At 38.3% G+C, this 72,089-nt stretch overlaps 1 long non-coding RNA gene and 1 pseudogene across 1 annotated transcript; both read right to left on the bottom strand.

Moving 5' to 3' along the window:
- Positions 1-19,231: 19,231 nt before the first annotated feature.
- LOC123385957 lies at positions 19,232-37,583 on the bottom strand. Its single transcript, XR_006599270.1, has 3 exons — positions 37,466-37,583; positions 20,271-20,346; positions 19,232-19,399 (listed from the first exon to the last, which is right to left on the bottom strand). It is a non-coding gene; the product is annotated as an uncharacterized LOC123385957 (long non-coding RNA).
- A 776-nt stretch (positions 37,584-38,359) lies between these two features.
- Positions 38,360-45,133, bottom strand: LOC101089110 (annotated as a pseudogene).
- Positions 45,134-72,089: the final 26,956 nt, after the last annotated feature.

The raw sequence follows: 72,089 nt of genomic DNA, 5'->3' as shown, positions 1-72,089 counted from the left end.
GTGTGGTAATTCAACCGAAGGCACCATCTTGTGTTGTATATATCTCTTTCTGTATGACCATTAACATAGCTAGTGGTTGTTTCTGTGTGGTAGAATATTAAGTGGTTTTTCTGTTTCACTTTTAATCTTTTTTTTTCTTGTAACAAGAGTAAAATCAAAAGTTATTCTTTTTATTTTTTTTTTAATTTTTTTTTCAACGTTTATTTTTTTTATTTTGGGGACAGAGAGAGACAGAGCATGAACGGGGGAGGGGCAGAGAGAGAGGGAGACACAGAATCGGAAACAGGCTCCAGGCTCTGAGCCATCAGCCCAGAGCCTGACGCGGGGCTCGAACTCCCGGACCGCGAGATCGTGACCTGGCTGAAGTCGGACGCTTAACCGACTGTGCCACCCAGGCGCCCCCAAAAGTTATTCTTTTTAAAGAAATATTTCTATATAGTATGGATCTCATTGAGGCAGCCAGTAAATTAGTTGAGGTGAGAGATAACAAAAATAAAAACTGAACACCATGAAAGTAGGAATAGAGGTGAAGGTTTAGATTTGAGAATTCTAGAGACGGAAATGGGGAAGAAGTCCCAAAAGGGTCAAAACCCCACATACTTTGAGGAACAAATAATTTAGCAAATACTGATGACAAAAAAGAAGAAACGTGTTAATGGAAGAGATAATTTTAGTTTGGACAAACTAACTTAGTCATTTTAAAATGATTCAGGTAGGGGGCAGCTGGGTGGCTCAGTTGCTTGAGTGTCTGACTTTGGCTCAGGTCCTGATCTCACAGTTCGTAAGTTCAAGCCCTGTATCAGGCTCTCTGTTGTCCACGCGGAGCCTGCTTCAGATCCTCTATCCCCCTCTCTCTGCCCCTCCCCTGCTCATGACCTCTCTCTCTCTCTCTCTCAAAAATAAATAATAAAATAAAATAAATAAAAAATAAAATGATTCAGGAGGAAAAAATGATTCAGTCGACTAGGAATGAGAAATATGATTCTGGATAGAAACTTGAGAGACATAGAATTGAGAGGTACAGGTGGGTTCATGATAGAACAATCCCCGAGGCATTTAAGATTGTCTTGAGGAGTGTACACAGTGAAAAAGAAGAAACATGAGAACACCACTCTGGGGATATCAATGTTGGCGTTCTGGGAAAAAAAGATGAGCAACCATTAAAGAAGACTGACAAGAAGTGGTCAGAGCTGTAGGAAAAGAGCCAGGGATGAGAGGTGGCATAAAAATTAAAGGAGAGGGGCTCCTGGGTGGCTCACTTAAGCATCTGATTCTTGATTTTGGCTCAGGTCACGATCTCACAGTTTGTGGGTTTGATCCCTGGGTCGAACTCTGCACCAAGTATAGCGTCTGCATGGGGTTCTCTCTCTCTTCTTCTTTCTGGCCCTCCTCAACTTGTGCATGCTCCCTCCCTCTCTCTCTCCTTCAAAAATAAAGAAATAAACATTGAAAAAAATAGAGGAGAAGCGGAAACACCCTCCTCTGACAGATGACTTAGCCAAGGCAAATGCAGGACTGACCTGCCCCAAGCTGCCTACTCTGTCTTCTCCTTCCCCATCATCACTGGTTCTGTTTGATCTGTTTCCACATAGGCTTGGTCCCTCTTGGTTCGCCTTGGTTGGATAATTCCAAAAGCAAAGGAAGGCGAGGCATTCTAAGAGAACCAATTTCATGCTATTTTAAAAAAGATATTTTTTTCCAATTACTGAAAAATAGACACAACAAGCATCCCTGACTTCATATCATCTCTACATAGTTTTTAAGTAATTAAACAGGGAAACTGTTAGACTGAGGGAGTTCTAATGAGGCCTTGGGAATATAGCCTGAGTAAGCACACCAAAAATCCAGCCAGCATCACGCACTTAAGAACAGCCACTCACTAACAGCCAACTGGGCTTTCCCAGATAAGGCAACTGATGAAGCTATTGCCAGTCAAACAATTTCCTTGCTTCTCCCAGGTCTTCTCTACAGAAACCTTTCCCTTAGCTCCGCTGGTGGAGCACTCCTCACCACTTTCAGTTTGGTGCTACCCAATTCGCATCAGTGCATGCTCAAATCAGCTCTTGACAATTTTAATTGCCTCAGTTTATCTTTTAACACTAGGATGAGGAAGGAATGAGCGTATCTGTTTAAAGTAACTGAGCATTAAATAATTTCTATTTTTGAATCCCCGTGTCTCTACATGGTTGACTACAAGTGGACTCATCAGCATGAAAGGCACCCTTCCAAACCTCCGAGTGGGATATCCTTCTGTGGTTGTCCAACTCAGCTTGTGGCTCTATAATGGTCTTCAGTCCATTACCCACCAGAATAGCTCACCCCCCAGAAGCTCCTAAGCCCTGTACTCTTCTTACAGGCAATCCTAACTCCAGCCTACTTTGGTTTACAGCTGAGACTCAGCCACAGTTAATGTGGGGAGTAAAGGCAGCCTCTGAGCCTCGGGGAGGAAAGTCAGAGAGGCAAAGAGGCAGAGATGGCTTAAGGCTTTCCCCCTACTTGAAGTAGAAAATTTCTCTTAATATTTAAGACTCCCCAACTCCTGAAGGTGTACATTTAGTCCAATATAGCTTAAAAACTACAAAACCAGATGAAACAGTTTTGAATTAATATAACCTGGGTGACTTTAAGAAATTATTTTACTCAGAACACTCAGAAAAATAAATCATTTAAAAAAGCGTAAGGAACCAGGGTTTTCTAAATTTGAAGTTGCTCCTAATGATTTAACTGGGCTGGAGGGAAAACGGAGTTGTCCTGTCACCTATAGATTGTTCAGCCAGGAAAGGTAAAAAGACACACACACACAGAAAGAACAAAGTCTGATGTTCATGAGAAATGATGGTCTTTCCTAAAACGAAGTTCCAGCTGAAATGTAAGAAGTCAGCCAGAGGCAATGAGTCCAAGAGTTTTTGAAGAAGGCATCAGAGAGGAGTGATAGAGATGCAAATTTCTGGCTGCCTGTACAGCTTCAACTCAGCAGAGATCTAGAGTGAAGAGAAACTATTTCTGCAGGACTTTCCTGCCTATCCATCTGGAATTAAAAAAAAGAAAAAAAAGTTGGCAGAAAAGACAGAGCCAGCCCAATGTGGTGGCTAGTTTGAGCCATGGCCAGAGAAAGTTCAGCTAACTCTATCTTCCCTGTTCAAATGCACCGAAGTTTCTCCTGGCACCTTAAACCGACCTTCATCTTCTTTTGGTAAGTCAAGCCAAGTCCTCAGACAGGATCACCAACCACTCCTTCGTCTGTGAAGCTAGGCGTTAACCAAGGGATTCTCTTAACCACTAGACGGTGTGCAAAGTAGATAAAAAATGCACCATTCTCTCTCTCTTCCCTTATATGTTTGAAATAAACACCCTGTCGTTTTTCTTTTAAGGATTTTATTGCAAAACACTACAGAAAAACAGCTGGGGAGTAACAAAAATAACCACACTGGTAAAGTTAATCTTCAAGAAATCTTCAAATCCTTATTGTCTTTGTCCCTGTTCTGCAACAACGGAAAGCAGAGGGAGCTAGCCAGCTTTGAGCCGTCAAATACACGCTAAGTTGTGCTGTTAAGAATCGGTGCCATTAAACTCTACCTGCTAGACAGATGGTTCCCATCCAGCGTTCTGCACCATTGCAACTACTGATTATTGGCTCTAATGTCCACCAGCAACGTGGCCTCGCCTGTTGTTTGTCAGCTGTTGGGGACCTGCTGCTTTGCCAGGATCCCAAAGTAGCAATCCAGGCATGCTCTGGGATGGAGTCGAAGGCTAGAGCACTGTCTCCAATGTGAAGACAGCCCCAGGGAGGAGGTGGGAAGCGAAGCTGTTCAGCCCTAGAAGGAAAAATTTAAATACATACTCACACACGTGTGTGTGTGCACACGCGCTTATGTGTGTGTGCAGTAAGAGGACAGAAAAGAAAGGAAACTGCAGTTTTTCTGTTTTCTTCCCCTGGACTTTCTCCTAGTCCGAGGTCACACCTGGGGCCATTTGCAAATGTCTGTTAATATGTCAGCCTACATTCCAGGAACTCTGACCCGCGCTTCTGTCCAACTGCTATTTCCTTTGGGTTCTTACAAATATCATAACCCTACAGCCCAGTTTTATTTACATGTCAAGTGACTTCCTGGTGCTGTGACCTCTGGTCTTCCTCACTGAGAGAAAAATTGTGTGGAGTCCTATGGTTTAGCCATCAACGTTAGCTAGCACTTATTGAGCACTTACTGTATATCAGCCATTCTGTGAAGCATTTCATCCATAATAATCTAATGAAGTAGGTTTTGCTTTCTCTGGTTTATAAGGGTTAACTGCCTGAAAGTAGCTGACAGTTGGCCAAAGTAAAATTTAGACACAGGAAGTCTGAGGCCACAGTTCTGTTCTTCAGCCCTACACTCATGCCCTTCTGCATGTGATCTGTTCTGAGTTTCAGTTTGCCCACCTGTCTGGCATTTCCCTCCCTCCCCGGCCCTTGAGGATCTGCTGACTCCAGCCCGGGCCCTGTTTGCTGCGTTCTCTTTCTTTTTTCCTGTAATATATTCACTACATGGCTATTTTTCTTGGCATCAGTTTCTAGTGTTCTAAGTCAATATTTTAGTCAAATACAACACACTGCCGTGCTTTAAAAAGTGCCTCCGTAGCCAGTCATGCTAGTCTTTCTATCTGCAAAGTGGGACAAGGATGGCACCCACCTGCCTACCTCCGGTGGATACTATGAAGATTGAAAGATGAAATGCATGTCATGCTCAGCACAGTGCCTGACACGATATGAGTGCTAGCTAGTTTTACTCTTTGCTTGCTGGAATAGCCCAGAGGTAATATTATATTCATTTTGCGGCTGGAAAAGATGGAGCACAAGGGCTAAATGACTCGGCATGAGGAAAGCCGGGTAGCCGGCAAGGCTGGTAGAGCCTTAGTATTCATCTCCTCCCTCAGCCCCCGCAGAGGGGCTCCCTGCAGACCTCATCAACTTCCCTTGATGTTGGGTATCCCACTGCCTTTCCGTTTACGGTTTTGGGGTCACTCCATATTCTCAGTTAATTCCAAGAGCAGAGATCATTTGTATTCCATCGAAGATGCTTTCACCCTAAGATCATTTAAGGGCCATTGGACTTGGGAGTGGGATAGCAGAGAGAGGGGAGCGACGGAGGCTCGCTTCTGGCTCCCGGGATGGAATATCAGCATCAAATAGGGCAACAAAGAGTCTAAATGCAGGGAATGTTTGGGGATGTTCAGTCAGCTGTGGGGTTCACTTGGGTGAGACGGGAACCCAGCTGCACAGGAAGTAAAACAGCAAGAGGGAAACCTAGAAGGCTCCAGTCGCTCTGTGTGACAGGCCATTCCAGGATGAGGGACAGCTGTAATGGACAAGAATTATAGGGGAGGAGCATTGTGGAGCAGAGCGGAAAAGAGCAAGGTGAAGTGCACTTCTTCCCTCCCTTCTGCGAGTGTACCCTGGGAAAAAAGCTCTAACTGAATTTAAATAGTGCTTGTTCCTAGAAGGGGCTTGGAATCAGGAGGGTTTTGCCCTAGGAGACCCTTTGTTTTTACCTTAAAAATAACTAGCAGCATTTCCATGCAAGGAAGAAAACGTGATACCGCTTCATATAAGATTCTCTAAGGGGTAGGATACTTTTTTTTAAAGATGAAGAAAAGCAAATTGCTTTCTTATTTACATTTCTGCTGTCACCCATTCACCCAGCAGTAGCTTAAATGTAAGAGGAACTCAGAATAATAGAATAAAAATCTGATGCAATGCCTGATTAAAAATGCAAATTTGAACTTGCCAGCGATCTTCTAGCTAAGCAGAGTAAACAGGGAAGGAGAAAAGGCAGCTAGATAATTGAAATGATCGTGTGTGCTGAAGGAGGTAAGAAACGTGGAGTCTGGTCTCTGAAGAATAAGGAAAGACCGAGTAAGCCCTAGTGAATCTGGGGGAGGAGGGGGAAGTTCCCCAGAAGGATGCTTAGCAGAGTTTAGTTTTATTTCCATGGATTGAGTCAGCGATGCTTGGAGGAAATCCAATCAGCAAATTTTAACCGGACCCCCGCTACGTGGTATTTCTAGGGTAATAATGATGTATAAAGAAGATAAGATAACCTTGCAGTGTAACAACTAAACACACAAACAGTTAAGATAGAGAATGCACACAGCTTGCAGAAAAGAAAACTGTAGCATATTCACGCAAAATAATGGTACACAAGAGAAGCGCTGGGGGACCCTAAGAGAGAAGTGGGGCAGTCAGGAAGTCTTTTGGGAAAGGATGGTGATGATGTTGAGTGGGATAGAAATGAACGATGGGGAAGACGGCGGCTGAGGTGACAGAAAATTGCTTTCATAGAACACTATAGGACCAACATTAGTGGCGACAACAGTGTCAGAAAACCCTGTCGTGTCCCTCATTAGTGTGACTCCATGTGTCTCCCCTGCCCAAACCCTCCACCGTCTAGTTCTGCCCGTGGAATAGGGGCACTGGCTGCGGGGCAAAGGCATGCTCCCTGGAGTGCCCGAGGCTTCCCTGACTTGGCCTGAGACTGCACTGCTGGGATGGGGGGAGGAGCCACTTACCCTCTGTGGGGTGACATTGAAGATAGTGTGCAAACACCTAATGCTGTGACAGGCTGGGCAAGTACAGAGGGAACAGGCTCAGGCCTGAGCAAAATGCCCCATCATCGGGTGGTTCAGCAACTGGTCTGCAAATCGAAGGTAATTACCAAGACGCTCTTTTATGTGTGTGTGTTAGTGGGGAGGTCAGCTAGGGACAGCTTCTTAATAAAAACAAAACAAAACAAAGATTAGGAAATTGTCTACAAATTATAGGTATGCCATTTAATATATTCCATCTTATGACCCAGGTTTCAGTTCCCAATCGTCTTATGCTTTACAGTCTAACAAGGAGGCTCTTAATACTCACTGGAATCACAGAGGGAGGTTATTACCAGTATTAGGAATCAGGGTGACCCTCAGAGATTCTTATTTAGTTGGACTCTTGTGGGACCCAGAGAACAATCCTGATATGCTTCCAGTGAGGACTAGGAACTGGGACTGATTTAGCCAAACTGGGATTCTCATTCTCCTTTAATTAGGCTCCAAGTTTTCCCTCCTCTATGCTTGGTCTTGTGATTTTCAGTCTGTTAGAGATGTTCTCCTTTGATTTGTCTGTTGAAATCCTTATTTAAAAAAAAAAACCATTGGTAAAGGTAGTAGGTTCCCAGTTCATCTTACTAGTTCGATCCACTTCCTAGGGGGTCTCAGATCATTCAGGGTCTGTGAACCTGGATTGGTTTGGGCCCTCCAGGGGTTGAAGCGCGCAGTGCTAGAGGACGCCAGGAGAGGGCAGCAGAGAGCTGGGAAGCCCTTTGATAGAGGCCAGAGGAAGCAGGCAGAGCGGGAGAACCAGAAGCAGGTGAAGGAGGAAATACTTGATCCTTTATGAGGCGCAGGGTATGCCGGTTGTCTGTGCTCCATAAATTAACCAAAGACCAGAGTCGTTATTCAGACGAGAAACTGAAATCAATAGGGGATGCAATAGGGAGTGGCAGTTTTAAACCAGGGAGAGATGAAAATAGGCTCTGAGATATTGCAGGGAGCCTACAAAGCCATGGCAGCCTGTGGGGTGATGGTGGATCCATGGCTGCTCATGAGACCCAGGGCCCTGGTGGGTTTAGGTCTAGATACGAATCCAAATCAAGAGAAAAAGACTTTATTTAAAGGCTGAGCATACCCTTAACAGCCTTGGGTTGCACGTAAGCCAGACAGAGAAGACAATTTGGGGATAAAGATTCCAGGGAACTGGAGAAGTCCTGACATTTAAGAAGGGCATAGAGATCTCTGCAAGGTCAGTACTCACACCCTAAGGAAAGAATCTTTAGAAGGGCAGGACAGGACAGGACAGGGGTATTATGTGGATAGAGGCATACGAGGAGAATTTAATGTTCAGGGCAGGACCAGGGCAGGTAAGCTTGAGCAACACATTTAGGGAAGGTATTTCACAGTCATTTCTGCAAGGGCTAGAAGATGCACAAGATTTTGTTATTGGCAAGGCCAGTTTGAATCCACCTGAGGCCCAAACGTCCAGAATGTAGTTTAGCACCTTATTCCTTATAGTGTGGTCTGCAGACCAGCAGCATTGACATCGCTTGGGAGCTTATTAGAATTTAGAATTTCAGATCCCACCTCAGACCTGAATCAGAATTTGCATTTTAACAAGATTTTAACAAGATTTAACAAGGTGATTCCTATGCATATTATGCATATATTAAAGTTTGAGAAATACCAATCTAGCAGAAGTCCAGGCAGGGCTGGGTGGCATTGATGCCTATAGAAGATTAATAAGGGCATCCTGTAATAAGGAAGTGAGGGGGAATGCCTGCATTTGAATGAGAGGAGGTGCACCTCTTAGGTGCATGTTAGGTAATGGTATAGTGGTACTTTCTTTGGGCTTATTTTTCTTAAACCCAATAGATTCCTTATAGTTACATGCAAAGTCAACCAAGCAATATCTTTTTTCAGGACAAATAGTATCCTATTGCAGACTGAAAAAGCATGTGAATCAAAGTTGAAGCCATTGCTGAGATGGGCAAGAGGTTTCCAGAAGATTTTTGCTATATATAGCCCAGGGACTAAATGCCCAGGGACTAGGTTTGTTTTTAATTATTTTTGTTTAAGGTAACTAAAAGCCATTTGACTTTTAGACAAGGAATCACTAATACAAATATTACAAGAGGGTTTATGTTTGTGCTAGATTCTTATTGCCACTGTAACAAATTGCCACAAATTCGGTCACTTAACACAACGTAAATGTATTCTCTTACAATTCTGGAGGTCAGAAGCCCAAACTCATTCTTACGGGGCCACAGGCAAGGTTTCAGCAGGGCTGGTTTTTTTCTGGAGGATCCAGAGGAGAATCTATTCTTAGTCTCTTCCAGCCTCCAGAGACCGCCACTGGCATCCATTGCTCTCTCTGGCTTATAACCCTTTCCTCCATCTTTGAAGCCAGCAGCATAGCATCTTGCTTCTGTCGTTATCACGTTGCCTTCCTCTTCTGTGTCAAACCTTTCTCTGTTTCCCTCTTATAAGTACACTTGTAGTGACATTTAGGTCCCACACAGATAACGAAAGATCATCTCCTCACCTCAATATCCTTAGCTGAGTCACATCTGCAAGGCCACTTTTTTTTTTCTTTCATAGAAAGTAACATTCCCGGGTTCCAGGGATCAGGGTCTGGATATTTTGGGGGTCCATTATCCAGCTTACCACACTGTTTAAATCAGGATGTCAATTAACAGATGACATAAAATATGCTTTTCAATTGACTAGAGTAGACTACCCTCTTTCTTGGTATTGAAAAGTCAAATTCACGTCAGAAGATGACTTGGAAAACAGAGGACGAAGGCACAAGTGAGCCACGGTGAGCCTTGAGGAAGCACTCCTGACCCCCAGCATCCTCTCACTGCACCAGATCGCTCAAGTGAAGCACAGCCACTCTCCTCTGCTCTGGCCTAGCTTACACGGCCACTAGGTGCTCTCATTGGATATCATCTCATTATGATATTCATGTTCTACACTGGTCCCCTCCTGCACCTGGCAAATTCTTTCTTTGGCAAATTCGTTTCTATGATATTATAGAAAAAGCCTCAGGTTTGGGGGCTCATGAACCATTTAAGAGTATCGTCTACTGTGGTCTAGGGAAGATAGCAGCTCTGGCAGAAAAACAGATACTACAGGTAAAACGCTAGTGGCATTATCTTTGGGGATTTTGGAATGTTGGAACTTAGAAATTACCTAGCTTGACCCCTCATTTATTGATGAGAGATAAGTCCCAGGGAGACAGTGGCATGCCCAGGGCCATACTTTGATTTGTTATTTAGTCAGCTGCCATGTGCAAGAGTTACAAAGAGAAATAGAATGTGAAAGAAGGAAATAAAGGGTGGAAAGCATGGATCTAATGGAAGGAAGCCCCAACATGTCCACTGGAAACCAGGCTTTCGGAATTTCTGAATTCAGACTCCTGTGCTCCCTAGTTCACAGACAAGCCTAGAAACCTGGTGCTATCAGTCCATCATTGATAAAGTAGCAATCGCAGCATTTGTTCCCCAGCACAAATCAGAAAAGTGGATCTCTCTTTTTCAAACTAGAGAATGAGCTTGCTTACCTCCCCAGAGGCAAGCTCTCATGGCTAGGTAGCAAGTTGCCCAGCCCTCCGGGAAGCAGCAAAATTGCAATAGGCCAGTCCTGTCTACGCCCATGGGCATCCTACAAGGACATGTATGGGAGCTGGTGGATGTGATTGCTATAGCAACATGGATCAGGGTGGAAGAAGCCCTTCTTCCTTCACACCAAACACCCATGTGCCTGAGATGAAAGGAGAACTGAACTGTTCTCCAAGCAGTCTGAGGCTGAAAAAATGATGCCATCAACCCTCTCCATATGCACCATACATATATCTGTACCATATGCCTTGGAAGCCCAATGTTTGCTACCGTAGATCAAACACAGTCAAAATCGTTTTCGCAGCTCTCAGAATAATATTCTTGGGTACAATATGATCATGGTGGCAAGAAGCTGTGAAGTTCTGAGTTGTCTTTCTCATGTTAATTAAAGTGATAATCTAGTGATCTGAGGTTTATGCATATATTTCAAAATACCTCAGATAGAAAGGGACTCCTTAGGATCTGTTTTTCAGAGTGACTCAAAGATTTATAGTCTTTTCATAGTAACAGCAAGGACATCCAGGTAGCCTAACAAAAACCACCATCAAATATGAAAATGTAAGTTATTTACCCTTGTTGGGGGTTGAAAATACAGGCTTCCCCTGTTTCATTTTGGGGATCCTATTGGTTAGCTAGTCTGCTTTCCACTGTGATTGGGAGGCCCTCTCTCAAGTTACAAGACTAGCTAACAGGTCTCCTCCGCAAAGGTGATGAGTGATAACTGCTCAGAAGGACAGTGGACCTTGCCTCAGTTTCTCACAGGTGCTGGAATACGAGGGCTGTCAGCAGCCCCTCGGTCTTCACATGACTGCCCTGCATGTGATCCCTCCCATCTGCTCACCTGCTCACCATCCTACCCCAGCCATGGCTGGTCCCAACTCAAAGTGGCCCCACTCCCTGGTGACCCCCAATCAGTCTCCCAAGGGGTGGTAAACTCAGATGTCCTGTTCTCTCCTCCCCCAATCTAGTATCTTGCAATAAATTCTACACCTGCTTTCCCTTTGGGTCTTCTGCTTTCATTGTAATTGCCACTTCTGTAGGTCAAGCAGACTGAAGTTTGCTAGTTTACTGTCGTTTTGCCTTCCTGCTGTAGGAGTCCCAATTCTGCTGGAGGCCATGTGGATTTCTCAGACTCAGGGAAGCCTCAAAATTAGAAAGCAGAGAAAAAGAAAGCTTAAGATATTTATCTAAAGACAAAGAAAAAAATTACTGGGAGGCCATACGTCACAGTATTAACAGCAGTTATTGCTGGGTGTTGATCCTTTCCCACATGATTCTCTGCATTTTTCAAATTTATTTGATCACAAACAATAAATCAGAAAGACAATGACACATGCTGTCTGTGAGAATAACTGCTTCTCCCTGCAACTGTAAGGTAGAGTGTGGAGAGATAAACCACAGGGACCTCTTTGGTCATTGCAATGGGTCACAATCAGGTGAGGTGAGTAACGGAAGAAAATTGCTCAGATACCATTTTGAAGAAAGCATGAAAGTAAACTAAATTTGATTTGGTAAATAAGATCTACTTAGGGTTACTGTATATTACTTCACACAGGCATGTCTAAATGGGTCCTCTCTCACCCTCTGGACTAATTACATTTGATTAAAGACTCCCTTAAAAGCTCTTCTTTCACAGTGAATTTTAAATGACCACTAACCTCCACTGACTGATGCTATGGGGTCACCCATGAATTGATTAGGTGGTGGTGCATTGTGCCTTTGGGATACCAGTTCCATGGATCCCCTGGAACCCTGACTCCATAAATCAGTGGGAAGGGATGGTAATTACAATATTCTGCTGCTATTTCTGTGCTATAGCTCCTCTGTGCGATATAGTCACCATTTTGTCTCATCCCAAATTGGTGCATTCTCAGCTCATCTGGTTTTTCTTTACACTTCTCGAAGGTATCTTGCTCTTATCTGTTTGCTCAATTTTAGGCCATTATCTTCCCTGGGTTTTATTCCAGAGGGTTTTTATTTTACAGTTTTATGCCTACAGGATGGGATGGCGGGAGACGTAGGGATGCCAAAAGGCAGGTGGGTTGAACTATTAGAAATGTCAATAAAAAAGAGAGAAGAGTAGATCTTCAAAGTTTTCATACAAGAAAAAAAAATGTAACTACGTGTGGTAATGGGTGTCAACGACACTTCCGGTGATGGGTTTTCAGTCTATACAGATGTCAGACCATTCTGTTGTACGCTCGAAACTAATACAATGTTAGTGTCAATTATATCTCAATTACAAAAGAGAAAAATAAATGTCAGGTGAAGTCTGTGGCTGACTACTCAGAATTTGTTTTCGAACGATATTGAAGACATATTGTGAACAGAATGGTTTTGATTTCAGAGTAATCTTTCCCAGCATTCATCAACAATGAAGAGTGTTATATATAGTTTTAATATGCATTTAATATATATTATAAATATGTAAATACATTTGTAAATATAAATATATTTATATACAAATGTATTTGTTAGATTATTTATATATATTTTTATATGATATTCATATATGTAAATATATAAACCTACATAAAACACATAGATTTATATAGGTTTAATGAGGTATAAATGAGGAATATACATATATTTCAAAATACTCCAGACAGAAAGGGACTCAAGATTTTGCTGAATAACTCAAAAGACATAAAAGCCTTGTCACAATAACAACAAGGACATCCAGGTAGCCTAACAAAAACCATACCCAAAAATGAAAATGTAAGTTCTTTCACCTTACATATATAAAATCCAAATGTATGTATATATGTATCATCCAAATGCATTTCAAAGAAAACAAAAGCTTCAGTCTAACAGGCTCTGCTATAAAGATGGTCACTTGTTTGGTATGTAGATCTGAATCCAAATTTAGCCTTCTCTCTCTTAGGTTTCTCAGTCTATTTGTGACTCACACAGAGCCCACGAAGAAAGATGGAGAGGCGGGGGAAAGAAACCAAGGTTCACAACAGGAAAGCTCATAGAAACAGAAGTTTCAACTGAAGAATCCCAAAGGAAAATAGGTTATAGGAAAGACTCTTCACTCAATAAGCACGATCTTCTGGGAGGAGGAGAAAATTTAATTTTATTTCATTGGAAGAATGGAATTATTTTAGAGGATTCGGTTGTTAGATAAGCAGACTGTGTAGTACCCATGCCTATGTTTGGATCCTGCCTCCTCTACAAACTAGTTGTATGTCCCTGGGCAAAGGTATCTAACGGACTGTGGTATTTTTCATCAGGAAAGTGGGCTGGCTATAGTAGTACTGACTCGTTATTATTATTATTATTTATTATTTATTATTATTTTCAGTAGGCTCCACGCCCAGTGTGGGGCTTGAACTCACAACCCTAAGATCAAGACCTGGATGCTCCACTGACTGAGCCGCCCAGGTGTCTCTTGACTTTATTATTATTAGGAGTCAAGAATAAATGTAGAATGCTTAGAACAGTGCCTGGTTCATACTAAGGTTGCAATAAATGCTAGATCGTATTATTTTTGTACGCTTTATCTTTAACTGAGATTTTGTTAAAACTTTCATAAGGAAGGTTAGGTGTTGGTATTAGACATTTTGTCTGAAGATCAAGTTTTTAAAAATTTGTCCTAGCTTTATAGCTTCCACTCAGATGTACTTGAATGTTAAGAATTCAAGATGTTCTGGCTGTCATTGCCTCCAAATATCCAGCTCTTGCTATTGGAATAATAATAATAATAGCAAATATTTACTGAGGACATTTTAGTCCCAGGAAGATTCTAAGTGCTTTACATGGATTAATGCTTTTGTTTTTCATAACAACCCTATAGCATTATCCCCATTTGACAGATAAAGCAATTGAGGTTCATAAAGGTTCAAGTATCTTGTCAGAGGTTTCCCAGCTAGGAAATGCCAGAGCCAGTGGCCAAACGTGGCAGGGTGGCTCCAGAGAACACCTTCACACCCTCTGCTATAACCACAACTAACCAACATCAAAGTGACTACCTTTGGTTTTGATTTGGCCAATATAAAAGGTCCAGCCTTATTAGGAGGTTGATAACTAACCAGAATTTTTGAACTACTGGCTCATTGATGATGACTCTAAGAGATGAGTAGAATTGATCAAAAGTGTGATTCTTTTCAATAATAAAATTAAGTAGAGACACAAACATTTCTCTGATAGTGGTTTTTGCTGATTTGTGTCCATGTGATTTATCTGTGAGCTGCTGTCTTTCAGTATTGATGGCTTCACACATAAGAGGGAATGTATCTCCCATTTCCAAAACCTCTTGATGCCTACTATATAGCCTTGGATGAAAATTTCTAACATTGGAACCTTCTTTATTTCTTCCATTCCTTTGTTTCTCCACACTCAGTTCGTTGCTGAATCTTCAAATTCATTTTCTTATTTTGTGTAGGAGAGATTTGCTAACTTGCAGGACCTAGGTAGAAAAACTGGCTGGAGTTGTGCCATTGTCAAAGATGTAAAGAAGGCCAGGTGTTAGAAATGAAAGCCTTTCTAAAGGACAAATCTCTCAGGATTTCCTTGCTTGAGTACATTTGCCTGGGGCCTCCCACTTTTGGTGGTAGAACTTCTGGAGTGAAGCCCAGCCTCAGAAGGAAGATGTGTGGTATGTTGACTACCAGAAATTGATAGCTCAATTTGTCCCAAGGGTTAACTCTAAGCTCTATAGGGCTTCATTTTTTCTATTCTTTTTAAAAGGTTGTTTTTATTAGCTTGGATTCTTTGCCCTTAAATGATCCATTTTCCTAGTGTACTCTTTTATGCAAAACTTACTTATTAAAACTTCTTTCATCTTTTTTGTTTTATTGTCTTATCTTTCTTACTGTATCTTATCTAGTCTGAATTTTTAGTTTGCTATTTTATCTCGTTTTATACTGTTATCTTCTGTTATCTAAATTGTATGTGTTTGCTTTGCACTTATGGTTTTAGTTTTATTTACACTTTATTTTATCTTCAAGGGCAAGAGAAAGGCATGAGGTGGATAGCTGGAGGACAGTCCCTAACCTATGGGAGAGCCATTGGATTCCTTTGTCCTTCTAACTAACTAGTCCTTTAAATTCTCCACTCTTCTTTCTTCTTTCTTTCCAACAATGAAATTCTGACATAAAATATGCGAAGGCAATTATGTCTTTTCTCCTAGTTTACCCTATCTTCCCAGGATAATGATATTTATTTTTAGAGCCAGTGGTTTTGAGTTAGAAATGTGCTATCTCTTGGGGCACATGGGTGGCTCAGTCAGTTAAGCATCCTTTGGGATTCTCTCCGTCTCTCTCTCTCTGTGACTCTCTCTCCCTCCCTCTCTTTGCCTTACCCCCCACTTGCACTGTCTCTCTCTCTCAAAATAAACAAACAAACAAACAAAAAAGAAATGTGCCATCTCTTTAGAAACTTCCTGATTCCTTCCTGATCTAAACCCCAAAATTTAGTTTCTATTTTTTTTTTTTTTTAACAACTGCTGGGTATTGAGGAAGCATTGCATACAAATCATGAGCTACTGAGAAAAACACAGGTGGGGTAGGTCCTTCTCACACCATGTTTGATCCTCCTCTAAGACTGCGGCTGTTCTCTCCCTTCTCTCCCATGTCCCAACCCTATTAAAAGCTCTAAGACTCACGAAGCACTCTGATCACTGGATAAATGGTCTCCCCAGCGTGAGTCTCCTTCCCCATGTTTCTTCCTCGTGAAACGCTTTCATGTTGCTTTTCTTGAAATGTATCCCAGTTGGCAAATGCCTCCACAAGTGCTGCATGGCCCATGCAAGGAGCCCAGACTCCTCATCCTGGAGTTCAAGGCCTTCAGGTTATCTCCAGTCTGCTTTTCCAAATATATCTCTAGTTCTCTCACTCACATTAGACTAATGAACCAAACAATGGTTCATTAGTCTTCATTTATGGCTTAAATGTCTCCATGGATGTTTTTGTGCTCACACTCTTTATTAATGTATTTTTGTCCATTTGAGAATGTTAATATTATACCCTCCCTTAAAGCCCCTTTCCAACTTTTTCACTACGCTAGGTGAAAATAGTCAACTTTTCTATGATGTTCCCTGGAGAAACACTATTTTATAGGATTAATAAGGGTTTTGGCCCTACATGGCTCTTGTTCAAATTCTGACTGTACTATGTGTTAATTATTTGACCTGGCAACTTATTTAAGTTTTTGAGCCTTGTTTCCACATCACACACACACACACACACACACACACACACACACAGAGTTTCAATTCCTGAAGCTAAAATTCTCATTCTATATAGTCAAGTTTCCTATGTTTTCTGATTCTATCTAGATCTAAGAGGCTTTTTACATATGAAAATACACCTCTGTTTGAGAAATGCCCAAGTCCTCCTAGACAGACCATCTTGAAAACAAGTCAATTTGCATAACCATCTTTATACTGTTGAGGCCTATTTGTATCTGGAGTAATTTCAAACTGTGCAAATATACTGACACGCAGTATACTAAGTAACTAAAATTAGTTAAAGACACTAAAGTAATCACCTAAAAAGCCCTTGGAAGTGTTAGTTGAGCAGGAAATTCCAACAGGTGCAGGGAAATTAAGGGGCAAGGGGCTTCTTGTGGAAGATGAAGAGAGGGTAACAATTTGTTAGCTTGGCAATAAACACATCCATCAGTGCAAGGAAAGCAAGGGTAACTTTTACCTGATTATTCCAATTTTATGATGGGGCTATTTCGTCAAAGGAATTTAGCCAATGGGGACAAACCCACATGAGTACAGGTGTACCTGGGGCAGCACAATATGCCTAAAAGTATAAAGGCAGAATGAAATTTGAAACACAACTAGAGGGAAAGAGAATGGTGTTTTAAGTGAGGAGTAGTCAGGGATGAAAGCTGTTTTTCTTTATTTATTTTTTTAATGTTTGTTTATTTTTGAAAGAGAGAGAGAGGGGGGCAGAGAGAGAGGGAGACACACACAGAATCTGAAGCAGGCTCCAGGCTCTGAGCTGTCAACAGAGAGCCCGACACAGGGCTCAAACTCAGGACCCTCAAGATCATGACCTAAGCCAAAGTCTGACACTTAACTGACTGAGCCACCTAGGCACCCCTGAAAGCTGATTTTCAAGTGAAAAGATACCTCTCTCTGATCTTTCTAGGTTAGTATCACTTTAGTTGAATAAAAACAGACTGGAAGGGGTAGTACATATGCCAAAAAATATTTACTTCTCACAGGATGTATTAAAAATGTGGAGATTTCTCTATCTCCTCTCCTCCTTCATAAGAATTGAGAGACCCAATGGACTTGCAGCTTTCTTAGTAAAGGGAACATAGACAAGTTACTTTGAGCTGAGTGGAGGAGGAGGAAATAAGGCAAAATGCCAGAGTGTCAGCGACTGTGGCTTTGTGGCCACAAATGTGGAAAGCCCATTGTTATATTTGAAGCATTTAAAGGGGCACCTGGGTGGCTCAGTCAGTTAAGCGTCCGACTTCAGCTCAGGTCATGATATCACAGTTCATGGGTTCAAGTCTTGTGTCCCACTCTGTGCTGACAGCTCTGAGCCTGGAGCCTGCTTCGGATTCTGTGTCTCCCTCTCTCTCTGCCTCTACCCCGCTCACGGGGGCTATCTCTCAAAAATCTCAAAAAAAAACATTAAAAATATCACCAATTATAGTATTTAGATACTATATGTGTATATGTGTATGTGTATTTAGATACTATATATGTGTATATATATATATATATATATATTCAGAGTAATCATAAGTGTTACTTGTATGCATACTTATGTATATGGGATGCTATAGTAATTTCAGTTTTATAATACTAAATATTATCTATATACTATATATATGTAAATTATTGAGTGTCTAGCATATGCTAGTTTATTAATGTTATCTAAAGAACTTAAAGCAACTCTGAAAGGTAGATATTTTCGTTTCAGTGATATAGCAATTGTACCTCAGGGTGCTGTGACTTAATCAAGCCAGCTCAAAGTGGCAGAGTCCCGGGGCAGTGTCACTAGTCTGCAATCTCTCTGACTAAAACAAACAAACAAAAACCATGCAGTTTGTACAACAGTGAATCATCCAGAAGAGTTTAAATAGTGTAAAATTTATGTATACATAAATATTATGTATACCAGACTATTTTGTGATTCTTACTGCTTGATATTTTAGGTTTCATTATCCTTATGTGGATCAAAATATTATCGGTTTATAAATTGTCTTTTATTTGTTGACTGAAACTATGCATTCTCTAATTAATGTTTTCTTTGTGAACCTAGTTCGTGCAAATGCTGGAGTCACCAGGATGCTCTATTTCCACCACCAAAGCTCCTGGCTCCTACCGGCACCTGTTGTCGACGAAGGCAACAGCCAAGGGGTCAGGTATTGTTTTCATTTTGGCTTCTGAAACTTTACCTAACAAGAAGCACAAAAAATGGCCCAAACAATAATAAACAATGCAGTCATTGGCCCTTGTGGTAAGCAGTGCTGAATCTAAACGACTGGGTTGAAGGCCAGAATGTCTTGCCTGGGGACAAGTATGATGCTGGCTCAGCAGTCTCTGGCTGGCTCTGGAAGTAACCGTCAGTGAATCAGGAACCAGATAGGTGATAGAAAGGGCTGTAAAAAGGAGGGCCAGCATCAGGGAAAGAAAGCTCGGGGAAGCAAAGAAGTGAAGGAGAGCAAAGACTTTGGGGAGAATAACACACTGTGTGGTAGGACCCAAGAGATTACCTTGTTCTGTGTGCAAACTGTCACGGACATACCACAGCTCCCGTGCATCCTCAAACTGGCAGGACAGTGACACGCACCTCTGAATACACTGCATGTTTTCCGAGCCTGATTTTCCTCATCTTCGTCAAATTATTTTGTGAGTAGGGACACACCCTTTATATACATACCTATGGCATGAATATATGCTACAGACTCTAAAATTGAATAATTCATCATTTTTAGGATTGGTATCATTAATTCTAATGTTTGTCTTTGATAGAACAAACATCCTTCATCTTCATTATACTGAAGTTCTCCCAACCTCTCTCAGAAACACATATCCATTTATGTTTTCAATTTACTTTGTGCTATTTTTCAAAAAGTCAGGTCAAGACCTAATTTCTAAAGCAATCTTAACAGTGCTTTATTGTTCACCAGTGACTTATATGATTAAGGAATCTATCAGGATTTTTTTTGTTGTTGTTCTTTCTATAGCATCTCCTTTGCCAATATCTCATTCTCTGTGGTTTGCAGTTCAGCATCTTGAATAAAAAATCATATAACAAATGGGTGTTATACTTTAGAAAATGGCAGCTCCATTTCAACAGCTACATAATTTCTTAGAATTTGTGCTTTCTTATTGTGAACTTCAATCATCTAAGTATAAAAAGGCATTCAAATTCAAACACTTAAATATAACATCTACCTGAGATTAATAAGGCACTATTAATCTTTCAGCCCTAAGACTGGTACCCAAACATTTATTTTTAAAAAGAAAGTCCAAACAATTCATCAAAAAATAAATGGGACTGAAAGGTTGATACTCAAATTATTAGATTACTGAATAAGCCACTTTGTGGGAACATTATGGAAGGTACGAAGAGGTGAGGAAAGAAGACAGAGTGTGACACAGCCATAGATCCCATCTACTTTTAGATTGCCAGTAAAGAGCAATTCAGTTCAAGGCATATAAAGTAAAAATCTTTTCAAATCCTCAATTTACTGGTTGCACACATGCCTTGTGGCAGGTTTAGATAGGAAAACAGGCACTTAAAGGGGCAGTGAATGAACAGCGGAAATGGACTTCTTATTAAATGAAACGGCATTCATTTAGCATGAATGCTAATGGCACTAGGGCATGTGGATTCTGGAATGACTGCGATATGTCTCTTGTTAGATCTTATGTGCTAAAGTAACACTGATGTGGAAAACATGAGAGTATTCTCACAGTGGAATAGATAGCCCCCATGATGTGTGGCTTGAAATGGACTGACTGTAAGACCTAACGATATATTAATATTTTCCTCAATTTCAGATATTGTCTTAAACCATATCATATAATAAGCCTAAACTGAGTAATATCTAAAAATTAATAGGTTAAATTTGCTGTAAATTAGGAGAAGGCTACCATACCATAAGCTGTTCCATATGTGCTCAGAATTGACCTTCATGAAGATAATATATTAGTTGAAATAATTCTATTATGTTCCTATGGAAAAGAAAAATAGACTGTTGACATAGAAAAATACTGAGCGATACATACATATACCATCCAATAGAATTTTTATCATGCCTTTTAGAATATGTTGTTCTAAGTGAAATACATAATATAGAATGGTCTCTCTCTCTCTCTGTCTCTGTCTCTGTCTCTCTCTCTTTTAAAGAGACAGGGATAGTGTGAGTGGGAGAGGGGCAGAGAGAGAGAGGGAGACAGAATCCCAAGCAGGCTCCACATTGTCATTGTGGAGCCTGACATGAGGCTTGAAGACATGAACCCCAAAATCATGACCTGAGCCACACTAAGAGCCGGATGCTTAACCAACTGAGCCACCTAGGCACCCCGATATCATAAAATGGTCTTAAATGACTAACACTCAACTAATATTAAATGAAATAAGCAGATAGGTATTTAGTATTAATAACAGTATAAATCCTATAATTTATATTGAAATATTCTTTTGGGAAATGTCTATTAAATTTGTTTGTTTTTCATTCATTCATTTATTCATGCATTAATTTCTTTCAACTGTTTAAATCTTTCTAGCAGCTTATAAGACTGTTATAAATTATTTTTTAATGTTTGTTTATTTTGAGAGAGAGAGAGATAGAGCATAAGCAGGGGAGGGGAGGAGAGAGAGGGAGAGAGAGAGAGAGAGAGAGAGAGAGAGAGAGAGAGAGAGAATCCCAAGCAGGCTCTGCACTGTCAGTGAAGAGCCTGATGTGGGCCTTCAACCCATGAACTGGGAGATCATGACCTGAGCTGAAATCAGGAGTTGGACACTTAACCAACTGAGCCACCCAGGTGCCCCAAGACTGTTGTAAATTATAATTTGGAAAAGTATAATTAATTGCCCCAAGAAAGACAAGGAATACACACACACACACACACACACACACACACACACACACACGTACATATATGTATGTATATACATACGTGTATATATAAACATACATATGTGTGTATATAGATATATACATATATGTGTGTATATACATATATACATATACATATATATGTATAAAACATGGAGAAAAATACTTTCTTAAATTAATTTTTAACAAGTGACAGACTTTTCAAGTGGCTAGAGCAAAAGAAATGACTGATTATATAATTTTATTCTTAATAAGGAAAAAGTTATATCAGTTTTTGAGGAGAAACTTTTTTTCCCTTGGATTTTGGTAATTCATTTGGTCTGAATTATGTATTTTTTGAGTGCATCTTCTCAAATAATCACTGGGTCATGTATTGTAAATGTCATTAGCTATATCAACATGGTGAATGTAATACCAATTTATATAGCATGCATATATATTTATATTTGATTTGATTTCTGTGTGTTTCACCATAGTCCTGGCCTTGTAGCCACTCTTCCCTAGTGACCCTTGTCTTGTCACTCATCTTTAGAGCAAGATATCAATTACTCATCCAAACACTGTCTCCCTTCCCCTAACTCTGCCTAAAAAAAAAATTGTTCTTTAGACACAGGTTATATCACAATACATGAAATGCATGCTAACTTTTCAAATGATAAAACGACATCAGAGAACTTTGAAATCTCTTCCCAGATATAAAAAGGTGCTTTTAGGGGCACCTGGGTGGCTCAGTTGGTTAAGTGTTCGACTTCAGCTCAGGTCATGATCTCTCAGTTCATGAGTTCAAATTCCTCATCGGGCTCTGTGCTGACAGTTCAGAGCCTGGAGCCTGCTTCGGATTCTGTGTCTCCCCCTCTCTTTCTGCCCCTTCCCTGCTATCTCTTTCTCTGTCTCTCAAAAATAAATAAACATTAAAAATTTTAAAAAGGTGCCTTTACTATATAATTAAACTAAACACAATTTTACATTATTAATAGGTTCCTAGAGGAAAAGAAGTATGCTGATGGTAGAGAGTAGCTTTAGGTCAGCTGCAGGGTAGTTAGGAAGGAAAGCTGGATGTGAGGTGGAGGGACAAGGAGATGCAGGAACCCATGAGGACAAACTGGAACCCATGTTTTTCTTCACTTCCAGCCTCAGTCATGTTGGTGACCGATGGGAGAGGCTAGGATATCTTGACAGTGTTAGACATGTGTCTAGACCAGGACTTGGAGAAACTGAGGACAAAGATCTGGGAGGAGATTGAGGAGTTGTGTTATGTGCTACCCAGGTCAACAAAATGAGCCAGTAGGTCACTGAAAGTATACAAGGGATAGCGCTTAGAGTTCTGCACTAGCCTTCAGAACACACAAATTACTACTTCTTCTCTTCTTGCCAAATCCCATATAGATTTTTACACGAGGTAAGTAGCCAAACCTAACCCAGAATTATACAAGGAAGAAAAATCTGGGACACCTAGCTCCAGTTTAGGCACACTGATACAGCCCAAAGCCACCACAGTCTACTCTTTGTCAAATTGGCATCCATACACACCTTTTATTCATATTAAACTTCCTTAGTAGCCATCTTCCAAAATAAGATACAAGTCCCTCTATCTATGCTAAGGGAATGTTCATTCCTCTTATAGCTGAGCATACTTACATTTAATTACTGAGAAACAAGTGTAACTACCTCTAACTTATTTTAAGGAACATGGAAAAAGGTAAGAAAAACGGTGACTATATCCACACCTTTCTCTTTCTTCATATTAAAATAAAGAAGATCTTAATAATTATTACAGTTCTTATTTCTGTCACTGGTCACATGGTCATAGCTGGTATTTAAACTGGCTTCTTCCACTATCTATTCAGTATTCCTTTTGTTTGCAGCTGATAGTGATTCCTTTCTTGGTGGGACCCAAGACTTAATTCCAGAATGGTATGAGCCAGTAGCAGTCCAACTTTTATTGGCTTGTGGTTTTACATTAACTTTTATCACAAGACATGGAATTATTAATACGCTCCTCAGGGTATCGTGTGTATTCCAAGCATAAGCACTCATATTCTCATGGTGGAATAGCAGCTCAATTTGCCCCTTGAAAGTCAAGATCAACCATTCCACCAACAATGTAATTTGAAAGTGGCCTGGTGACAGTATCAACTTCCAAGGTTTGAAGGAACTGTGGCTGCATTCTCTGGCAGGAGCATTCTTCCATTTGAAACTAAGCCCTCTGGACTAGCAGACCCAGAGTTGTGGGTTAGGGCTGAAAATATTTTGTTAGCTCATCAATGGGGGTAATGAAAGGCTACTTCATCTCCATCTTCAAATCACAGAGATATAATAAGATATAATTCTACACGTTTATATCTAAGATATAAGTATTTTTGTTTATTTAACTTTATAGAGGTACAGTTTGTATATAATAAAATGCATACATTTTAACGGTATCTTTTGATGAGTTTTCACAAATTTACATACTGTGTATCACTCCTACAATCAAGATAAAGAACATTTTCCATCATTTTTCATTTCCTGAAGAGTTCTCTATGTCTGTTGCTGGCAATTCCCCCACTCCCTGGCCCCAGCCAACCACTGATCTATCTAATGTCAATACAGATTATTTTTATGTTTTCCATAATTTTATAAACATGGATCATAGAGTATTTACTCTTTGGCATCTGTACTTTTTCATTCAGGATTTTTTTTTTCAGTTTTAAGATTCATCTGGTTTTTTTGTTTGTTTGTTTGTTTTTTACATATCAGAAATGTATTCTTCTTTTGAGTATCATTCTGTTGTGTAAATATATCACAACTTGTTTATCTATCCCTTGTTTTATTGACATTTATGTAGTTTCCAAGTTTTGGCTATTATAAAAAAAGTTGCTATGAATATTCTTGTATGTGTCTTTGTGTGGACATGTTTGTATTTTTCTTCAGTAAATACATAAGAAGAGACTTTCTGGATCATATTGTAAGTGTACCTTTGATTTTATAAGAATTACCAAGCTTTTTAAGAATTGGTTTATTTATTTTCTCTTTTTTCCCTATTTTTCTTTTTTGTTTCAAGCTCATTTATTTATTCCAAGAGACAGAGACAGAAGGGGGCTGGCAGAGAGAGAGGGAGAGAGAGAATCCCAAGCAGGCTCCATGCTGTCAGCACAGAGCCTCACTTAGGGCTCGATCTCACAAACCATGAGATCATGACCTGAGCTGAAATAAAAATTTTGATGCTTAGCGGACTGAGCCACCCAGAAGCCCCAAGAAGTGGTTTATTATTTTACATTCCTTTCAAAATGACACGAGTATTCTAGTTGTTCCATATCTTTATCAACGCTTAGAATTGTCAGTCTTTTTAGTATTATTCATTTTCATAGGTTGACATTGGTGTTTCATTATGGTTTCAGTTTGCATTTCCATTATCACCAATGATAATAAGCATTTTCCTGTGCTTATTGGCCATCTGAATATCTTCTTTCATGAAGGGGCTGTTCTGTTCAAATATTTTTATCCATTTTTAATTTTTTGTTTTCTTAAATTGAAAGAATTCTTTACATATTCTGGATGTCAGTTCACTCATTATTTTATATATACATGTATATATTTATAAATAAATATATTTTATAAATAAGTATATATGTATTTTATATATCTGCAGTTTTATGTTACATGTAAGATCTCATAATCTCCATTCTTTGGCTTGTGTTTCTGTTACTTAGCCATCATATTCAAAGAACAGGAGTTTTTAATTTTGGTGACATTGATTTTATCAGATTTATGGTTCATGATTTTGGAGTGTTACCTAAATACTCTGCCTATTTTGATACACAGATTTTCCCCTATAATTTCTTCTATGAGAGAGTTTTAGTTTCACATTTAGTTCTATTTTTAGATACTTTTTGTTTATGTTGTGAGGTAAGGGTTGATGTTCTTTTGTTCCAACATCAGTTATTAAAAAGGTTCTCCTTTCTTTATTTTGTCTAATATTAATGTATCCACCTCAACATTCTTATCTTGACTGTACACACTTGTTTTCTTCCTTAATTTTCAACCTGTTGTGTCTTTGTATTTAAAGTGCATTTTTATACACAGACTATAATTGGTTTTGCTCTTTGAGCTACTCTGACAATATCTGTCTTTTGGTTGGAATATTTAGTCTAACAATTGAAATTTTAAACAAACATTTGTAATAGCATAAACATACAAAATACTTGGGAATAAATTTAACAAAATATGTATAAAATTTGTTCAATATGAACTATAAAACCATGCTGAGAAAAATGGAAATACTGAAATAAGTTAAAAGATGTATCACGTGCATATACATGTTCAACTGAAATCATGTGTTTTGTGCACATGTTGCCTGTGCATGTATGTGCTTATGTGTGTAAAGCAAACAATTTCAAAAAGAACAATTCTCCTTGTTTCATATAAGAAGTTTTCCCACTGTGTCACACAGCAATGAAATGTTAGATTTGAAATTTGAATCCAGTTTTGTCAGGCTTCCAAGTCCATATTATTTCCAATACGTGATATTACCTGTCTGTGTCTAATTAGCATGCTTAAATATCCTAATTCTCAAAAACTTCTTGCTTGTTGAGCAGAAAGAGAATGATGCATTGATCTTATAACCTGGATCAATTGATGTTGGCCCCATGCATTGACCTTTGCCTGGTTCCTTCCTAATACTATGTTAGCTAGATGGCAGATGGGTAAGGATTATCACAAATCTACCTTGGATTACACTTCACATTGCTTATATCAGATTTTAGAAGAGTCCCAGGAAGTCTTCCCTGAATCACTTAATAAGAAAATTAATAATTATAAAATAGGAGACATGAGAGCTTTGAAAACGTCAGGGATATATGTAACTTTACCACATTAGTTACATGTGGCACTCCCAGTCTATTTCTACATAGAGTTAGTGTAGAATGGAACGTAGAGGTATCCTACCAGGCTTGTTGAATGGGTGAAGATGGCAGAAGGGATGAGAAAATGATCTCCTACTGTGAAGCTAGCCTTGGAGGGAAATAGCCTAAACAACAGTGCAAACAACATCTTTAAAAAGGAGAAAATTAGCTTCAGAAAAAAGAAGAAAGAGATCCAAGATGGGACTGAGGAGATATTTTAGGTTTGGGGAAGACTCTTATCCAGAGGCAATTTATGAACACTAGAAGGCTTGAAGAAACTTCAGATTGACACACAATAGAAGTTCACGTTCCTCAGGCTAAACTCTAATTCTAAAAGACAGGAGTAAAAAGGTAGTCAAGTGGAGGGGCACCTGGGTGGCTCAGTTGGTTTCAGCTCAGGTCATGATCTTAGTGTTTGTGAGTTTGAGGCCCCTGTCAGGCTCTGCTCTAACAGCGCAGAGCCTACTTGGGATCCTCTCTCCTCATTACTCTCTGCCCCTCCTCTGCTTGCACTCTCTCTTTCTCTCTCTCAAAATTAACAACTTAAAAAAAGTAGTCAAGTGGAGGATATTATCATGTTTCTTATGAAAATAAAGATTATTTACTTTTCATTTATTCATTCTACAAATACTATTTGACAACCTACTAAAAACTATCTTGGCAGAATACTGAGGGTAAACAAATGATTCAGACATGGTTCCTACCCTCAAGGAATGTACTGTTTATGCAAAAAAGTGAATAAACATTTATAAAGTAAGAACTGTATCAGGTTATGCAGTGGTTTAACCACAACCCCCAAACCTAAGTGGCTTTGCAAAACACAATGCTATTTCTTTTTCATGCATTGCCTGCTGTGGGTCTGAGTGCCTCCATATGTTGGTTTATTGTTTTAGCTACTTCAATCTTCTGACAATCTCACATTAACAGGTGATTTGAGGATCATCATGACAGAGGAAGAGAGAGCTAGAGAGTGGAGCAACAGAATTATATATCCTACCAGGAAATGACACCTGTCACTTCCACTCATATTTCACTGCGCAAGTAAGGTGTATGGCTTAATTTTGTGGCAGGTAAACAGAGGAAAACAGGCATTGGTGAAAAGTGCTGACTCATACAGTATGCTATGTAGAGGTAGAGTCAAAAGACCATGGGTCACTAATCGGTAGCAGAGGGGAGAGTGGCCACTGCTTCCACTTTCTTCTAGTTTTGGCATGGAAAAATAAGTTAAGTTCTGAGAGACAAAGTAAAAGTAAAAGAGAGAAAATCATTAAAATAAGAGTCTTCCTGTACACTCCAATTTCTAACACAGATAATAAAAAAATGAATTTTGCACCCACTTTTAGAAAGTCCTATGAGAAATGCAAAATAAATAGAAGATATGATTCTGGCTCTTAAAGATCATACGATGCAATAGGAAGGTGAGGCAAAGCTAAAGAAAGGCAGTAGAAACTGATCAATCTGATAACCTCTGAACTGGAACTCTTTATTACTCCCCTACATATATAGGACAATGATAATGATAACCTTGAGACTCTGCAAAACCCTAAAGTGCTTTCAGAATCATTAAAGGAAGATTAAAGTATTTGCAGAATAGTTTAGGTTTGAGGCTATTAGTGAATTTTACTACTAGACAATTGGCCATTCAGGCACCATATATATTACATATCTCTGGTAACTTGAAGCTGTGATGAACTAGAGTATCCCATTCTCTGATCTTTTATAAGCAAAATTAGAGAAACAGATAAACATTTGTTTCTAGCAACATCTGCACAGAATTACTTATGCATATCGAGCAATCATGGTGATTTATAATGGGAATGAGATGTAAGTGGGTTAAGTAGGAATCTATATAAAAAAGCTATCTGAAGAAGATGAGTATGTTTTGCAGCAGAGGTGAGAGGTAGTTTGATGCATAGGGAGATAAAGGTGGGGAAGCCTCTCGGAGAAAGAAATGAGGTAATTTAGAAACAGATGTGTGAGCTAGGTCATATTAATTGTGTTTTGTGGCTAGAGTGGAGTATATAATGCAAAGTAGCAGGGAGAAGAATGTTCTAGTAATCAGTAGAGTCTTAAAGCCTATGACCAGGAATTTTTGTATGGTCAAAATGCAACTTTAAATCCATTCGGGTTCTCAAAAGGCAGGCTTGGAGATTCAGTTCCTGGATTTGTTTGTAAGGTAGGTTGGATAAGGAGAAGCTATTAAAGTGGTTGGTACAGACATGGATGCCTTGGAATTGCCATAATAGAAGTTGAAATACTAAAAACTATAGGGAAGAATCGACAGATTGGAGATTCCTAAGATTTCTATCTGAGGCACTTTTCTTTAACTATTTCAGTGATCATATCCACTGCAATGATGCCAATTATCATCTATATGCTTATAATTCTTATCTAGAAGTAGAAAAAAATATCATATAGTGGTAAAGTGCGTCTCAGTAAATGTTAGCTATTATATGTCTACTAAGATCTATTTATTTTCAACCAAAGTTTGTATATCCATCTGCATTTTGGCTATTTCCATCTGAATACCCAAAAGAAACCTCAAACTCAACAACAGGTCTAGAATTTTCCTCCGTTTACTCTAACCCACTTTTGTGCTGTGTTTTCTTTTTATTCAGTCTATCGAATATGCTTCAACATGTTCATCACTGTATCTCCATGTTTTTGCCACATAGCACATACTCAAATATATTAGCATGTGAATATTTCATATGAATAAAGACTAGATAAGAGCAATGAAGCTGCTGTATTTTGAGTATGACTCCATGGTCATAAACTTAGGTAGAAATGCTTTTGGAATTTTAGAGAAAAGAAGGTGGGCATGAGAATTGGGTCCCAATTGTTGGCATTACTTGACAGTTGCTTTACTTAGCAAATGCTTTGTATTAACAAAGCACAAAGGCAGTTTTTTCAACAAGCCGTCCTTTGTTGCTTTGAAATGTTTTCGCCCCTCACCAATTTTGTCCTCTACCTCCAAAAAAAAAAAAAAAAAAAAAACAAAAAAGCAAAAAAACACAACATTGTGGCAAAGAAAGAAAAAATAAAACTCTGCCATGATGGAAACTCAGTGTCCTCTTGGCTTATGTGACTCTTAAAATATAAGAAGACACATTCTTCTCTGGAAAGATTCCTGAAGGACACAAGTCTAAATCATTTTACAGGGGGAAAAAAAAGACATGCTTTGATGGATGGATAATAAAAGTGTGAGGGAAGAAGAAGGTATTTCAGATGAAACAAATGACAGATAAAGAGGATTAGTGAAGGGTCAAAACAATGTATGAAGATATCAACATTTCTTGCCCAATCATTCAATAAAAACGTCAACAAGCAAAAGGCTGGTTGGCAATAATACAACCAAAATGGGTAATTTAAGTAGAGAAAGTAGTCTAACTGAGCTCAACGTGGCTATTAACACTTATTTACTCATCCCAGTGGAATAAAATACTGAAAGACAGGAGACTGAAGTGAATAAAATTGTATCCAATTTACAATCAAATGAAAAGATAGTGGGCTTAGAGCCAAAAAATATTCCTCAATTAAGCTCTTTTCAATGACTTTAGTTTAACTAGCTGGAATTTTATTTAAGGTTTTAAAAAACTACTCTCTTGTTCAACCTTTTGAAAAGCAGGATTTTTCTTTTAATGGGTAATCTATTTCTTTTTATAAAATGAAAGTCAGCAATAACTGGTGTTCTGCACATATGGAAGCACAATAAAATTGACACAGAGAAATGGAAGGCACAAGCCCTATTCTCAGACACCTGATGTTCTATGAAGAAGAATATATGGCATTTGGGATATAAGGACATATAGGTCATGGGCATGCGGCTCACTGGACCTGCCTCAGTTTCCACTTCAAAAATACTTTATTATTTGTTAATCAACTTAGGTGGTAAGTGATAACAGAGGTTCTATGCTTAATATAACCTCATGATTTTTAAGATGACTCTCCAATTAAAGTGCAGTGTAAGGCCAAAGTATTCCACTTAAGTACTTCTCTTGCTCTATACTAACATATGCAGTATAATTTATTAAAATTTTCCTTCCTAAATACATAAAATTTTTTTACAATTATGGAACTTGAAGAGGTAAGCTTTTATCTCCTGGCAAATTCTCTTTCATTATGACGCTGAATAAATTAGAAGTTATTATACTAGGAAACACATTTCATCTTTCATCTTCCTTTTAAATTTTTAGATAAAATCACAATATAAATATATAAATACAAAGGTATGTGATGTTTCTGTGTTAGAATATTCAATATAAAAGGATACTTTTAATAGGTTAAAGGTCTGATTGTTTAAATGTTAAATAATCAAATGTAGTGTTTTATCTCTACACACACAAACGAAGTTGACAAACTGTAAAATAGGCAGAAAGCCTAATTCAATCAACAAATATTTGTTTCTCTGCCACTAGTGTTGAGTGCTGCAGATGCTATAGAGCAGAGTGATGTATAGTCCCTGCTCTCATAGACGCGCTCTGTGGACCACCACTGCAAGGGCCCTTATAGGAGTTAAAATAACATACATTTATAGAGAACAAATACACAGCAGAGGAAACTGGGAAACAAAGCAACATGGCAGCACTATTAACTGGAGAAAACTTGCAATGGCTCCATAGAGGAGATGGTATTTAAGCAGGATTTTGAAAGATAGAATGAACCTGTAAGGAGATAAGGTGGCAGGGCATTTTAGAGATTGTAAGAGTACAAGCAGGTGGGAAAGAATGAGATGGATTTGGGGGAAGTGCTGAGTAGTCCAAACTAGATAGGGACTGGTAGATAAGCTTCAGTTAGACTGATGTGTCATTGGAAGGAAACTGGTAGATAAGCTTCAGTTAGACGGATGTGTCATTGGAAGGCTCTGAATGCCAGACCTAGGTTTTTGTATACCTGTCATGTATAACATGCTTGTTTTGCCATGCAATCTGCCCTAAACAAGAGGCTATCTCAAAGTCACTTTTAAGTACCGATGACCTTGATCTCAGAGTCTTCAGCAAAATGCATGGAGATCTGTCTGACTAGGTTTTCTTGAATTCTTAGTCTGCTTAAATGCATGTGGTAAATTGTTTTGTTTCCTTGATGATTTATGTCCTATTCAACAGATGCTCCAGCAACACTCTTTATAACTGCAAACTACTCTTTATAGCTCTTTATAACTACTATTTATGAATGCAAACATTTTTATAAGTTTATTGAAATATAATTCACATACCATCAAATTTACCCTATACAATTCAGTGGGTCTTAGCTCATTTACAGAGATGTTGTGCTACCATGACTGTGGGGAATAAGCTTAGGAATTCTCTGAGCTTGCACTGATGGGTTTACAAGGCATAAAGAATTAGAAATCCATAGAATGTATATATCCCAGTTTGGGTAAAAAAGATTAGGTTAGGTAAACGGGGTAAAGACCCCCAGTATAGGACAAAGGTATAGGAAGAGGGAATCTAGGGATGAAAACATCCAAGATGAGGTAAACAAGATTAGTATTCAGGGTGGAAATGCTCCCCAATTTAGTAAAATAGCAGAAAACTGCTTTCACAAGAAGGAAGGACTAAAATAGGTAAACAGGAAAACAGGACTTTAGACTGCAGCAAGGTGAAGTTGCCCAGAGAAGAGCTAATTAGCAAAAGAAAGGTGCCTCCAAAACCCCCTTTTCCCCACACCCATGAGTTAATGTTCATGGTTTTATTGTCCCTCTGTGCATGCCTATCACGCTTGTAAGCCTTCTGATCCTAATGTAAACAGAGCAAGCACCCTTACTTGGAGCTCGTGTTTCCTCCCGGACATTAGCTCTCTTGCACTTTTAATCCTGCGTTCTGCTCTCTTGCTGGACAAGAAAGAACTTCAGACCCAGAGTCTACGACACATTACCACTATCTAATTTTAAAATATTTCTATCACCCTAAAAAGAAGCCCCATACCTAGGAGCTATCATTTCCCCATTCTTCTTGCCCTCACTCCCAGGAAACTGCTAATCTACATTCTGTCTATATAGTTTTGCCTATTCTGGACATTTCACATAAACAGAATTATACGGTATGTGGCTGTATTGGTCAGGGTTCTCCAGAGAAACAGAACCAACTTTCCTGTTGAGATATGATGAAGTATATTATATGAATTGACTCATGTGATTTTGGAGGCTGAGATGTCACAGAATCTGCTAGCTACAAGCTGGAGAATGAGGAAAGTCAGTGGTAAAATTCAGTCCAAGTCTGAAGGCCTGAGAACCAGGGGAGCCAATAGGGTTACTTCCAAATCCAAAGGCCCAAGAACCAGGAGCACTGATGTCCAAGGGCAGAAGAAGATGGATGTCCCCTCTCGAGAAGAGAGAATTGCCCTTTCTCCATGTTTTTGTTTCATCTGAGTTCCCAGTGGATAAAGTGATGCCTATCCACATTGGTGAGGGTGGATCTCTTCACTCAGTCTACTGAATCAAATGCTAATCTCTTTCAGAACACCCTTTAAGCCACACCCGGAAATAATGTTTTACCGGCTATCCAGGCATCCTTTAGGCCAGTCAAGTTGACACATAAAATGAGCCATCACAGTGGCCTTTTGTGTCTGCTTTCTTCCACTTAACATAATGTTTTCAATGTTTATCCATGTTGTAGAAGTATCCGCACTTCATTCCTTTTTATGTCTGAATAATATTTTACTGACCACAATTTGCCTATCTATTCATCAGTTAATGGATATTTGGGTTATTTTCACTTTTTTCCTATTATGCCTGATGCTGTTCAAAAGATTCATAGACAGTGTTTTTTCTTTGGATGTATGTTTCATTTCTTTTGGGTATATATCTAGGAGTGGAAGTGTTGTGTCATGGTAGCTCCATCCTTAACATTTTGAGGAACTCTCCACTATTTGCCAAAGTGGCTGCACTATTATGTAATGCCGCCAGCAGTGTATGGTAAGTGAGCGTTTGATTTTCTTCATTTCTTTACCGACACTTGCTATTGCTGGTGGTTTTTATTTTAGTCAGTCTACGATATGCAAAGTGCTACCTTGTCACAGTTTTTATTGGTATCTCTTTAATGACTAATGATATTGAGTATCTTTTCATTTGTTTTTGCCATTTGTATATTCTTTCAATAAATCTTTCCAAATCATTTGTTCATTTTTAACATTGAGTTGTTATGACTTATTGAGTTGTATGACCTAATACATTCTGGATATAAGTCCCTTATCAGATATATGATTTGCAGATAGTTGTCCCAGTTCTGTGGGTTATGTTCTCACTTTCTCTGTGAGGTCCTTTGAAGCACAAAAGTTTTACATTTTGATGATGTCCAATGTTTCTATTTTTTCTTTCTTGTCACTTGTGTTTTTGGTGTCATATTTAAGAAACCATTGCCTAGCCTCAGGTTAAAAAAGATTTATCCGCACATTTTCTTCTGAGAGTTTGTGCAGTTTTAACTTTTATATTTAGATCTATGACCCATTTTCATGTAAGTTTTTATACGGTATAAGGTTGGGATCCAACTTCATTCTTTTGCATGTTGATACCTAGTTTGCCCAGTACCATTTTTTGAATAGATTACTCTTTTTCCATTGAATTGTCCTGGCACCACAGACACAAATATGTTTTAATGGTTACCATACAAGTTTGAACACATACTTACCTTTTACTAAATTCTTTCATCTACTATTAGATTAGATATACTATTTTCTCAGGTGAATTATTATGGGGAATATAGATGGATTAATTTCTTGTATATAAATTTGGTAGCCTTTGAAGTAGACATAAAGATTTGGTTTTGTCTCCAAATTGTGTAAGGGATCCTTATTCAAATGCTGAGGCTAATCTTTGTTTCAGAGTCTGCTTCTCAGAGAATTTGCCTGAGACATCTCTAACAAGGGGACAGGGCCTCTCAGTAGAGAGGTTTACCCGTGGTAGATTGCAGTTTGGAGCCCAGGATCTTTGTGGACAGATGTTTTGTTAAAAGACAAAGAGAAGAGGAAGACTAGGTATACGTGCCCAGTTTCTCCTTCCAAACTCACTAAATGAGAGTGGAGTGAATCAGGGGATAGAGGGTGACCAAGATTATAATGCTAACCCATAATGATGTATATGAAAAGAGACATAAAGAGGTGGAGAATAAGCATTTCCCCCCCTTCAAAACCATGTACCAAATACCCCTGGGCAAAGTGCCCTGCTCCAATGGAGAGGTCTTAATTTTTTCCTGCCTGCCTCCCCATTCCTCTTTCCCAACTTATTCAGTGGGAACAATCTGATATTCATTTTGCTTACTTATAGCTTTATGATGAGGCTTTACCACATACAGACTATAGTTGTTTCTTGGTTGTAAGGCCTTTCATATGAACAGTGAGTCATCACAGGTGATGAATTTTTCATTTCCTTTCAAGAAAAGGCCAATTGACTCAAAAACCCTGCTCAAAGCAAAGGATAAATTTGTTGGGAACATTTTCCTTCCTTCCTTCCTTCCTTCCTTCCTTCCTTCCTTCCTTCCTTCCTTCCTTCCTTCCTTCCTATCTATTTATTTATTTATTTATTTATAACCACTATAGGCAAAAAGGCCATTATTGCTAGCTTTGGTCTAAATATACTCTAAATTTTGGATAGAAATTTATGGCATTTCTACTTTGGGCCAAGAATTCATTTCTGGTCCCTATAAAATGACATTTTTGGCTCTACTTTATATGGAGCCAAAGGTTCATTAACATTTGCAAGCTGTTTCTTTGTATTCATGGTCTGATGAAAATGACTTGGGAGCCAGAAAATGTGAACCAAATTTCCATTTCTGTCATTGACTCCATGTGTGACCTTGGACAGGACTCTTCATTTCCTTGAACCTATTTTCTCCATCTACAAAATGGGGATAACAATAATAGAGGATATACGCTTCATTGCTTAATTTCCCACGCATAATTTTTTCACATAATTAAATAGCTCATGTGAATAAAAACTGGAAAACAAAAATTTCGTTATAAACGCAAGTCAACGGCATGACTCACGTTAAGGAACTTAAGACATTTCTGAAAATTTGGTATAAAATATAACACATAGTATTCTTTCCCGTTTTTAAAATAATGATGTAGCCACATTAAAAACTGTTGACTTTAGCATGTAATAACAACCATTAAATTATGTTTTCAGAAACATAGTTTTCTCATAAAACAGATGTGTCCTTTTCTCCAAAATTTCAGTACCACTAGTTTTCTAATAATTTCTAGGTTACAGCAGAGTTTTGTGACATGTAGTTTTGTGTCTCAGAGGACAGTATAATGCCCAAGCCCACATATTAACAAGTTAGTTATTACACAGCTCTACAGTATTAAAAACCCTATAAAACAGACACATTCAGAGGTAGTTTTAGAAACTCTAAATATTTTTTAATGTACATGGTATGTTAACTAACTGGAATTTAAATAAAAACTTTAAAAAGTAAATTTTTCAATGCAAACAAAATTCATGTTTTCTTTAAATAGTGAGCTCATCAGTTCAACTACTTAAAAAATTCCAACTTTTTTTACACAACTTTTAAGAAAAACCCATCTGTCATGAGAACCGGGCACATTCTGCTCTCACATCACAAAATGAAAACAGCATTTCAGATTGCTGCCGGGTCCTCGGGAGCAGGAGGGGCTCTTTATTTATTTAAAATATTTTTTTTAATGTTGATTTATTTTTGAGAAAGAGAGAGAGGGTCAGCATGAGTGGAGGAGAGAGAAAGGAAGACACAGAATTCGAAGCAGGCTCCAGGCCCTGAGCTGTCAGCACAGAGCCTGATGCGAGGTTAGAACTCAAACTGTGAGATTATGACCTGAGCTGAAGTCGGACGCTTAACCAACTGAGCCACCCGGGTGCCCCAGGAGGGGCTCTTTAGATGCTGCATGTGGCTCTACTTATCCTAAGCAAAGTTTCATTATAAAGATGGCTAGTATATAAAAGACAAACTTTTAGTTATTTCCTAGATTATAATGTAGCATTTACCTATTGAATCTAAAGAGGTTTATTTCAGCCTCACTTTTATTTTGAGATATTCAGGGACTGAGCATATGATGGAGTTCTATAGTTCTGCATATTATTTCAGCTATGTTACTGGGTAGATGTTTAGATTAAGTGTGGTTTTGCTGAAATCATGCCGGCAAAGTTACTTCAAGGGACCTCACTGCTATCACGAGGTGGCTCACAGAGTAGGTGAAGTTCAGGTGGAGGTTCAGTCGCCCGTTTGGTCATTATCAAAAAAAGATTCATGGGTGCCATCTCTTGGATATTTTTATTGATCTGGTTGGGGAGATGATCTGGGAATATGAATTGAAAGGGAGAAAAAAAAACCTTCCAGGTGATTCTAAAGTCCAGCTATGTATGAGAATCACTGTCTTACAGTTTCCTGAAGGCGTCTGGGAATTCAGGGTAAATGTCACTCATGTGATTGTCACCCTGTAGTTCCATCACCACCATGTTGAATCCCCAGTCCATGCTTTATGTGGGCTTATTTCATCCTCATGGTCCTTGGATGCAGCTGGTATTTGGCCCCTTGACTTCTATTTCATTTGTGCTCTAAACACCATGTTTATTTATTTTCCCAGTTGATGACTTAATCTGGAATAATTTGAGAATCAGGCCTGTATCTAAGTGGTTAGGGCATTTATTCATTTATTTTTTCAACATCTGTTGGGTATGTAATATGTGCCCAGCAGACACATTTATTTCAGATGTCAGAGCACAAAGGAGGGGGACCCCCAAGCACAGCAAGTCTCTCTGAGGAAGGGGGGCATCAGATGGAGACACTCAGGTGGTTGAGGTGGAAAGGTCAAAAGCAGAACAAAACAAAAACTGCAGGATATAAAAAAGGTGAAACTTTTTTTTGTCTTTTTATCCCCTTAACCCGTCACAAAATTTTGTTCCTCTCTAGGTTGTACAAATTTAGCAGCTAGTGTTGTGTTTCTTATTTAAAAAGAAAAATTACTATTACTCTGATTATTGAAGATTATTTCAAATTCCTCCTTCAAAGCTCTTTGGAAATATTAATATCAAACAGAGATTTGAAAGGCAACCCTTGAAAATCCTACCAGATTGAATAGCTCTGATTCTACTGTTATGCTCTGCTGCATCCTGTATATAATAATAATATAGGACATTAACCGAAGATTATTTTCAATCTGGGCCATCCTTTTATGTCTTCAAAATGGCACACTCATATAATAATCTTATTCTGTAATGTTGTTTCTGCCATAATAAGCCACTCTTCCTATTAACCGTGTCATGGACTGTAATAGCCCCAGCAGTGATTGAGATCCAAATGAAATGGGAATTGGCTGACTTCCGCTGGATTCTTGTTAGGTTAAATTAGCTAATACATCGACAAAGCTACCCACCATCCAGACTTCTTGGTAGCGTTTTCAACATCACGGCGGGCACTGAAGGTGCTCAGGTCGGCAGGTGGCTCTGAGGAAGGTCTTCTATTCTTGCCTTCTAGTAGCTGTGCCCCTGCTGAATCGAACGGCATTCCCATTATTTTACGGATAATTAGATGAGATGTGTTTATCGCAGCCATTTATTGAAAACAAAAAAGTCACACATTAGCAAGCTAAAATTATAATTAAAGGAAAAAGAGCCGGGGGGGGGGGGAAGCTTCTGCATAAATCGTGCCAAAATTTCAAGGGACCAATCCTTAGAGGACAGAGACGTCAGGCTTCAAATTTGATGAGTAATTTTCCTGGGCCACGCAGCACCAAATATATCATCTGACACAGTTCTTTCTTTGATTTCCACTTAGGTTTAATGGTTGAATAATCATGGCTCATAAGTTTATCTTTAATAACAGTCGCAGCAGACAGTTTATTAGCAGATTCTGCAGGCTGCAGGGCTGTCATTTGCTGTTACAGTGATTGTCTGTTTTAAATATCACAGCTGTTGGTGTTTTTATTTATTTATTCATGATTTGATTCCTGCCTCTCCCACATCCCTGACGCTCAAAGGCAGGCTATTTTCCTTTCCTCTTTGAATTGTGAAAGGCTGCTGTGACAGTCCCTAGCCCAGGCCGTGGAGTGTCACACAGGGTCCTATGGTGCCGAACAAAAAGCCGCGTCTTCCTGAATCTGGCAGAACTCTTTATGAGAGCCGAGCCTTCTTGCGCGGGGCTTTCTCTGTCAGTGAGGGGTGGGCATGAATGGGATCCTATCAGGGGCTCGGGGCCAGTGAAGACCCTTCTTCATGCGTTTCTTGGCCAGGAGAGGGGAGCCACAGGAGAAATGCAAATGCCCAGGCCTCTACTTTCCCATGTGATAGCACCGTGAATAAACATAGGAAGCGCTGTGAGCTGCGGTTTCCGAATTCAGCTGAAGAGAAGGCTTGGTCCATAACACACAGCATCTTTCATTGAGTTGTGGGGGGGGACAGGCTTGTATTGAACAGATGACATTATTTCGTTTGTCTCCAGAAAGGCCCTGTGAGGAAGAGTTTACATAGAGCGATACAATTTTGTGAGGAGAAAAATCGGGGCCTTACATTCTCAGCATGACCTGGAATCAGGCACGGAATTAGAGGAGGCGGCTGCTGCCGTTAGGTAGCTGACTTGGGGGGAAAACGGACAGACCCCCAGATGCCAAAAGGCTCCCCCTCTCTCCTGAGGAAGTACGCTTCCTGTATCTCCTGTATCTTCCTGTATCTCCCGAATAATAAGTAAAATAATGCCCCCCACCTGATAGCTGAGAGGTGGGGAAAGTACCATTCTACAACAGAAGCCTATAATGGGCACTCCCTCAACAGAGGGCGCAAGAAATGTGTACAACGAATCTCAGTTAATTTTCTGCAAGTAGGCTTGGATCCCTGGGAGGCTAGTGAAAGCAGAGAGAAGAAAGACATCACAAGAGGCACATCTTACCCATTTCTTGATCTTTGGAGGGACATGTTCTGTCTTTCTGTCCCTCGCATACTCCAGAAGATATCCACCAGTTTTTTGCCACGTTCAGAAAAAGGGAGACCCGAAAGATCTCTGTGCCCCCTATTGCTTTGGGAAAGGGATTGCCACAATCTGCAAAGAGGCAATCACCTGCCCCTTGACTACCAGCAGCACATTTTTTTTTTTTTTGGCTTCCCCTGCCTTTCAGTAAGTGCTTTTGTAAAGTAACAGTAAAAGCTAACGTGCGATAATATTTCAGAAATTAATGGTGGGTGCTGAGGATTATGGAGCACTTTAATTTTTACTGTTGCTTTGCTAATATCTTTATGAAAATAATGAGCACCAGAAAGTGGTATCGATTGGTAAGGAGAGCCAGATCCAGGATTCAGCACTGAGCCTTTCCACCTGCCTGGCTCCAGATGCACTCCCCAACATCAGGTTGAAATCAGATGACGACATTCTTTTTAACAGATCAGATACCTCTCATGGCACCCGGGAAAAGGAAGTTCACTATCAACATCACCAGTCCTCACTTGTGTGCAGCTTAGTGGCTCTCTAACTCTGTGCCTAAAAAGCTCTTGGAGTCTGCAAGCTGGGTGCTAATATTCTAAGGCTAAAGACTTATAATAATTAGTCATTGTCAAAATAATAGAAATGTAATGCTCATAATGTTAATATAGCAGATATGGTTTTATTTTATTTTAAGCTTTTTTGTCCATAAATGTTCATTAAGACTTTGGCACTTGATGATATTTGCCTTAATGAATATCAGGCAGTATTTTTCTATTTAAATTATTTGTTGGCTCCATTATGAAATCCTATTCATTCTACTTTGATATATCCAGCATTCAACTGATTTTCCTCATGGCCACACCTACTACTGTGGTCTGAGCCACCAAAGATCATGGTAATCACCTCCTAATAGGTCTGTTTGCTTCTGTCTTCGCTGCTGTGTAGTCTATTCACCACACAGCAGCCAGAGTGAGCCTTTGAAAATGTAGGTCAGATGATGTGGCTCTTGTTAAAAACTCGGCAGTGGTTCCCCATTTCACTGCAGGGTAAAGCCCAAGTCTCTATAATGTCCTATGAGGCCCCACGTGGCTGGGCCCCTCCTGACTTTGCCTACCCCTCTTCCTCTAATTCACGCTGCTCCACGCCCTCTGGCCTTCTCGCTGCTTTTTTAATATGCCAGGTAGACGGGCCTGGAAGCCATGCCCGTTTTTCTGCCTTGGATGCTTTGCCACCAACTATCTGCTTGGCTGCAACCATTACTTCATTCAAGTTTTTGCTCACAGCTCATCTACTCAGTGCAACCAACCTGCTTAATACTGCTGTTTCCCTTTCCAACTCCCATCCCCTCTTACCCTGCTCTACTTTTCCCCATCACATTTCTCACCTCCTAGCATTTAACCTGTTAGCATTAGCATGTCAGTACCACAAGAACAGCAATCTTGGTCTTTAACTGTATTTCACAACTTCCAGCAAGTGCTCCAGAAATATTTGAATAAATGAGTGTCTATTATGTGCCAAACTCTATGATATACAATAATTCACAAGACATATGTGCTGGCTTATAGTTCAGCATGGAAGACATACAATTAACCAGTAGATGGAGGAAAAAGAAAGAACAACATACCAAATGAATATTAGTGCAAGAAATCGTTAAGGAACAATGAAGCTGAGTCTAACAGTTTGTGTGTGTGTGTGTGTGTGTGTGTGTGTGTGTGTGTGTGTGTTTGCATGTGTTGCATGTACTTATAGCTGTGACCTCATTCTGCATTACATTGTTATAGTTTCTGCCATTAAAATGGTTCCTTTAATGCAATTCAACACATTAGTATTCATCGTGATCTCCAAGGAGCACTATGACTTTCAGGTGCTCCACACCTGAGGAAATTTAAGAACTGCTATTTGTGTGGTGATTTTCAAAGGGTGTTCACATGTATTTTTCTCATCTAATTCTCAGAACAACCTTCAAAATATAGGTCTTCTGTATCATCTTCTTTGATATGTCCTCCCAGTTTTGACTTTCAAGCTTCAAGCAAAGATGTTTTTAGGTAATTTCATAATTGAAGATGCCTATAGGTTCTATGAGATTTCTGTATGCTGTCGTTAGTGCTTTGGCTGCTATCCTGTGTTCATTTTTCTTTCTCTTTTTCAGTTTCACCCCACTACCATGAGTCTTTCTCTCCAAATAAGATTAAATTCTTCAATGATTGCTGGGAGTGGGAAAGGGCATCTTAACATAAACTTTTGTTTTCTTACTGTTCAGTCAGCTGGGCCCCAGACCTTGGGTCACCTTCTCTTTCAATTTCATGGACATTGGATAAAAAACATGGTTTAAGTAGTTGTAACCAACATCCTTGTTTTAAGAGCTCATATTTGGGAAAGGGTGTCAATGATGTCGGCACTGTGGGGATACATTATACATACAAGTTTCCTTTGTATGTGTGTATAGTTTTTAAATCAACTTCCCATTTTAGAATAGATTTAGATTTACATAAAAGTCATAAATATAGAGATTTCAGATATATCCCACTCCCAGTTTTCTCTACTATAAACATCTTACATTATGGTACCTATGAAATAGCTAATGAACCAACATCGATACATTATTGACTAAATTCCACGTATATTCAAATTTCTTATTCATTTATTTTTATTTACTTATTTACTTACTTACTATCCTTTTTTAGCATTCTAGGATCCCATACAGAATACAACATTACATGTAGCTATCATGTTGCCTTGTCTTGTTTTTGATGGGTTTGAAGGTTTTGAGGAGTACTAGTCAGGTATTTTGAAGAATGTCCCTCAGCTGGGATTTGTATGACATTTTCCTCATAATTAGACTGAGGTTATGGGTTTGGGGGAAGAAGACCAAGACATATGGTACCACTTTCATCACATTATATCAAGATTATGTTCTATCAACATCACTTACTACTATTTTAAAATGTTATTTATTCATTTATTTTGAGACAGATTGAGAGTGAGTGGGGAAGGGGCAAAAAAAAAGAGAGAGAATCCCAAGCAGACTCCATGCTGTCAGCAGAGTCTGATGTGGGGCTCAAACTCACGAACCATGAGATCATGACCTGAGCTGAAACTAAGAGTCCAGATGCTTAACTGACTGAGCCACCCAGGCACCCCTCAACATGACTTATTACTATTATGTTAATCTTTATCAACTGGCTTGGATAGTGTTTTTAAGGTTTCTCCACTGTAATCCCTGCGATTTTTATGTACCCTTTATTTTAACCAAATTAGAATTGTGCAGAAGTTTCCTTGGACTTTCTGTCTTAGGTCTAGACTCTTCCATCCCTGAACCAACTCACTTTCCTCATATTTCCAAGATTTCTATAGATCTTTTTGTCCTTTTTGTGGTTCAGATATTAGCTTGATTTCACCCATGGAGAAATAACAATTGTGGGAGGGGAGGGTGCTTTTGTTATGTTTTTTTAGTTAGTGATTCAGATTAGCTATGAAATTAAATGCCTTGGTTTTTGAGCAATCAGGCTAAGGAATGCAAAAAGAAGACTAATGATTTTGTGTACTTACAAAATTTTAGAATAAAAGTAGCTCAATTTCAAATTATAGAAGTAATTCAGAGGCAGTGGAATTTAAAAAACAACAACAAATGAATAAACAAACAAAAAGCAGAATCAGACCTATAAACACAGAGAACAAACCGATGATTGCCAGAAGGGAAAGGGTTAGGGTTGGGCCAAATGGGTGAAGGGGCATGGGAGATACAGGCTTCCAGTTATGGAATGAATGTCATGGGAATAAAAGGCGCAGCATAAATAATAAAGTCAATAATTTTGTAATAGTGATGTAACAGGACAGCCAATAGCCACACTTGTGCTGAACATAGCATAATACATAAATTTGTCAAATCACTAAATTATACACCTGAAATTTAGGTAACATTGTGTGTCAACTATACTCAAATAAAAAATAAATTAAAAAACAAACAAATAAAATAAAAGGTAAAAAGACCACACACACACACACACACACACACACACACACACACACACGTATGAAAACAGGGAAATTTAGGAAAAAGAAGAAACAAAAATCACCTTTAACTATCAAGAGATAATTACCGCTATCAATTACCGTCAATCATTTTTCTACATTTCTATATGTGTATATATTTATACAGTATCTACTTATCTTCATTTTCTTTTGCTTTGGGGGACTGATCTTATATCTATAGTTTGTATTTTACTTTTTACCCAGAATTTTTTCTCAGTCAGCTTTATTTTAATAGGTCTTAAAATTCTGTGACAGATTTTTTGGTCAAATTGTTTCCATTAAAAAGTACTGATTTTAAAAACTAGCAATGTAAATTTGCCACAGGAAAACAACAACAACAACAACAACAACAACAACAAATGATCCACAAAACATCCTCTTTTCTCCCTGAAAGTTTTACATTGCATTATTATTATTAACCAGACTTTACCATTAAACTTAATTGGCCAATGGAGACAAGCAGTTCTAGACCTTCCACCACTGATTAAGACTGGGTGGCAAGTATTGGGGATAATATTCATTTAGTCTACTGAGTTTTTTATCAGAAGACTTGGGTATCTTACCTGCCCCAACAACCTTCTTGTCCACTGATCTGATGACACACCCACAGCAACGGTCTGTTGGAAATAACAATTAGCTAGGAGCACCTGGGTAGCTCAGTTGGTTAAGTGTCTGACTTCGGCTTGGGTTATGATCTCGTGGTTCATGGGTTTGAGCCCCGTGTCAGGCTCTGTGCTGACAGCGCAAAGCCTGGAGCCTGCTTTGGATTCTACATATCCTTCTCTCTCTCTATCCCTCCCTGGCTTGTGCTCTCTCTCTGTCTCTCAAAATTACATAAACACTTAAAAAAATCAGCCAAATGACCCAGAGGAGATAGAGAAGCTCTCGACATACAAGCTTTCCAAGAAGTGTATCAATCATGACAGCATCACCAGGTTTCAAAAATCTGAGGCCATCTTCCAGCTTCTTACCAGAATGGTGATCAATCTTCTTCAGCTCAGTAAACTTTGCAAGCAATGTGAGCTGCGTGACCAACACTCCAGCACAGGTTCATTGCTAGCACTGATTTGGTGTGGGTGGTTCAAGGTAATCACCCGAGCAGTGAAACCAGCTAGTTCATTGGTGGGTTATTTTTGCTATCACCATCCAAATCGCAATGATGAGCATCTTTGACAGACATAGACACATTCTTGACATCGAAGTCCACACAGTCCTGAAGAAGAGCTTCACTCCACCTTCATGGAACACTTCAACAGACTTTTCTTCAGTTGTAACACTGATGGTAACAAAAATGACCACAATGCCATGTTTGAAAACACAGTCTCACAGGGATAGTATCAACACCACCAATTTGGTGGACATCCTAGAACAAACTCAAGGCTTGTCAGCTGGATGACTTGGTGACAGAATGCAATCCAGAGCTTCAAGCACTTATTGTCCCACAGGCAATGCCATCTTACTGATGACTTTTCATCCCTTGAACCAAGGCATGTTTGTACTTGGTTTCAGCACGTTGTCACCATACCAACCAGAAATTGACACAAATACTGCCGGGTCCGGGTTGCAACCAGTTTTCTTAATGTACATACTGACTTCCTTAATGATTTCCTCCATACCTCTCTGGCCGAAGGGTGGTTCAATGGAATCCATTTTGTTAACACCAACAATTAGTTGTTTCATAGCTAGTGTGTAAGCCAGAAGGGCATGCTTACGGGCCTGCCCATTTTTGGATATACTTGCTTCAAGTTCACCAATACCAGCAGCAGCAATCGGGCCTGAAAATTTTAGGCACAGCCTGAGATGTGCCTCTAATCATGATTTTGATAAAGTTCCTATATCCTGAGGCATCAATGATGGAAACATAATACTGTCTCAAATTTCCACATGGAGATATCAATGGTGATCCCTTGCTCACATTCAGCTTTCAATGTATCCAAGACCCAGGCATGCTTGAAGGAGCCCTCTCCCATGTCAGCAGCCTCCTTCTCAAATTCTTCAATGTTCTTTTTGTCAGTCTCCCCACATTTGTAGATCAGATGGCCAGTAGTCATGGACTTGCCTGGATCGCATGTCTAATGATGCTGATGTTAATATGAGTTTTTTCTTTCCCTATTTGGCTTAGATTTAGCAGTACTTTTCATGGCACCTGTCTTCTAGCAGCAAACTCATGGCAGAAAAACCTACACTAAAATTATATATGGAGGATTTATTTCCCTTTGTTAATTAAGTTAAAAATGGCTGGTTCCAGTAGAAGCATTTAATCATACACTTAGTTTTGGCAATTTTATTTAGGGAATTTATAATTTATAATTACATAATTATAATTTATAATTCGTAATTATTTCCTCTGTCTTCAATTCCATGATGAATATCTTTGGTGCATCTTTGGAATAATCTTTGACTGTATTTTTTATTATTTCCTCATTATAGTATCAACGTCAAGCTCATTAGAATCCACATTCTTGAAGATGAGATGGAATGTATGCTATAAGACCACAGAATCTACTTGTCCTTTTCTGGAAATCAAGGTTTAACTAGTCTGGTGCCTCTGGAGGATCAGAATCTAACATAATGTTCTTCTGCCTCTAAGATTTCATGACTCTATGATTGGCTAGTCTTAGAAATTTTTTCTTATACACACACACATACTTCAATGTGGACAGTACAACTTAGACTAGGATCCTATAGATAGTAATTAAAATTAAAATTTCATTAGCAATTGGATAGATTATTAAGCCTAATATTTTAATTGATAATGTTCAGTATAATTCACTCAGGAAAAAAATTCGGAACACTGTTTTGGGGCAGTTAGTAGAACTTGAATATGAGCTGGTGTTATTAAGTCAGATTCTATAAACATAGTTTGATGAGGCCTTAGATTATGAGGTGACAAAGTTAATAACATGTGCTCACTATTTCAAATCAAGCTCTAAAAGGCAAGCATTGAAAAAAGAAGTGGTTCTCCCAATATAGTTCATGTGGTTTTAGTCTTAACTGCTATTGTGGTGAGATTAATTTCACTCCTATTATTTATCTGAGATACAGAGAATTTGGATAGGGTCCAGAGGAAATGAGAATAAAAATGAAAATGATTAGACGGTTGATTGAGAAACACTGAACTCATTGGGATTATTGAGTTTGGAGCAGACTAAGGAGATACTTAATGACAGTTTCTGACTGTAGAGGTGACACTATGGTATGATTAACTATGTGTAACCAATTTCAACTTCTACCAAGAAAAAGGCACATTTACACAAGTATGGATTTGCTTTGGTCTTTGAGAAGATGTAATAAACTAGTGGACAGCTGCAATTTGTTATCAAGTGTAGGATGCATTGTAGCCAGGAGAAAGAAGGCTCATAGCTTACAAGGAGAGGTCCCAGGAAATGGATGAAACTGCACAACAGAACAGTGTGCAGACAGGAAGTGATATCACTTCCTACCACTTTAGTTGGTGCCTCTTTACAACTGGCTTGGGGGCTACTGAATATAGGCCATTGTCCTCTTGCTATTCTGTGCTTATTGTACATTAGCAGGAGTTGATTGGCATCAATTCCCTTTGTTTATGTAAATAGCATCTGTGAACTGTAATGTGACATTTTTGGCTCATGTAATATAAATGCAAAGTATGTATGTCTGTAAGTCACGCTGATTTAGAAAGGTCTACTTTATCCCAGTATAACAAATTATTCCCATGGAGTGTGTTAAGCACTTTTGGAAACTTATTTTGGTCATTGAATAAATAAAGCACTATTTGGAAAATTAATGCCTTAAATTATACTATGTGATATGTTCAAGTTGCTGGGTTACACAGATCTGAAAATTGGGGCAGGGGTATTGTGCATTCTTCGTGAGGAATCTAGGATCGAGTATTACATGGATAAAAGAATGGTGATGACAATGCAGATTTTCTTAGTAGTCACAGGCCCATTTCATTTGATCTTTAACTCAGGGCAGGGACAGCCCCTGATATGATCTCATGTTTTCTCATTGCTCTAGGACTCCGTCTATAACCCTTCCACTCAGACCCTGTTCTTGGATTCTGCTTCTGTTTCTTTCCTCCAAATTTTCATTCAATTTGGTCTACTGAATTCTTGTTTTGAAACAACATAGTATAATGCTAAGACTTTGTGCTCTTGAGTCCTTAGACCTGGGTTCGAAAGCAGCTCCATCTCTTTCCTAATTTGGAACTTTCACCAAATTTTTTTAACCTCTCTGAGACTCAGTCTCCTTACCTGTGAAATTAACATAATAATATCTATAATGCACAATTAAATGCAGTAACCTTTATAACAGATTTACCCCATGTGGCACACATTAAAAGTAAAAATTTCTAGGAGAAAATAAGCTGTGTTTTTTCCATTTGATCTTTTTCTTCAACTCTGAGACACTACTGATTATTCAATAAATACTTATTGAACACTTATTATGTTACAGCTTTGTACACAATAGTGTACAATAGTTTGTGCTGGATAGCTAATAATAATATAATGATAATGATAAAAATAGACAGTTCTCTTATATTCATGGAGCTGACAGTAGATTATGATTCACCATTGGCTCAATAATAGCTTTACAAAGAAAAAGCTACATTAAGCTATGTATTCATTTTAAGGTATACCATGATCTCAGTGATGTATAAAAGGGGACAATGTAGAAAACTTTTGTATAATTATTGTCCCACTCCAAATGTAAAACTGAACAATTTCTGAATACTGGTCATAATCTTGGATTTGTCTTTGATTATATTTGTTCTATTCCCCATCTAATCTATTCCTCCTCAGTAGGTCTCATAGGCTCCACCCAATCCTGTGATTGTTGATCAGGCCCTGCTCCTATCTTTCTCACCCATTGTTTCACTAATGCTTTGGGCTATGCCTGAAAATTCCAGTCCTGATGAGGTGTCACAATCAAGAAAGCACAGTCAAGTGACCAAAAGTAATTTCATACAGTTCCAGTGGTCACTTCTTGCTTCCTTTCTTGCAGAACTTGAAAGAACATCCAATCCTTTACCCCTAGTGCTGCTTGTTTCCATACCCTATTCCTTATTTTCTTCTCTACCTCTCAAACATGCTCAACCTCTCCAAAACCTCTTTTTCCATTACTTATATTCTTAAAAATTTTTTTTTAATGTTTGTTTATTTTTGAGAAAGAAAGAGTCAGACTGTGAATGGGGGAGGGACAGAGAGAGAGGGAGACACAGAATCTGAAGCAGGCTCTAGGCTCTGAGGTGTCAGCACAGAGCCCAGTGTGGGCCTCGAACCCACAAACTGTGAGATCATGACCTGAGCTGAAGTTAGGTGCTTAATTGAGTGAGCCACCCAGGCTCCCCTCCATTACTCACATTCTTAACATTCTTCTTAATATATTTCTTCCCCTCTGTGATTAAAATCAGAGAAGAAGGAAATGCCAAATAGGCAATGCCAGGATTTTTCCTAATTGGAGGAGAGAAGGAAGGTGAGGCTGTGAATTTTAATTCATAATTAGTAATTTTATTCCTGTCATGCAGTTATAACTTCTTGCTACCCTCACCTAAAGATTGAGCACTATGAAGGGCATCTGGCTAAGGGGTGAGGATAGGATCAGTTGAAAGTGGGAAGAATTGATTGACTTGGTTCTTGCAACTGCCTAACTCCCCTCGGGTGCATTTCTGTAGCTTTGGCAATGGGGTCTCCTTAATTCTCTCCCAGGTAGACTTTAGGGACAATCTTGGGCTTGGGTAGGAGCAACATCTAAGCCCTATTGAAGCTGCCCATTGGCTCAATACAAACTTAGTTTTGCTGTTGCTTCCCCTGATATTTGAACCCCGTTTCTCTGGTAACATTATGTTTGTCTGATACTCCAGGTAGCACTGATTGAGTTCTAAGTGCCAATTCTTAAAGACTTTTCAGGACATTTAGGGTTAGCATGGTGGCCATAAAATAATCATTTAATAATGTGCAAGGGTTAGCAAAAAAACTAAGAGTATTGATATTAAAATATCCATAACTTACTCTAATAATTTGACCTCTGCATTACTATTTGGCTATCTTGTAATTTGTCATATGTGCTTATTGATCTTTAGTTATAGGACTATTTTTAATGAGGGATGTCAGCATATAGGATTCACCTTATTAGAATAAGTACTGAATTTGGGTGGAATTGGACTTCCGGTGTGTGGTCTGGGATGGTATGCTCTAGAGAAGACTGTTTCAGATTTGTTTCATGCACCTTATATCTTCCATGTAGGAAGGAAAGTTGCACAATATATAGCAAATTAGGACAATGATATTATTGGGTTAAATCATAACTTAATTATTCAGTTACTTGAGGCTACATAATCATTGAGCCATATCTTTTGATAATGTTCTTTTAGACTCTCTGGGAGTAACCAAATTTAGAATGATGTGCTGTCATGCCACTTCTAAGAAACATTTCGTATGCTGTCCTTGGTGATTGGTTAGCAATGCCTCAGAGAATACTGTTTGTGTAAATTTCATTAATTATTTCACTTCAAACATGATGAAAGTGTTTTTTAAAAATGTAGTTGAGATCTAAAACAAAACCAGATATAATTAGGGATTCAGAGCCACGGAGGATTTGTTTCAGGAGCAACACTGTTTTCATGGAATTACAAAGTATATCTGAAGTTTATAATTTAGTTAAAATTATCAAGTATTTGTAAAGTTACTGTGTTGAAAATATGCTAAACATTTTTTGTAGAGACTCTCAGACATTTGGTGCAAGAGAAAGTTGAGTTTAAAGATAGCCAAATGTTGAAAATGGAAGTGCTAGTTATTCCATAGCTGCCACTCCAAGTCTCGCTGCATAATTATGCTGGAGTTGTTATATGTTCCCTAGAGGATATGACTGAGCAACATACATCTTACCTCTAGATTTATTTCCCCGGTCCTATAAGGCACGGCAGCCTCGGATAGTCACCTATTACTTATATTATCATGCTGTACATCCAGCCATAGCATTGGCACTGTATTATTAAGGACAATGGATATTTCCTCATAGTTTGGGGTTTTCCAAGCAAACAGATATAATCATTTTTCTCTCCACAAACTATTTATGCAATCTAGAGAAATCGTCAACAATTGCACAGTGATACTTCTACAATAAATTCATGGTTCAAATGAATGACTATGGTTACAGCCATGGTTAACTGAGACTGGTGTAAGAACACGTGCTTCCTCTAATTTACCATTTTTATAAATACAGTAAAACCATGGTTTGTGAGCCTAATTCCTTATGGAAACATGCTTGTAATCCAAAACACTTGTATACCAAAGCAAATTTCAAGAACCATTGGCTCAGTTGTGATCATGTGACATTCAGTGTCATGTACTACTTGTATTGCAAGACATTGCTCATTTATCAAGTTAAAATTTATTAGAAATGTTTGTTCGCCTTGTGGAACACTTGCAGAACAAGTTACTCGCAATCCAAGGTTATAGTGCACAACAAAAAATTGCATGTTAAAGCAACATATTAGAACCATGAACCAATCTATAATGAATAGTGATGGTGCTTTAAGGACAAGACTCGATGAAATAAAGACACCTAAGTACAATTGTATGCCTTCTTACTCATCATCAACATTAATAATCACCGTTTAAAATAATTCTAGTTTTTTTTTTTTAATTTTTTTTTTCAACGTTTATTTATTTTTGAGACAGAGAGAGACAGAGCATGAACGGGGGAGGGCCAGAGAGAGGGAGACACAGAATCGGAAACAGGCTCCAGGCTCTGAGCCATCAGCCCAGAGCCTGACGCGGGGCTTGAACTCACGGACCGCGAGATCGTGACCTGGCTGAAGTCGGACGCCTAACCGACTGCGCCACCCAGGCGCCCCAAAATAATTCTAGTTTTATCTTGGAGGTCAGGTACGATAATTAACCCTCAAAATTTTATTAGAATAAAAAGCCATCTTATGAAGACAGCTCTGATACCTGAGGACTTCTTCATGGTTTCTTTTTCCACTCTTTTAATCATTTAACTGGGCAAATTGGTATTCAATTCTCTCATGTTCTTGCTTCTCAGGAGAAAGGATCCATGTAGATTGCCCAACTTGTATCCCCTACTTGTGGCAAAATATAAAGTGAGAGGAAACTTTAAGAAGGTGTCTTTTTCAAACAAGATTAGCTTCAGTCACGTCATTCATCCTTTCCAGTTCTCCATTCTCAAAACCTAATATTGCTGTGAGCAAGGTAGTTAAATATCCAAATTCAGATCTTTATTATTAGTATTAGATGTCATTTTCCATTTCTAGCCAGAGATTTAGGAGATGCATTTGTTCTCTTCTCCATAGCACATATTTGTCAAGAAATGAAATGTATTATTCATATTCATGCCTACTTTTGATTCTACCTGTTTCTTGCAGATTTCCCTGATAATTGTATCATGGCATACTGCCTTTCATGAAATTTTATATTTATTATTTTCATTATGTATTTGGGATCCTGGCTACCAGAAGTACTCTGCTTTCTTTATGAATCCTTCAATGTGCATATGCAAGTTGAGTATTGAAAGTTGACTTTATGTTGAAAGGAGATGTACTTTTGTTCCCAGATTGCTAAAAACATCATAATATCTCATTACAACTTATGGTTTAGAGATAATTTCCAATGATATATACTGCAATTTCCTTAACTCTTTAAATTTTATTCTTTTCAGCTACAATTGAATATATAATTGATAATCTAAGGCCCAACAGACATCTGACTGGGCCCTGTTATACCTATTACCATTCATATTTTGTCAGCCATATTAAAATTATGAAATAGTTGGTATCAACATTTTAACTGCTATTCACAAACTAGTTTTATATCATATTGGTAGATATTCAAGACATAATAATTCATTCTTGATTTATTAAAGTTTAAAACAAATTATTATTTTTATCCCAATCCTGATACTGCTTGAACCTTAAGACCTTTAAGCTCAATTTATTCCCTCTTGCCTTTTAAGTAATTTTTATTTAGCATTTTAGTTTTACCTGTGTTTTAACTGAAAAAGACATTGTAATTTTATATAGTTAACATTCCTTTAGAATGAGCTGATAATATTTTTCTTTGTCTTTTACCTTGTCAAGATTTTAACTGGGATGATTTTCTATTTGAAGAACTCTCTTTAGATTTTCTTTTAGTTTCTTTTTTCTTTCTTCTAGCAAAAAAAAAAAAAAAATATATATATATATATATATATATATATATATATATATATATATATATATATCTTGGATTTTCATCTGAAAATGGCTTTCTTTTACCTTTATTTTTTGAAACAAATTTTTATTGCATATAGAATTTTAAGTTGGCAGCTATTTTTTTTTTTTTTTTTTTTTTTAGCACTTAGAAATGTTATTCTATTGTTTCTGGTGCGCGTCAGTGCTGTTGAGAATTTAGTTGCCATTTTTATAGTTACTACTTTTAAAGTAATTTTTGTTTTAATTCCTGTCACTTCTTAGGACTTCCTTTTTGTCCTTGATATTCTGCATTGTTACTATGATATGCCTCGATGAGATTTCCTTTGTGTTTTTCCTCCTTTGAATTGTGTCTTTCCTCACCGGAATTCCTTGGGTTGATGCCTTTTATCAGGTTTAGAAAATAGCCACTGACTGTCTCTTCAAATATTGTTTCTGCCTCATTCTTTCACTTTTTTTTTCCTTCTGGGATTCCAACTATAAGTGCCTTTGCCATGTTCCCATGTGTCTATTTTATTTGCCCAATGTTTTCCATTTTACTAATCCTGCTGGCTGCTATCTGCTGTTAAACTCCTCTAATATAGTTATATTCAGGTATATATATTTAAAAATTTTTAAGTTCCATAATATCCTCGCAATTAGTTTTATGGGTGCCAATTTTTGTTGAGATTCTTGACCCTTTCATTTATTAGGTGCACTTTGTCCTATTTTTTTGAACATATGAATCATAGCTATTTTCAAGTTATTTTGTGTTAATTGCAATATCTAGAGCATATGTGGATCTATTTATGATGGTTTTGATGTTATTTCTCTTCTGTTTCAGGAATGTAGGTCTGCCTTTCAGAGATTCTCATCCAAGTTCTTTGGCTTTCTGCATAATGGGCCTTCAAATATGGTGAAAGTCTTTAGGGATGGACCAGTGGGATTTCTCAAGAAAGCCAAGCCCCATGCAATAGCAGAATATTTCACTCACTCCTCTAGAAAACTTGGCACAGCTAACCAGACTCCCCCTCAGCAGTCGAACTCAGCAAATATTCTTATGGGTAAACTGGAAGCCTTTCAAGTTTTTGGTCTGTTCTTCAACTCACAGAAACATTCAGAATATAGTTTGACCAAATATCTGGGCACGCTGTGACCTAGTCAATGTGACACATACAATTAACCATCATACTATTATGATTGTGTGTGTGTGTGTGTGTGTGTGTGTGTGTGTGTGTATAATTTATTAAACACCATTATTGTGTGAACTACTTAACTTGGCATCCTAGGCTATCCAATATATTGTATGTGCTCAGTTCATATTTGTTAATAATGGAAAATGTCCAATTAATATACAAAGTTTTATGCAGAAATATAAACACATTTTAGAATTATTTTGCCTGTGTTAAAATCCTACTTTTATCACTATTCACTGTGTGCTTTTGGGTGTCAATTACCCTATCTATAAAATGATGAAAATAATAACTATCTCATTAGGTTGCTGTGAAGATTAAATAAGGTAAAGATGAACCAGTAACTGGAACCTGATAGACAATAGTATGTGTAAAGCATCATCATCATCAATATTATTGCTGTTATAATTATTTTTAATTTTGAGCCATATTTCTCATTCCAGTGAGATGTGTTTTGCTATTTTCAAACTTCTTACCCATATTCATGCACTTCTCTAATGACTTTAACCTAGCCTGAAATTATAGGGCTTTGAATACATGGTTTATCGCTGAACATCTAATTTTAAGGTTTTTTATTTTCTTGATCAAGGATTGTGCAATACCAATCAACATCATCACCATTGCCATCCTTGTCAGCAGCAGACTCATCACCATTTGTAGTAGCTAATACATAGCATGCACTATTTGTTGAATAAATGAATGCATGAATGCATGAGGAATGAAATGATACTTTCTCGATCTGCTAAGAGAGTAAAATAATGCAACATACTACACAGGATATTTAGCATCTGAATTTATGTTTGTTTTAGTTTTATTCAGATTGGTATTACTCCAGTATTTATACATGACCTAATAAGAGAGATAAATGGTTGACTTAAATGATTTATTGATGCCAGTGGAAACCAAATACCTTCATGGCATGAAAGAAGATCAGTTTCGCATTAGTTCAAATAAAGAAGAGTGATGGAGAATTGAATCACCACAAGACACACAACAGTTTAGGCACAACAAACTCAATAGAATCTGTGTCCTTGCAGTCAATGCCATACCTGTGTCTTGAGCAGAGATTCATTTTTAGCAAAACAGTATTATCCATCACATTAATTTCTGTTAATTTGACTGTTACTGGTTCATTGCTTGTATTTATTTTATAGACTGTTGTTTGAATTGTACCCAAATTAGTAAGTGTAAAAATATATATTTAAATTCATAGCTGTAACATGAATCAATACTTAGGTAATATAATAATTAAATAATTTCCCACTTGGAGTTTATAAAACTTGTTTTCCTTTAAAAGGAGACCATGCCTTACTCGAATTTTGTAAGCACCATACGACCCAAGTACTTATTCAGTAGGACTCCATCTGAGCACAGCTTGTTAGCCTATAGATTTGGATGCATGTGCCCTCAGAAACATCACAGCAACATACCAAAGCCCAATATATCAGAGTTAATCTGTGATGCAGGCATCAGTCCAGCTGGTACATTCTACTACTGTGAGCACTTCACTCTATAAGTGGTGATTTATTTGGCATTCAGATTGAGATCTTGTGTGGAAATAACAAAATAGACTCAAGTCCTGAACTGCCTGATTCTCAATTCTCCTCCTAAGAGTCACCCTGTGAAGGTACACAGTCTTCGGCCTGAGACAGTTGGTAATTGCCTGTTTCTCTACCCCTTCTACATTTGTATAAACTCTCTTGAATAAATAATGAATCACTTTTTTTTCCCTCCTACTTCAACAACTAAGTCTCATAATTAGAATTTGCGACTTCTTTTAATACATTCAATTATCTGCTGATTCAAGCATCTTCAGGTCAAATGCATTAGAAAACAGCTAATTATGCCCTTTCCCATGGGTAGAAAAATCTTTAAATTTAATTAAAAGACCTTAACTCAACTCCTTCACATTAGGGTCTACTTCCCAATGGATTTTCTACAGGGTGACTTAAAGAACCAAGCTCAATATTAAAATTAGAAGCAGCTATTACTTGTTATTTCTTCCTCTTTAAAACAGAATTATTTTTGGATGAAGGATACTTTGATCCTTAATTTCATTTTCTCAGTTTTGTCTCAGTATTCACTCTTAAAAGCATACATTAATTGAGAAACTTGCTTGACAGTTTTAAAGATGTTTATTTTCTATATCTTGTGCCAGTAAAGCACCGTAAACATAGACTACTGTTTCTCAGTCTCAATATTCTCTTTGGCATACTGATCAACACATAAGCAAAGGTGGCAGAAAAAAAAATCTTAAAAGAAGAAAAATTTTAAGTACCACATCTGAGCAATGTAAGGTTCAAATATACAGGATGTTCTGACTTTTATGAGAGAAAGTCACAAAGATATTTTCCTGTTTCCCTTTTCTAAATTGGAAAAGTGGAAGAGAGAGCTATCTTGGTTTAATATCTTCTAAGAAAGCATAAAAATCAAAGCAAATCATGTGTTTGTTTTTTTTTTTTGTTTTTTTTTTTGTTTTTTTTTTTTTAGTTTCATGAGTTTTACTTTTTTTCTGGACTTAGAACAAACTTTTTTTTTAAATTAGAAAATAGCCTTACATGAAAAGAGAAATCTAGATGTTGAAAGGAAGAAGCAATCTGGAAAGAAGCGATTATGTATTATTCTTAGGTGAGTTTCTTTTCATCTATTGTTTCTATCCCTTCTTTCTTCTTCCACCTTCCTTCCTTCTCTTTCTTTTCTTCTCTTTTCTCTGCCTTTCCTCTCCCTCCCATACTCTTTTTTATTTTTCTTCTTGTTTGGCCAATTACTTCTAGAAGACAGTTAAATATGTTAGCAACATATTGATACCTCAAGGTGCCTGTGATAAACCCAAACTACGTGCACTCCCATTTCTTGCTTGTTTGAATCAGAGTCATAGGAGAATAATTTAATGATACTAGTTATTCTTACTTGTTCAACAAGTAGGCACTGGGGAACCACTGGAGATTTTTGAACAGAGAAATGGCATCCAAGAAACTGATCTTTCAGGAAGCTTTATTTGTCAATGATGGGTAGCAAGAATTAGCAATGGAGGATGGTAGGCTCATTAATAGAGTTTATAATTCTCAGGCAGAAGGTGTTGAGGATTTTGAACAGCCCAGAACTGGGAATATGGAAAGGATTTCATATTGAAAGAAATTTAGGAAGAATAACTAACCAGTGATAGATCAGATATGATAAAGAATAGATGTGAGCCAAAGATTATTGTCAGCTTTCAAGCCTGAATGACTGAGGAAAATGGAAGTGTTATAAATAGAGCTGACTGAGTGAAGAAGGTAAATTCAGTTTTAGGAATATTTCCATTGAATATTATGAAGTACTTCTAGGTGTAAACAACCAAATCAATTGGGGAAATTTGGACAAGTTGTAGAATTTGAGAGGAGAGGAAAGGAAAACAACAACAACAACAACAACAACAACAACAACAACAACAACAAAACGCCACCTCAGGGATTTGTTGACATAAACTCCCTGAATCTCTTGTTACTCCCTGAATCTCACAGTTCGTGAGTTCAAGCCCCACATTGGGCTCTGCACTGACAGGTCAGAGCCTGGAGCCTGCTTTGGATTCTGTGTCTCCCTCTGTCTCTCTGCCCCTCCCCCACTCATGCTCTCTTTCTCTCTCTCAAAAATAAACAAAAAAGAAATATCTAATGATTAAATTTTTAGTGAAATGCTGCATATGTGTTATGATACAACTATTCCATATGTACCCCCATAACCCCTATGGATTTTGAATATGCATTTATTATTACTTCAAGCGGTATAGAGATTTTTTTGTATGTATAAAAAAGTATTGTGAGTCTTGCTCTATGCTTATGATAGAATGGGAAACATATTCGATACAGGGGGTCAGTCCTTGTGGTTGATATTTGTGTTTGTATGAAGGTGCAGGGGTGTGTGTGTGTGTGTGTGTGTGTGTGTGTGTGTGTGAGTGTGTGTGTGTGTGTGTGTGTGTGTGTGTGTGTGTGAGAGAGAGAGAGAGAGAGAGAGAGAGAGAGAGAGAGAGAGGATAAATTAGGAAATGAGTGTCCAGAGGGGTGATTAACTGAGGAGGATGGGTTACCGTCAATGTTGCTCAAGGAGAAGTCGGAGATCCCAGATGGGGAGTGTAGGAGGTAAAGTTGGCCTCTTTAGGAATGATAAGTGCAAGCCCTGTGGTGTAGGATGGGCATGTTGAAGAAGAGTTGAAACAATTAATGACATGGACCTCCATGATCACAAGTGAATTCTATGATCAGAAGTAGGTGAAACCACCCTACCATGTTGCTTTGCTTTTATAAAAAACACATTTTGCATAAAACAAAGGAGAGCCTCGGGAATGAGAGAAAGACTGTTTTCTCATCAACCAAGAGCTTTAGCCTTATATTAATGGAAAATATATGAAAAGGAGAGAGGAACGTAAAAGTTTAAGAAATGCTAAACCTTCTTTCCTAATGCAAAAGAGTCTGAGAAACAGATAAACCTCCAGGGAAAATCTGGGGCCCCTATCACTCACTTTACCAGAGTGTGGTTTGAATCAAGAGATTCTCTCACATTTGAAAATTCCTGGCTATGTTTTGTACTATTATGTATTCTATGTTTTGTAGTATTCTATGTATTGCAGTATTTCTGTAGATACTCAACATTCAAAATAGAAGAGATGAGACTCTGTACTGAGAGTATAGTCTTTAAAAGAAATACATATGATCCTATGGTGGTCACAAGTGCCTAGATATTACCTAAGTCACAAAGAGATTCAGCAGGGATGTTGCTGCCTCAGGGAGCCTGAGGACCTATGGCCAGGTCTATGCAGCAGAAAGTAGAAGGGGAGTTGAAAACTAATCAGTGTCTTGAGACTGTCCTTATAGCTAAACAAGGCCCAGAAAGCCCATAATATCTGAAAGAGACATTGAGATTGAGGAGTACCAGCCTAGGTTAGCCAGTGCTTCAGTCTGTGAGAAGATGGGTGAGGACGGGATCGGAGAGCAGCCATGATACTCATTGCCTAAACATGTCACATGCTCTTATGCCTCCACATGGTGGGTCCCTCAATCTGGAATTTCCATTCTCCTCTTAACCACCTATGGAATAACTTAATGCTGGCACATTTTGAATGGGGCATCCTGGGGGGAAACTCCATAATGAAAGGGAGTCAGAGAAAATCTCAATAATATTACTATTTATAATACCCAATTTTTGAGTCAGAACACTATTCTTTACAACAGCTTATGAAACAGTGCCTTATTTCACTAATGAAAAAAAAAATTTGCCAAAGTTATATGGCTGTAATTGGTAATGCCAGTATTTTAATCTAAATATCTCCGTTTTAAGTTCCTTGCTCTTGACCATTAGGCTCTTTGGAAACCACTTCTCTTCTCAAATATGTTGGTGAATATATAAAATAAGAAATGTTTAAACTAATCACAATTATAGTGACCAGTATGTGCATTCTCTCACTTGGCTCATGCTACTGGAAACCAATGCACAGTCTGGTTGGGTGTTAGGAGAGGCTGGAGGCAAGAGCAAATAAATAGTGATGGTTTTATTATCTCACCAGACATTTAACAGTTTTTCATTCCCTTACTCAAATAATTCAAAATGTTCCACCCTATATTTAAGCTACAATTCAAGTCAGTTTATCATCCAAGAGTTTTTGGAATTTGGTTTTTCCTTATTAATCCAAATTTATTCAATTCATTTCAAAATCCATAGATTATTTATGGAGAGCTAGGAGTATGCCAAGCACTACAGTGGGGAGAAGAAACAAAGATGAAAAACACATCTCTCCACAATCCCATGGTCTTGTTGTTTGCATTTAAAGGTAACAGTCTAAACACTATATTAAAGGTATATTCCAAATATGATCAAAACAGAGGCAAAAATGATAAACTTCCTGAAAATGTAGGATAAGTTTATAAAGAATGTGAAATTTGGGGCGTCTTGGTGGCGCAGTCGGTTAAGCGTCCGACTTCAGCAAGGTCACGATCTCGCGGTCCGTGAGTTCGAGCCCCGCGTCAGGCTCTGGGCTGATGGCTCAGAGCCTGGAGCCTGTTTCCGATTCTGTGTCTCCCTCTCTCTCTGCCCCGCCCCCGTTCATGCTCTGTCTCTCTCTGTCCCAAAAAAAATAAATAAATGTTGAAAAAAAAATTTAAAAAAGAATGTGAAATTTGAGTTAGGTGTTGAAATATAAGCAAAGTTTATTGAGCAGAGAAAAAGTACAAGGGCATTTCAAGGAGCAGCAGAACAAAGCATGAGAGTGTGAAATAGTATAGTGTGTTGGAAATGTGGCAAAGACATCAGCAAAAGGACTAACCAATTATGTATGTGGAGGAGAATAGCAGAAGGCTTGAAATGCAGCTTGGGGCCATATTATGAAGGTCTTTGCATGTCGTGCTAAGGATTAAACAATAACTGTGTTTATTTGTTATTTTATTCACTTTTTTTCTTAACCATTCACTCTCAGGTATGTACATGATGAAAATCTAAAGAGTTTTAATTTGCCCAAGTCCAACACCATTTCGGAAAAAATGTTTTCATTCTATGTGCAAAGTAGTAGTCTAGGCACCAAGGAACATCCAAAAGAAAGAAGCACAGATTCACTGTCTCAGAGGCAGAAAAAGTAACTCTCAAAGAATCTTAGAGAACAAACTGGTCTGGCTGGAGCAGGGAAGGAATGTCTTACTGTACCAGAGCCGGTCTTTGCTCCACCCAGATCTTTTAGAATCCCTTTTACCCGTCCACTCTGTGCATCTGTAGAGAGCAATCCACATTGCATTAAGGGCCAGAAAGAAATTCTCTCCTCTCTATCTCCTAAAATGATTTAGTTTGCACATCTTTAAACTTGACATGCATACTTATGATTTTATCTCTCAGGTTTTCTGGGAGGGAAATAAACAAATTAAATCATGACTTCTGAGTAGGGGAATTTTGTTTTTAAGAAGCTCGCTCTTATAGGGAGCGTAAAGATGAAGTGAAGGGACGCCGCCTCCCTTTCCTTATACAGTATTTTAATCCAGCCATAATATTCTCCCTCATTGGACTCCAACACATCATCATGCCAGTCCCTGACTCCAGTCTGGTCCTTTCCTCATGTTGTTCATTCCGATACAGAACAAGTCCCTCTTGACATGGAGTTACTTCTCCCTCTTCACTTCCAAATCCAATACTATCTCTCCTTCAGGCAGAAGCAAGTATTGACTTCTCAATAAGGTGTATTGGGTCAGATTCCTCAGAAGCAAGCCCTGTGACAAGGATTTCTGAACAAGTATTAAAAAGTGTTCTCAGAAAAGAATGTAGAGAGTAGGGGAAGCAAGACAAGGAAGAGGAAAAAGCCAAATAAGGGTTCAAGCCTCAGTTCGATGCTATGGGGAGTTCTGAAGTACAAATTATACTTCAGGTTTGTTCTGTCTCCAGGAGGCTAGACTTTCATACTCTCACATAAGTCAATAATTGGTTGTTGGCCTCTTCTAAAAGGGAGGTGTTGGCCATACAAAGTACTGGGGACTTCTGATTCTCTGTACCTGCAGGCAAATCTGCTCCAGTAGCCCAAAGCTGTTCCTCCGAAGACAATTGCAGGTGGAAACCATTAGAAGCAAAGCACACAGAGGCTAGAGTTGGGATCTTGGATTTCTAGTAAGAATTTCAAACTAATTCACCTCCTTGAGATTCCTTCATATCTGAAGAACCAAGCAAAATCCAGGGAAGATCCTCACAGTACAAGAATCTGCATAAGTGGACCCTGAGGCCTATTTCACTGCTAGTATGAGCCCTGGGCTATTCCTCAGAGGCTATTACACTCCTAGAGTTCAAGAGTGTGAGGTAATGCATCTACCCATCCAAGTGTAAAACCATAGGCAAGGAGACTAATTTAGTCAGCTGATAATAAAGCATCAGGAGACCCTTGGTGATTCCAAAATGCAGTTTGCCAGCATGGAACCTGTTCAAATGTAATAGCTCTCCCAGGTTAATGCATGGAAATTGGCTCTATGAGAACATTTTAAAAGGAAAAGAGTAGTAGAAAATCGTCAACCATTTGCAGAGACAGTAGGCCTTTTCCTGCATTTGTTTCTTTATTTTTCATAGATAGATAGCAATCTAAGACATTTACATGTGGAACGAGGCCTGGGAAATTGCTTAACAAAAGCACCTTTCAGCCTAGGCTGATGGGAACAAAATGATGCTCAAATTTTGAATCCAGACCTAAAATGAATATTATATTTATATATGTATTTCCTCCTTTACATCACTTTTACCCCCTGTTTTTTGAAAGGAAAGAAATAGGTTTAGAGAAAAGTGTGTTGCTAATATATATAATTTCCCATTTGTCTGCTGTCAAGATTAAAGCAGTAACAATAACAACTTCCTTTTTGTGAAACAAAAAGCTAATCAATGGCTATCTAGGCATCTGCTGTTGACTGCAGAGCAAAAGAGCAGGTCAGCATATATCCTGTAGCTCAACTCCATTCACATTCCCTATTAACCTTGTCTTTTTACCTTGATCTCTTCTGGGCTACATATCTGAGAAGCTGGCCTCTTAACGTGCATCCAAGTTTTTCTGATTGGAATACTGAGAAGGGCTGCTGGAGCCATTAGATATATTGGATGGAATTTGCTTAATTATCAATCATTACACTTAAAAGACAAGGATATCCTGCACGTAAATATCAACTCTCAATAATTTATACATAATTTCTTCACTTTCTTTTCATTCTGTTATTATCATGAATTCCTGTATTTTTTTTTAAAGTTGTTTTACCTTTCTGGAAATCTCAGAGGCAGAGTTGAAGTACTAACGGCTTTCGATGCCAGCCATATTTTGCACTAACTGCTATACAATTTGGAGTGAGTCACTGTTCTTCAGTTGATGGGGGTTATAGGCTGAATAATTAGTAAAAATTTCCAATGTTGGCAGCAGGAAACAGTAGGCAGCTGAGAGCATAATGAGGGCAACTATCTTAGCACCAGGCAGGGGGAAAAAACACAACTGAATAGATATCAAGTGTTCTTTTCTTAATACAAGTCTAACATGAACTGATTATCTAAAATAAAATGGCAGTGGTCCCATTTATAATATTTATTGCTCCCATTTATAATTTTTACATTGTAATAATTATAATATTTACTATTAAGATCATATTAGCATCTTAATGCTGTTCTAGTTTTAATATATTTGTTATTATTTTAATTACTTGGATCTCATTTTTCAGGCAAATATATTTCTCACAACCACATCTCTTCATTTATTCACACAACAAGCAGCATTTATTGAGCACTTCCTGCCTTCCAGGTCCAGGGTTATGCATTCTGGATTCTGTGATAAGAGGCAGAGTCCTTCTTCTTAAGTTGTTCACAGTCTAGTTGACTGTGACTGTCAGGGCTCTTGGTTACAAGCTACAAAAGTTACGCTCTCTGAGTTCAGCAGGTAAAGAATTTCATTAAAGGACATGCAGTAGCTAAAAAAATCACCCAGAAAGCAAAAGAATCAGAGTTAAGTCTAGACAGTCAGAAACAAGGTCCAAAATGACACCATAATAGAAGCAGTGAAGGTGTCTATGCTGCAGGCACAAGCACTGGACCCTGTTTGCAGCTTGCCCTGGAAACACATCTGGGAACAGGCACTGGAAGCTGCCACTTTCACCTCTGTCCCTGATGCCCACTCCAGGTGACCTGATCTTATTGCAATTGCTGTCATCATCACCTGGAAGACTTTCTCCTGGCCTCTGCTTCTTTGCATCAATCATTTTGGTTTAACAACTCCTATGGGTCTGTAAACTGGTGAGCCTCGGTTAGGTGCCCCAGTCGAGGTAAAAGAGAAGCCAGGAAGTGAATTTCTGACATTTTCAGCTTCTGTGATGGAATTCCCCAAATTTAAGAATGGCGTTGGTATACAGGACAGCCACAGTGACAAATGTTCACTATAGTCCCTCCTTTTGGTTACCTCAAATGAATGTGTACTCTTCTTTCCTTACTTATACAGCCTACTCTGATAATGTGTGTGTCTATAAAGAAATGAGCTTACAAGATTTGTTGACAAGGGAATGATGTCAATATAACACTGACGTTGTGTTGGTCCATTTATGATTTTTCTCAGTACACAAATATTTTGTGCCCTCAAGTAACAACTAGTGAACACAGGTGAACACAGAAAGCTGTGGAGGAGCACAGTATTATACGTGGTGCCCAATCACATTCTCCTTCCTGTTTTATTCTGGGCATGTGCTCTGCCCAACAGGGGCTCACTGTGTGATTCCGCCTCCTCTTTGTATATTTTGCCTGTGTCTGCATAGATCAGCAAACTCAACCCTCAAATGTTTGCCTTGATCTACTTTTTCTGGTAAGCTCTATAGTCATTTCTAAGTGATTTTCCAGGATGTGGGGTTTCTAGGAACACGTCGACCAGTTATAGTAGAAACACTTAAACTTAAAAAAAAAAGGTGTTTTATTAGCATGATACAAAAATCTCTTATACTACCACAAGCACTCTTCCTTCCCAAGAGGAGTAAAACTCACAATTTTTGGTGTTGCCAAAAGTTCCTTTAGTTCTGTCACAGGTGCAGCTGTAATGTATGGACTAGATTGGAAGTTTCACCACCACCTACCATAGCTATACAAGATAGTGGGGGAAGGGAGATTTAAAAAAAGACAAAAATAAGTTAACATTTTTAATTGCACAAAATACAGAAGAAAAAAAGAAGCATGGATAAGAGCCATGATTTTTATCTCTGAAGGTGGTTTAGAGGCAATGATTGGTCACAATTTCCCTCTTTTATGAACAGTTCTGTGTGCCCTTTGCTTTCAGCCATTACATCTCTTGGTTAGGGTTCTCTGACCAAGCTCTTATAATGGAAGGATCTGGGTGCTTTATGGCACTCCTGTACAGATTTGCTATTATCTTCCATTAAATTTTACCACTTGGAAAGAGAATTATGGGGCAATCTACAGGCCCTATCCATTCCCTTTCCTTTCCCATTTTGCAGCAGCAAACCAAGGTAAGAGCTCCATGTGCTGCTGGAAACATCCCATCACTAGAGATTGAGAACTAGACACCAATGTTACAGGGCAAAGGAAGCAAACATTCTCAAGTGGGTCGTCAACACTAGGTCTAATACTAACAGGAGACTCTCCCACTTCCAACCTTTGGTTCCAAGACCCATATGTTTGTTTTGGTGATGGGAAAATTAGCATTATAGTTTGGAATATAGTTCAGAGAATTTGCTGCTGGTACAGTGCCTGGGTCTTTAATAGACCATCCCATCATTTTACATGTTTTTAAAGAATGTGGTTATGCTTTTAAAGAATGCTTTTAAAGAATGTGGTTATAAGCCCATTGTCTTTGCCTCTTTTTTTAAAGTGAGTATTCCTTAGTTAGAAGTATGTTTGTAGTTCACTGCAGTGTTTAATAAGGCATTCTGTGATTCCTCAGTTGCTGATGCTGCTATAAACATGGTAAGCAGAGAATGCAAAACCATCGCCAGATAAAAATATCCAATTGTCATTTATTCCTTGATGATAAGGATCCAGTGTAACTGAAGTTCAACTGAGGGCTGGTTCCCCTGAGATATTATCCTATATTGGGAGAGAATGTCACTCAATGTTGGTTCCTGCTGCTTATCGACTGATCAGTCACCAATGATGTAAATAGGTCAGCCTTGGAAAGGTGTGCTTCATAATGTTGAGTTCCTACAAAACTTCATCCTTGATACCAAGGTTACTTTGTTTTTGAGCCTATTGAACAAAGGTTGGAATGACTATGGAATGAGGCTTACCAACATTCATTCACAAAGAGATCCACTTTGTCCACTTCATTGCTGAAAACCTTCCTTACCAAGGAGGACTTTTGATAAATGTTGACACTAAAAACAAGGTGCTCCTATTTTGAGACCATTCCAAGAGGTCTATCGATGCTTCACGGAAACTCCTTTACACCAATATTCCAATTTGTTATCTTAGAATAAAGAGCTTTAACTCAGGTCATATTTCCTTCAAGGTAAAGAGAACAGTCAGATACACAGCTTAAAGTTCTGCGTCACCAGGAGGATTTTTTAATCTTTTAAGGAAGGATTAGTTGTCTCATCTGTCATCAGACAGGCTCCATCTGTGAGCTCCTACAGGGTTTGCTTCCTTTGCAAAAGCCACCTTGCCGAAGGGCAAAACTTTCCCAAGGCAGCATTTACCAAACGACCGACTGAGGTGAAAGTATAAAGGCCTGGGCATTTGGGTTCAGAGCAGGACAGCGCTGAAGACTATGTTCTAGAGTTCTCTCTGGGGTTGAACAAGTTTTATTGGTCCTCCGACACCATTCAGCTTCCTCTTCTGCTCAATGTGCCTTTATCCCCTTCTTTTTCCAGGTCTTGATTCCCAATAAATATTCTCCATTTCAAACTCCATCTCAGTATCGATTTCTGGAGAACCTAACCTGTGACACCATGTACAAAATAGGATGGGATGTTTTCCTCCTCAGCCAACTAGTCTAGGAACAGATCCACAGGTAGGGGCTAAAGGAGGTTTGACTATGTGGCAAGGGTTAGCTGCACTGAAACGACACCTTCATATCCATGTAAAATAATTGTGCTTTTGGACTTCTTAAGCCAGATATTCTACGTACCACTTCCACCTGATGATGGAGTGATTAAAGGCCTGCCTGATTTTATGGCTAGTGTATTAGATAAAACCCAGTTAACAATGAACTGTTCATCTCATATGGTCAGCAATTAATCCATGATCAGGCATTTAGTTACAAGAGTAATAGGTAGCTCTAAAAAAGAGTCGACTACCTTTCCCAAATAGGTGTGACTTCGTTCCCAAATCCTGAGGAACTTTCCTGAAATTTTATTTTCAGGAAAACTTGCTCCAGGTATATCCAAATCTTCCAAAGACCGTGTGAGCACAGCTGATCTACTATATAAGAAAGAAATCAGCTCTAATTTCCACCAAGTCTTATAAGGTGAAACATTTCCTAAATATGGAGAGAACATAGATACAGGTGACAAATGACCACTACTAGACCTTCTAACTATTGCATTTCAGAACTGTATGATAGGCTTTGGAATAGAGCAAAACATATTGGGTTAAGGATGCCTATGGTGGTGATGGTACCTTATCTAAGCCATCTTGAGATAGAGGATGATTCAGGTAAGGATGCCTGAAAGCAGTGACATCTTGAATGGGAATTGAGAAAGGAATGATCCTGAATAAAGGGACAAAAAAAAATGCAAGGGCATCCCCAGTCACGGGATCAGAATTTAGCAAAGCAGTAAGGTGAAAGAGTACAAGGCATATTAGCAGTACTGCAAGTTTTGAAATCAATCTGGTATCTCATCTAATTTTCAGGAACTCTATCTGGGGAAAATGCAAACTGTGAAGATCAGTATGGTTTAACATTAGTGGGAGAGACTCCAGGAAAATGTCCAAGGGTTACAAATAAATATTTTTTAAATGTTTATTTATTTATTTTGTGAGAGAGGGAGAGAGCAAGTGGGGGGGGAGGAAGAGAGACAGGAAGATAGAGAGTCCTACGTGGGCTATGCACTGTCAGCATGGAGCCGGACACTGGGCTTGATCCCACAAACCTCGAGATCACGACCTGAGTTGAAATCAAGAGTTGACTGCTCAACTGACTGAGCCACCCTGGTGCCCCACAAATAAATATTTTTTATCCTCTCCTACTCACTTCATGGAGAGGTTTGTGGAAATATTGCACAAATTTCACAAAGGAGAAAAATAAATTGGAAGGACTCTTTCCTTCTTGTCGTCTTTAAGTTCTTGGGGATATGCCCTGGAAGGAGGTTTATTATACATGTACATACCACCTTACAATATGTCATAGTGGTTAATAATGTAGGCTCTGGGTTCGGAGCTCCATAAGTTATTGGCTAGGAAACCTTGAGCTAGTTACTTAACCTTTCTGAACCTCAATTTCCTTGTGCATAAAATGGAGAGAACGTGTCTGTAACTAATGAAGTTACTGCGAGGAGGATTAAGTGAAGTGAGAGCAATAAAGTGCTCAGCGAAGTGCTGGGGTATGAAAAATGCTCCAAAGGTAGCCGTTTTTTATTATTATTACTTGAACTATTTGTATTATATCCTCCAAATATCAGAGACGTTAGATGAGCATAAAAGGATGGTGGGCTTATTTTGGTTCTCTCTGTAGTCCTCTGTACTGTGATCTTGACTCTTTGACTATTTGCTCATGATTCAGGGTGTTGGAGATATCATCCCATGATCCAAGATGTTCATGATTATGGAGATAATAGGAAATATATTCTCAATGTCATCATACCATTACATTAATGTATATATTTAACATTGCCAAATCCTGAATGAAGGTTAATGTTCATGTCAGAGAACCTTTGAAAATAAGGAATTTGAATTCCACTTAGCTTTATTGACAAAAATAATCACTGTAAATGCAAGTAATTAACTTATATTAATGTCAGGGATACAAGGGATATTTGTGATATCTGGACAAAATAGACATTTGTCCTATCTAATCTATCCCTTCTATTTCTTACTAAGAATCAGGAAGGATGCTATGCATAAAAAAAGGATCAAAGTTTCTCAGACCTTGTACCTCGTGCCATATTTTCCAAAGTGGGTTTTAAAAACTACTAGTTGCTGGAGACCACAAATAGTTCTTATGTGAAAATGGGTTCCACAATCAAAGAAGTTCAAGAAATATAGGGTTTTATTCTGCTTTGTTGAGATATAATTGACATATAACATTGTATAAACTTAATGTGTATAATGTGATACTTTTATATGTGTATAGATTGTGAAATGATTACCACAAAAAGATTAGTTGACACATCCAGCACCTCACATAATTCCGTGTGTGTGTGTGTGTGTGTGTGTGTGTGTGTGTGTGTGTGTGACATACAACTCTTTTATCCATTCATGTGTCAGCGAACACTTAGGATATTTCCATGTTTTGGCTATTGTGAATAATGCTGCAATGAATATGGAGCCTTCATATTTCTCTTTAAGATAGTGATTTCATTTCTTTCAGCTACATACCCAGAAGTAGGGTTGCTAGATCCAATGGTAGTTCTATTTTTTAATTTTTTGAGGAACTTCCATAATATTTTCCATAATGACTGTAACAATTTACATGCCCACCAACATGTACAAGGGCTTCCTTTTCTCCACCAATTTGCCGACATATACCTCTTGTAGTTTTGATAATAGCCATTCTGACAGGTATGAGATGCTACCTCATTGTGGTTTTGATTTGATTTTGATGATTAGTGATGTTGAGCATTTCTTCATGTACCTGTTGGGTTGGTTTTAACAAAGTTAAACAGGATTCCCTACTATAAGGCCTCTTAGAAATTTTACTATGTACTTACAAATTGTAGATTTCTAAGAGGGGTTAAATAGTGGTATCCAATAGAAATATAATATGAGCCACATATATGTTCTTTAATTTTCCAGAAGGTACATTAAAATGAAAGAGGTAAAATTAATTTTAATCACATATTTTCTTATGTAATATATCCAAAATGATATTATTTTAACATACAACCAACATAAAATTATTGATAAAGCCTTTTACATTCTTTTTCCTATAATATGTGTTTGAAATCCAGTGTGAATTTTCAACTTGTAGCACATCACAATTTAGATTAGTTGCATTCCAGGAGCTCAAGAGACATGTATAGTGAGTGGCTACCACATTGACAATACTGGGCTAGACTATGCAGTACTTCTCAAACGTGTTCTTCTATGGCTTACTTTTCATGGAACATGTTGAGGGATTATAGTTTATGAAATGCATTTTGAGAAACACTCATTTATGAAGGAGGCTAATGGAGACATCATCAGATGCAAGAGAAGAGTGAGGAGAGGGAAAGTGTCATCAGGCTATGAGATCTGAGCAAACATGAGGCCTGTGTGGCTTGTTGTTAATATTAATTTAGCACAACACAGGTATCAGACCTTGGTGTATTGAGCTAGATGCAGGAGTAGACAGACATTCAGCTGGATTACCGTGACAAAGAGGCAGAAGGAAAATGCGAATGCAACATATCAGCAAATATAAGGGGGGTAAGTGATGTGGTACTCAGAGCAAGAGACTGAAGAGCACACCAATTACAGTCTTGCAGGGGAGATCCTGGTATTCAAACAAAAAAACTCAAATACACAGGCTCTAGGAAGAATTCTCTCTAAATGTAGTTATCATTCCAATTAAAAGGAATTCTGTGAAAGAAAAGTATTGAGCTCTCAGAACTCCTTATATATTTATTGTAAGTCACTCCTAGACAATTTAGGTGAAATCCAATAGATGGGGGTTGCTGGAAAGAGATGCTGACTTTTTCATCTCAGATAAGGCTTGGCTTGAACCCATAAGGATTTAGTTTCTCCATCTTGAAGCATCATAGTCCCAGTTGTTTCCCCATGACCCACAGTGGCCCAATGACTGCCATGGCATACAATTACTCCCTTCTGTCCCAAATGAGTTCATCATTACCTCCCCAAACACCTACATTATTCATAGGGTTTTGGGGCCAAAGAGGATCTATGCTCAAAGACTAAAATAGGTTTAAGTACTGTGCACATTTCCATCCTAAACAGGGAATACAAGATAGCCTTATTCAAGAACCAGCCCAGAGCCTTTCTCTATTGAAAATAGGCTATTTAGCAAAGCAAAAGAAAACAAAATCCTTTTCATGACATCTGCTCAGGGGGTCTTGAATTTAAACCTAAAGAGGAGAGGAAGGAGGGGCAAGGTGAGGAAAGATGTAATTTGTATAATTGTAGTGCTATGGATGGGAACACCAATACCGCCAGATTTAATTATTCCTTTCATCTTGCCTTATTTCACTCTTTAAGATCAATATGCTTGTTCTCTTCTTAAGCAGCAACGATTTCTACAATCTAAACATAAATTTAATCATGTGCTGCCATCCCAGTGTTTATAGACTCTGTCAAAGACATAGACCATTATAATTATTTTCTCAATCATTTGCCACGAGAGAAACACTTCAGGCAACACTAAAACTTAACTTAATCACTAGAAACAATATAAGTTCAACAAATGGATCTTATTAGATGGCCATTTTAAAAAAGGAGTAAAGCTCATTTTCCAATACTTTAATTTTCTGCTAAGTTTCAAATTGTGTTTACATACAGGAACTGAATTGTTGCCATATTTTATACGAACCATAAATGGAACAGTGTCATGAAGATTGTTATTAAAACTGATTCCCAATGAAGCATATGCAAATTTTGAAGTCATAAATCATTGGGGGTAGTTTATTTACTTCTACTCTAGAAAGGAACTATATGTCAGTGCTAAGAATGAGTGATAGAAGATTGTACAGATGGCTAAAAGGAGATAAATTGATTAGAAGAGAGAACACTTATCAGAAAAAGTGGTAGCTCAGATGACCTCCAAAACTTTCAGATCCAAGAGACTCTAGATTCAATATGAAGTACACAAACAAATGGAGAATTGTGAAAGAAGCCAATGTTTTAATACTGAGTACGGAATCCAGCAATGCCAGAGATATACGTCATGTACATTGCTTTACAGTGTGATTTTCAGCACAAATATGAGCAAACTCAGATAAGTATAAAAATAAAAGAATGACAGTTATTAAATCTTATTAAAATCTTGTACAATAACGAGACATCAATATGGGAAATCAGAAGTATGTACATGTATGTGAATGAACATGTGAGCATGTGTGTGTGCCTATGTGAGTATGCGTGTCTGTTTTGTTTATTTAGATGTGAGGCTATATGTGTATGTATGTGTGTTTTCAAGTGTCCTCTTGTTCTCTATAAATAAAATATATGAATATATTTCTCAGAGGAAAAAGGCAACTTATTTAAAGCTGTTTTAAGGACAAAAGTAGGATCTGTTATAACATCAAATATTTTGTTTTAAAAATAGGAACTTAACAATATGTAGAAACTCATGACAAATCAGGTAAAATTCCCCGTTTTTTAAAAAGTGCAAGAGATTTCTAATTAGAATAACTTTAGAAGAGGCTCTACAGAATGCATTTTATTATTTTGTTAATTTTTTTATTCTGATCTATTTAAAGCTCAACAAATATCTACAGAAAAATAAAACAAATGTTGTGCACTACCACCAAATTTAGTTAAATCTACCTGGCTATAAAAACTTTTTAAAAATGTTATCTTTTGAGCATAAGGCCCTGTGAACTCTTACAAACTCATTTCCTACCTTGCCTTCCACAAATAATTACTATTCTGAAGCCTTGCATCCTTTCTATTCATTATTTTATACTTCTACTCTAATCATGTTAAACATGAAACACATTATCTGTATGCCTTTATACTTTATGGAGATAGCATACTATTGTAAATGTCATTCCATATTTTAGCCTTTTTTGCTTAAGATTATGTTTTTTTAAAAAAGTTTTTTTTTTTTTGATTTTTGACCTTGAGAGAAGATGGCCGTGTAGGAGGATGCTGGGCTCACCACCTCCTGCTGATCACTTAGATCACCCACATCTGCCTAAATCACCCAGAAAACCACCAGAAGACTAGCAGAACGGATTCTCCGGAGCCAAGCATAGACAAGAGGCCCATGGAAGAGGGTAGGAAGGGAGGAGAGGCGGTGCGCTACACGGACTGGCAGGAGGGAGCCAGGGCGGGTGGAGGGGCAGCCCGCCCAGCAAGACAGAGCCCTGAATCTGGCTTGTAAAAGCGGAGGGGCCAGTCGGAGTGTGTTCTGACAGCCA

The sequence above is a fragment of the Felis catus genome, chromosome B3, assembly GCF_018350175.1.
Source record: "Felis catus isolate Fca126 chromosome B3, F.catus_Fca126_mat1.0, whole genome shotgun sequence".
In the NCBI taxonomy this organism is placed as follows: Eukaryota; Metazoa; Chordata; class Mammalia; order Carnivora; family Felidae; genus Felis; species Felis catus.
This window is presented reverse-complemented; position numbering and strand designations above follow the sequence as displayed.